We start from the raw sequence: 72,089 nt of genomic DNA on the forward strand, positions 1-72,089 counted from the left end.
AATTATTGTAAGTTAGTTTTGAAACAGTCTATCCAAATTTCTATTATCCAGATCCCATTCTGTCTTTAAGTATCTGTAAAATTCAATTCTGGCCACAGGATGGCAGACAGTATAAAGGCTCTATTTTATCTTCAACTTCAACTCACCAGGGAAAAAGTATATACCTAAGGCATAGTGTTGTTCTCTTCCCACTGTTTCTGTCTGCTTACAATTTTATATACTAAGTTAAATACTCTTACCTTCCAGGCAAGTTATAGAAGAGACTTCATAGAACATATCATGAAATTAAATTGATAAAAGTAATTTCCAAGAAGCAGCTTAAGTCCGATGTGCAGAAATTCAGCTGTTTGCTGGCACAGCCCTAAACAGATCTCATTATTTCATTGTTCATACATAGTGCTATTTCAATTGTGTTAAAATTACTGTTATTTCCCTTTAATTTAATAGGGGTTTTAAGATTATTCTTGCAAACAGTTGTTAAGTAACCACCAAATTAATTAAGTTACATTGCTGTCGTATATTACTTTATACATACCCAAGACAGTGGAATAAATGACCAGAAGCTTAGCAGACAGAATGTTATTGTGGAACTATCCAAAACTCACATCTAAATTATAAGCATTTTTTCTTGGTTGAAGTTTAGCAAATTTGAATTTTTTAGTAGCCTTCTACCCCAGCTTCTAACGAAAATTAATACAGAAAGCACCTTTAAAGATTGCAGCAGCCTCTCTTTGAGATTGATACTGCAGAAACATTACTCCAGTATCCATCCAAGTCTATACACAGTCATGAACATAAAAAGAAAGGAAAGATTTTCTTTGGTATCCAGTTTCAAAACATTTATTTCTGAACTGAAGGAGGGATGGAGACAAAGAGAGGAACCAGAGCCTGGAGAAGCATACCATGAAGAAACAATGCTTCACATTTAAGTAGCCTTTATATTGCCAATGGCTGTGTTGTTGGAGTGTTTTCTCCTTCCCCACATCACAATACTGCTACTACTACAAAACAAAAAAACCCAATCACAATTCAAAACTTAGGAGCTTGGAAAGCTAGCTGAAAAGGATGAATATTTTCTTTATCAAGGTTCAGTTTATACAGAGGGCTACCACCATGCTGAACTAAAGCCAGGTGGGATCACAGAAAGAAGCTCTGTATCTACAACCAATTTCCAGGAATCTGAGAGAAGTGAAATGTTTAAGAAAGTGGTAAGGAAGGATTGCAGGCATCTCTGTAATAGCTTTACCAGTAGACCACAGGCATTTAGGAAAACACTGGATTCAAGAAAGACATTGGCACAGAGTATTGAGAAATGCCATGATACAAGCAGAGTACCAAGACATGAGATATTCCACCAAGAAACACACACAGAAGGCAGCACAGTAAAGTCAGAAAATAATGAATCAAAGTTACCTAAAAGCTGATGACAGTGAAATATACAAAGTTGGGTGTAGGGAGAACCTAGGAGTTCCTATTAACTGTCTTATGAATAATCCTCAGTGTTTCAGCCGATCCGATGTGAAAAATTACAGGAGAGATGTTTGTTCGGCCTTCAGATCCTTAGAGCAGAAAATCAAAGTCACCAGAGGATCTTCTACCTTTTGACACGATCAGTATATTTCACTGTCCATTCTGGACTGGCAACTGAACTGAAAAAAGACTCTACGCCTAATGCTATTTTTCTCAAGAGTGGTAGACCATGATATGCAATGTTGTCACAAGCTTACTCAATTCCACCACCTTGCATTTTTTCTAAACTCATTTTCTACACATGAAGATTTAACTTTACTTCGTATAAAATCACTTGGCTGTGCTACACAAAAAAAAAAAAAAAAAAAAAACACCTTTCCTTTTGAAAAGCAAAACTGAATCCCAAATCAGTTTGCTTTAGTGGTTAGGTTTTTTGTTAGTGAAAGGAAAATATTCTTATGATTAGAAATAAACACTTTTATCTCTTCTTAGGTATTTAAAACAGAAAAGATAAAAATCCAGGAAAGTTTGCTCTAAGTTTTTATCATGAGCAAATATTCTGTGGAAGACATTCAGTCCAAAAGAGGTTCCTTGGCTTGTCTTTGAAGTAAAGAAGCAGCACTACAACACAGCATGCTGCACATAACATTTTCAGCTTGAAGATAAACACATCAAAACCAAAAGAGCAGAAGCAGTACTTTTGCATATGGAAAGATAAAAACCAACCTACATTTATAAAATGCAAGTAACTACACAGTAGCAGTATTTATGTATGAGTTACTTATAATAAACGCCAGGGTACCCTTCTCTATAGATCCTTTGTGAAGCAGGGAAATATTTTTCCAGCCTTATGAGACCAATTTCTTTTGCTTTAGTAAAAAGCTGCAGCTTTACTTGGTGCATATTTAAAGAAACTTTGTGCATATTTACTTTGTGCATTATCTAAAGAAATCAAAGAATTCCGTAAGGGCATTTGCAGCAAAAAGAATAAGGTTTGCTTACGGCAGGCGTCCTATAGCTTGTCAACAGGAATTTCTTTATGTTTGAACTTTCAGATTACATATTTTTTCTATTTCCCTGAAAAAAGGTAAGTGCTTACTTCTCATTTTTTAACACATTCATATAGTTCATAGTATCATAAAGTCAACAACTAGGAGCTTTTCCTGTTCATTTTTTTAGCATTGTTTTAAAAGGAAGCTAAATTTGTATAAAAATAGGTCTTCAGGCTGCAGTATTTTGATGATATTCCTCAAGTACCTTGTCAGAGTACTGGTCATAAAATATTCCATGGAGGGAGTAGTTTTGCTGTCTCAATGGCTGCAAAGTTCTCCTCTCCTTTGCAATATCCTTTCAATCTATTTTTATTTTTCATGAGCTTCTGAATCCCAGCATTTGAATTGTGCTACAGCTTTATAATGTGCTTTTGTTCCCTTCAGACTAAAAGTAAATAAAATGTGAATAACTTGCCAAGAACAGATCCGTTTATTTGTTCAAACGACATTTCAAGAACACCTGTGCACAGCTATTTTGGAAACATACTTGTATCTCCCTTCAGCCTTTCACACCTGTGTTATCCAACTTCAGGTAGATTACGTCTACCTAACGACGAAAAAGGCACAGCATTTCCCACACTGCTATGTTCAGCCAAAGAACACCTCATTTTCCTACTTTTGCCATTTCAACATCTGATGTGGATCAATTAATTCTTGGAAGGTTCATATTCCCTTCATGTCGGTAAGATTTAAAGAAAAATAAAGGCTTGTTTGTGCACTCTTCTGTGCACCATAATTTTTAGAATTTGGGAAACTTTTTTCAAGCCTAAGAAATGAAAAAAATCCTCTTTGTAGAAGAAACTTAAGGTAGAGCCAAGCTATAGCAAAGATTGAGCACGGGTTTGCGTTCATACAGACACACACACACACACTGAGGGATAATGAAATGAAAACTAAAAAGCCTTCACCAAATGCACATCACAACAGCGAAACATCGCAGGGGTCACCCACTCCAATGGCCACCAGCAATGACACAGCTTAGAACAAAAGGCTCGCCTGTGGGAGCTGAGAAATGGCACTCGCTGGTGGCCCTCTACATCCATCTCATCCCACTGCCTGCATAAACTACAAGAAAAAAAGCTTAAATCAGGAAACACCATCTATGCTCTTCTACAGAGTATATCTCAGTCATACACAATAGCTCCCTAGTTCTGATCCTACGGCATCTTTCTTTACCACAGAGGCAGCAGTTTTAAATCTACACTTCAAGAACACTTTAAAATAAAGCTCCCTTGTCTCTGCCTTTCTTGCTCCAGCCTGTATTTATGCAAAAGCCATCAGCCGCCTCTATTTTATTTTTTTTTTTTTGTCCCTGCTGGAATGTTGACATCTGGCAAACACATGAGACGTGTGTAAAGGGGGCACAGTCTGGATGGAAAGAGATATGTGAATGTATGCCCGAGTGATGGGGGTACAGGCAAGGAATCTATTGAGAACAAAAAAGGGGGTATACCTCATATGGCCAAAATACTCTCATGCATGCGAATGAAGGACAAGAACTGAGAGTTTCCTCTTTTTGTAAGTAACACTATCAAGATCTCCACTCTACAACCCATGATGGCACTGCAACAATAAGTCTGAGACAGGCAAATCTAGAACTTTAAAGGCAGAACACTGTTTTATATACCAGGGCCTGTTCTACTTTACATGGCACGTGTTTTCAAGAATGACCAAATGCTTGAAATGGCTCCCCAGTGAATCACAGTTTGCAAAAGTGATTCAGAGATAAGTCTTTAAATTTGACTTACGCCAGAAGTTCATTGCTGCACTATGTACACGCTCACTTCTTACACTCACCCAGCAATTCCAAAGAGAAAAACTAGCTTTTAGTACCTTATACTCAATACCTTCTCCCTTAACTTTTAATGCACTGTGTTTACTTCATACAGGAGAAGCTTACTTTAAAAAGCTGCAATGGCCTTGTGCTTTCAGAACTTCAAACTCACTAAGAGACACTGCTTCTTACAGAAATGCCCTCAGTCACCACCATGCCCAAATCAGAAGTCTCTGGGTAAAAAAACAGGTTAATCCCCCCATAAAATCCTCATCAGAGACTTGTCAGAATTCAGGAGTTAAAATAGCAGAGTTCATCCTTACAAAGCACGCTCTCCTTTCTCTAAGCGCTTTACACACATCCTGAGGTCAGCTGCGTAGGATCCAACTACAGCAGCGAAACTCAAATTTCTCTGTAATCAGTGTGCCAAGTGCAACCAGGGATAGGAGCAGGATACAGCACTCTCGCTCACGTACCCTTGCCAACTTCATCTCTCCATCCCTGCTGCTGCCACAGGATGGTGAAAGACCTATCATTCAAATATTAACAGTAGTTGGACACACATTCCCCTTGCAGAAGAATAATAATTATCAGTCTCAAAGGTACTTCAAGGAATAAAGACCTGAGAAGTTATTCCGTTAGTCCTGCTGCCATATTGTGTGTAGAAGATAATTCACTTTATACTTTAGAACAATAAGCTTGAATTTAAAACTGAAAATTACTACTCTACAAAGTGTAAAAAAGTAAGGTTGCAATCTCCCATTTCACACACCACCAGTGGATGACTGTACATTGTGAGAGATTAGCAACCCAAGTCCGAGAAAGCTTAAAGCCTGAAGTGTTAGTTAAGCTCACTTTGAAGGGTAGATGCAGATGTCTTAGTGTATTACATATTGTAAACCATCTCATGGGCTTAAAGTATTGTTCACATGGCCTGCCATTACACCTGAAACTGTAAAAATGCAATGTTTTCATGCCCCATCTCTACTACCAGTGTAGTAAAGAAGTAGTTTATACCAAATTTGCTCTGCTGCCTTCCTCCTCTCTCTGCTCCCCGCTCACAGAACAGTGCAGACAAAATGGTGCAAAGCCATTAGGAGTTGACCAACTCCTTTCACAGCTAAACAAAATTCTTGGAAATAGAAGAACTCTGGTTTCGAGCCAAAATACTAGATCCTGAATAAATGTGTTACTATGCATCTCCCTTGCCAGCTTCAGGAACTCAGAGACATTTGACAACTGTAAACCAGCAGTAAGTGGAGCAGGCAAGCACAAAGGGAACCATAGACAGGACTCAAAACACAAATGAGCCTTTTCAAGAAAAACAGTTTTCTCAGCTGCCTAGGTAGCTTGGAATAACCCTGCAGCACTGCCTGCAATCTCATCAATATTCTCCACACAGGCCAGCCTCTCAGCTTTGATACTCCTTTTTGATACTTTGATACTACTTACACTGATGCAAATAAAGGCTGTAACCATGCTGATTGAAATCCTGCTTTTGAACTGTTCCCTTACTCTATTAAATACCTTAAGTGGAATACACTTTTTATCAGCTATCTGGTCTTACATTTGGTTCCTGCACAAAATAATCCTGAGGGGCATTTCTTTAAACACAGAAGTAATGCTCAATCTAGAAAATGAACTTTCCTTAGCTTTGGCCCATCCCCTCCTCATTTGGCTCTCCCCTCAGCCCTGAAATGCACTAAAAGAAAACAGTCATCTGGTAAGGGGGATGCACTTATACAGATCTTAAAAGCTATGGCAAATAGGAAGATAATTAAAGAAAGGAGAAAAAAAAAAAAAGATTACAACAACGTTTCATTGAAAATAAAAGCATCTCTTTCCAATTGTGTTTAACATTTTATTTGCACACAAGAACAAAGTTCTTCAGTACTTTAAAGACTATCTGCTTCAGTAGATCCAGAATAGCTTTTTATATTAAGATACAGAAAGTATCTCAGAAATGATGTTGGAAAGCCATTTGAAGTGACACTTCCACCATCTGCGTACAGTAAAATCCCGCACCATCAATTCTCATTTCAATTTCAGTGTTGGCTATAAACTTACTTCTGTCAGAGACTATCTTTCTTGGCAGTGGCTAGAGGGAAGAAACAGAACAACTGGGACTTCCTAGCAGTCATAAATTAATTACTTGTTCCTCCAACTCTACAGTTAACTCTAGTAGTGCAAATCTCAGCTCTAAGAGTTGCCAATATCAACTCCACAAATACATTTTATAAAGGCTCTGCTCTCTGATTCATGCTCGGCTACGGAATCAAAAAATCCCATAATAAAAAGAAGTCAAGTAATTTATCTGATGCCTCAGTCACAGGGGTATCTGCCAAGACAGGTATTATGTTCCTTTTCACTCACAAAAATAGCAGAGCAGTCTACTCAGCCATGCAAGAAAGTAAGGATGCAGGGGAGTGAAGATTCAAAAAAATACTTCTTTCAGAACTGAATCCACCAAAAACCACATCACAAATAAATCAAAGGAAACTGAAATGCACATATTCTTTAAAAAGCTGATTGCAGCAGCTGTAAAGAAAAATCTGACCAAATTTTTTCAAGAGTAAAGACAAAAGGTAAACTAACGCACACACAGAGGAGAAAGGAATTATAAGGGTCTTTTCTAGACTTTTCCATTTCTTTAAATGTCTTTGTCTCCCTATTTCTTACATACTGCAAAAAAAGAAGCTTTTGTGAAAGCCCTGCATCGAATTAACATTTATTCCATGACTACAGCAGGTGTGGAGGGAAAGCCATTACAAAAGAAAAAGTCACAATCAAACACATTTCATTATTGCCTCACTGAAAATCTATCTTCTTTTGGGCTTACCATAGTTTTATTCCTCTTAGCTCACAGTAAGAGTGCAACAGTTTTGGGGAAAAAAATGAAGTGACAGATACATATTGGAATTACTTGTTGCACAGTAATGTTAGAGATAATTAAGTGTATAAAATACTACCAAACACCCTGAACAATTTTTAGAAGCATCAGAGTTGGAATAATTCATGAATATGAATCTAAAACAAGCTATATCAATTTGGTTAAAAATAGTCAGAAATTCTCTTGCGTCTATACTGCTCTCAATTCTTACCCACACCACAGTCTCTTTGAGTACTTCACAGTGAAATACAAAGCTAGACGAAAGCAGCATCAAAACAAATACTTCACAAATGTCTCATTTGAGACATTTGGTTGGAGAGCACCTTTATGTCCCTGTACTCCCAAGGTTTCTCACACACTGCTGGAATCAAGGTTGCTGCTTTCCTTGTGGATCCATGTATCTTCTATGCTCAAAACCAAACTTTATTAAGAGACACAAGTGTCTCAAAGTGCTTTTAAAGGTAATGAAAACTAAAACCAATTTCCTAACAGCGACAATTCCACTTAGGCTGTGTGAGCTCATGTACTCACACACTAATGTAACAGTACAGCAAAGCTTTCAGAACTAATTCAGGTGAACTGTTAAGAGCAAACTTTTTTTCTGTTATCTGCCAGTTTCCAAGTTGTTAATGATGAGGACGCTTCCATACATGTTGCCATCCACCTGCTGAAAGGCAATTGTTAGCCTTTGCAAACACTTCATGAAAAAACAAGACAGAATCGCAGTAACATGAGCATGGTAAGCACATTTTTCCTTCCAACACCTGTGCAGCACAGTAAAAGTACCATTACGCATCACTATGTGACAAACTGAATTAATAGTTCGAAACACAGAAATTTAACAGTAAGTAAAGCTCTATATTGGTTGAGGGGGAAAAATACACAATTAAATACAAATACATAATTAAAACACAAGTTATGAAAGAAAAAATCTGCAAAAGAACTTCCCCTGTGTGCTACAGGATTGCATTTTTTGTGTTTTTCAAGAAAGCTCCTCATAACTGTAACTGATTCAGTGGTAAAAAATTTATGAATTTATTCTGTTCTGACTTAGCCTAAGATATCACAGGCAAACACTCAGAAAAAGGTGATTAATAAAGGCTGCTTTCATTTTGAAGGCCTGAAGATGTTCTGCTCTATAAAGTTTTCCTAAGCACAGGCTATATAGAGAGACACTTGGTAAGACAAGAGGCGTTACATGTCTGGAAACAAAGTCAAAGGACACCAATGTCCAAATATTAGCCTGAAATGGTGAGAAGCTGACAGTGTAAAGAGAAATTAAAAGAAAGAAAATAACTTCCTGTGAAAAGCCATTCCTTTTCAAGCCAGCCCATTTTAGTACATTATTGAAGTTATCCCATTTTGATGTATTTGCTTCAGCGTAACTTTATGGTTACAACCCGTTCCTCAAGACGGCAGAATGAGGAAATAACCAGACACACAGTTTTGGCAAAAGAATAATCTTTGAACTCCTCTCATAATCCTTCCAGCTCCAAATAAAGCTTCTGCTTAGGAAATGTGATATAAAGTTTCTTCAAATATTAGCAGGTAAAAAGTGAACTACTGCTTAGATCATCAGAAAGCCTCTATATTAAAAATGAAGGTTGATACTGAAAACAAGAAACATCCATACTGGTAGTGCCATTCTGAAACTGTAATACAAGATCTGGTACATACACACCAACTCACATAAGAAATAAATTCAATAGTAACAGAGTAAAAAAGCCAAAAACTGACACTTTGAGAAATCTCCAATCTAAACTTATCTATAGTTCCTTTGAAAATATTCATCAATAAATAAAAATTTCTGTAAGAAAAATGGCAACATACAAATAAATAACTTAACGCAGTCAAGTGAAAGCTGTTACATTAATTAATTAACATAAATTTAATTAATTTAAAATTACCCTTTATTTTTCACAAGTTTTTCCAACACATTGTGCACTTCGGCACAGTAGACTTTGAAACAGTTAGCTTCAAGTTTCTTTAAATTACAAACAGTAGATACAGTAGGAATATTTTAAACCAATTTCTTTCAAATAAATGGCACATTGAGACCCTTAGCATTAAAAGTGAGCCTGCCACCATTTCATTTTCCTGATACAAAATTCAAGTAATTTAAAGTAAGCATAGAAAACTATCCTTATAAAACAACCTATTATTAAAATTTACCAGCATTCTGAAAATAAACATCAAATTTCCAGTATCAATTGGGTGCAATTACACATTAGAAAAATAACTCATTTTACACAAAGGTCACTTGGTGAAGAAAAGTAAATTTTCCAGAGGATGAGTTCTCAAAACAAATGATAAGCCATTTTTTCTTAGCTAAATTATTTAATCCTTGCTCCATCCGCACAATTTTTTTTCTTCTATATGTGTCAATTTCTGTATTGAAAATTAATAAGAAAACAGGCTCCTGAGATGTTTTCCCTTCAGCATATACAAGCATATGGAAATATTGCTTATCCCCAACACCTGTATACAAGATTCACTTTATTTTGGTTTTATGCTGTCATTTTTAATTGGTTGGTATTAAATATACACACCACAAAAAGTTCAGCCACCTCACTTTACTGGATGAAAACCACAGTAAACTTTTCAGATATTTTTATATCTAGGGTTGTTTTTTTTTTTTTTCCAACAAATAAAGGGATTCATTATAAAATGCTTTTCCATTTTCCCTCCTTACTACTCTTTAATACAGAACGGAAAAACTAGCAGGACTTGTTTACTTTGTGACTCAAGGCTCAGAGTGGATATTGAGAAATCTTCGGCAACTTTAGAACATTTTCTTTTTTTTTTTCATTCTTTTTCCTCAAAGTAACTTTGCTGTCTAAGAACAGTAACTTGTTTCTTTTATCACCATCTTCCAGATGAAATCTATAAATAAATGTTTATGTAAAGAATCAGACACTGCTGTTGAAGAGGACAAAAAAAAATAAAATTAAGGATCAATAAATGATACTGCAATGTATCTTGTGCCATTTAATATGGGAAGTCCTTCATGTAAATGAGTAAGTCTTCCTGGGTGCATGAAGCTCCATCCTTTCCTGGGAGACTCAATGGAGCAGTTGTACCTAAGAAATTTACATCCACCTCCCTGTAGCAAAAACACAAACAAAACAAATACCCAAACATTTACCTTATGTTTTACTAGAGAAAGTTTCTCTTTATTTACCCGTAACTTAAAATACTTTGCTATTAATAGACTGTTGACAATAATCTTTTTTTTTTTACTATCCCAACTAACAAGGTTGCTTAAATGACACCATCTTCAGAGCAATACAAAACAGACATGCATTTGCAATTAAATATTTCCCCTTGCTTTGCTCTAGCACCCCTTGGAAAACAATTCATTCAAGCAGCAACTCTGACAAGCAGATCTTTACTGTAGATAATACTGCAGAGAAGCAAATCATGTTCACAGGCCTTGTTCCAGGACTGCATCCCTATCCAGGATAGCATTTAAACAAGTCTTAAATATTAACCTGTCTATTGCTCTCAGACTGAAGGTGTATTTTCTAAAGCCATAAGCTTGACAAATATTATGGGTGTTAAGTAAGACTGTGAATTATAAGGTTTAGAAGTAAAACAGGTTAAGTTTCTCTCCTAGCAAAAGCTGGATATTACTGCTACTGCCCTGTCTATCTCCATACTCTAGGGACTGTTTTATTTGAATCAATACTAGAGAAAAAAAAAAAATATTGGAAAAAAAAAAAAAAAACATGAACAACCAGTTGAAAATTTTAATTCTGTGGCCAATCTAAAAAAGAGTAATCAAAAAGTTGTAAAGAAAAGAAGCTGTTTCAAGCAAACTTGTGACTATTTAAAGTATTTTGAAAAAATCGGTTTTCACTGCATAGAAATGAAGCATTTCAAAAGTGTTAAAAATGAATGGCTAACATCTCCAAAGTTTTTCTTTAAACCTTCTCCCCCACCATCTGAAACCATTTTGACCAATTCAGCCTGACTGCATCAACAGTTCTGGATTCTGCAACCGAGTAAATTTAGCACTTGTGAAAGAACACGAAGGAATAATATATCTCAATTTCTAACACACATCTTTTCCTTTTCAACATGGTCTTTAAGTATATGCATTTGGGTTCTAGTTTGGAAACAATTTTAGGTACTCAAATGGCAAAATCTTCTATGTAAGCTATCGACTTACTTGAAAGTCCTCTCCTACTTTGTTGAGAGCGATGTTGATTGTGAATGTAGAGGAGTCATGATGAGGTCTGAGTGACCGTTGTCTGTCTGGGCTATATTTTACAACAAAATTCAACAAAGCATACCCCTGAAACAAAATATACAGTTAGACTTCAACATGGGAACTTCCAAACTACATATGGGGTTATTGAGGGGCTTTTTTTGTCTAAAGCTGAGTTAACAACATTTATCTAGTACTACTGCTACATCATGTATAAACTCCCCAACCAAACCAAATACAGCATATTCAATAAAGCATTTAAAATCAGCCATGCCACACAGTAATTACCTGCAGAAGTTTTAAACTCATACCTTGGTATAATAGCCAGCAAACACTTTTAACGTCACTGGTGCAATGAACTCTCTTATGAAATGCAGCCATTCATTATCCAGTCCAATTTGCTTCATATGAATATCGTCAGTTGGGACATTTTCATAACCTCCAGAAATACGGCTGTCCTAATGAAAACACCATAAATAGCCTTAAAATATGGACATGAAATGCTTCTGGCACGTCTACAGATATTTATTTTAAATCTGCGGAATCACAAAACTGCAACAAAGCAATGCGTTAGTGGGCATACGTGAGTGTGCTGTACAGCAATTTCATAGCTAACTGCTGCGGAAAAAAAGTGCTGAGCTATCAGTGAGTAAAAATTGGAATTCTTTTAAACAATGAGTCAATATTTGGATGTGTTGCCTGTAGATACGGGCTTCCCAGGGTAGTGTTTGTTGAGATATAGATACAACTGAAGTTATATTAGATCAAGAGAGTACAGGCCTCAGCTTTACATGGTAATAAATGTTGAAATAATTTGAAGATAAAAGTACGTTAAAATCCTTTCTGGAGGGTCCTCCATGCAGCAAAATAATGACTGTAATTTATCTGGTTTCCAAGGTATCACCTTTGTGAACACAACAAATATTCCTCCGATTTTAGCAGTAGTTACTGGATACCTTGAACTTTCTGCAAACACAAAGGTAATAGCTCATAGCTCCTAACATTTGCGAGTAACTGCTTGGGGGAAAAGTCTAAACGAGTAAAACTTCTCTTAACAGTTATCAACAGGTATCCAAGATCAATCTTGGGTAACTGTCAGATAACTACCACAGCAATTGCACCATTGTCTTTGAATTTGTTCATTCAAGGTTAACTGAGGAATGTCACTAAATCTACTGAACAACAAGCTGTGCGGTAGACCAAGCATTTTATACCACAGAGCAGATGTCTCAGGTCATTGGCAATTGTTGGAATGTTTGTTTGCTCTAGTACAGTGTGACTTATTATGAAAGTACTCACTCCTTAAGGTCATGTTTATACAAGCTGACACTTACCTGGTGTTTTCCACCAGACCACTGTCCAAAATGTTCCATTTCTTCTACCAATTCATCACAGGCAGTGTCAGAAAATATGGGAAACCAAAACACATCTGGACACGGCTACAAAAGGGGAAAAGAAACCAAAAATCAAAAGACAAAAAACCAAACTTAAAAATTGCATATGTATCTTCTCAGTGGAGATAAGCTTTAACAGCTAACTTTTACTTTCAACTGCTAAAAAAGGACATCTTCACTTTTCTTGGTCACTCAAGAATATCATTTTTTTTCATCTGAGCCATAATTCACATACCTTTAAATAATTTTTGCCTTGATCCATTCACAGAATGTAGGCAAAACTATGAGCTACCTTGTAAGATACGATCCAGCATTAACCACTGCATCACTGTACCGAAATATTCTGTACTTTGGCTGCTCTAACTAATAACTCTGGTCTTCTACATTTAACACTGTTAACGGATGTTTATATGTTTTAAATATAAAAACAACTTCTTGATTTATCCAGGTTACTTAAAGAATACATTAAATCACTGTACCTTATTGCCACAGAACTGATCATCCAACACTGGTACAACAATTATCATCTTAGAAGTGCTCTGTCAAGGTCAGTTGCATGAAATCAAGTGGCCAGGCAGGCAGAAAAAAACCCAACAAGACAGACTGCTTCATATCCTGTAAGAGGTTTTACCTTCGATTCATGGTTGTTAGACCTTAAGAGACTCCATAGGGAAAGGCACACCCCAAGCAAAGAGTCTAGAAGAGGTTGTGTATTATTGGTCAGCATCACAAACATTAAGAAAACTATTTATACCCACCTGTTCTACTATATTATCAGTGAAGATCTTTGAGTAGTTGGGATTTATATAGGTTTCCTTCCAGTCCTAAAAAAACCATGATTTTAAAACATCAAAACAGAACAAATGACTTCATAAATAATTAAAAATAATTAATATTTTATTCATTTACTCTACTGAAAGCATTGGAAACAAAGAATTTCTAATATACATAAATGAGCGGGTTCTCATCACGTCAAAAATTATGAAACCTGTCATTAAGGCTATTTCTCCAACTCCTTACTCTGGTCATCAGTTGGCTTGTTGAGATGATACATTGTCATTGGCATCAACAGGTGTTAGAGAACACCTTTTAGTACACAACCAATATTTAGTTTATAATAAACAAACATTCTCCGTGTAAAGTCTTTAAATCCTAAATCCTTTATAATACACAAACTTAATTTTTTTTTCTAAAAAAGTAATTGTTTCATCACTAATTAGATGCATACCACAGGATTTTCAAATATCTGCCAGAGGTCATTGTTGTAGTGGGAGGTATTGTAATTGGCTGTAGAAATAAGTCTTCCAAATTCATGTCTGTTGGTAATGTACATGAAGACACCCTATACCAAGTAGAAAAAATGTCATTAGCAGAACTGTCCATCTTCGCAAAAACGTTTTAAAGAAGTTTGTTTATGCCTGTACTTTCATAAAATGTATCACACACTTGTACATACATTTTATACATGTGCTGCTCATTTATCATCTTTCATTTTCAATTTGTTGATTCTAATCACCAGCTAGTGTTCAGAGTTTCTTGTTTGAAAGCATTTCTTTGAATTTATTTTCTAAACATATTAAGTCAAAACATGTATTGTCCATAGCGTGAGCCTACATGCAGTTATAGAAAGGGGAAAAAAAAAAAAAAAAAGAGAAGATGTTGATTGATTTCTTTTCCAGAAAACCTAAGCCAACACACTGGAAGCACCTGTTCTCAAATTGAAACTACTCATACGCGAAACCCAACATCTAGGGTTTAGTTTCCGATCAAAATCTGAAAGAACAAGCTAATAATAAAAGAGCTAATAGAAGTCAGAACAAGAAACTTATTTCAGAGCATTCACTATGTGATCCTTCTGGTGAATTGACCTGAAATAAAATGAATTTGGCAAATACAGCATAAAAGAATATTCAAATTGGGGTACAAAACAGGTGAGCACTGCGAAGTATGTTCACCTAAGAAAACATTGCAAAATATGTGCAAGATATCAAGTGTGACAAGCTTTATTATCAAGCTATTAACGGGAGAGATTAACAAAACTCTCTTGATTAGAAACAGTAGCAGAAAATAGTTTGTTTGAAAGAAATTTAGATTTGGTAGGGTTTTTTTTCTTAGTTTACTGTTTTTCAGACTAAAATCTCATTTCAGAAGTGTTTGTGATTTTCAGGTTTGCAGAAGATGAAGACATTCTTTATTTTGGTATTTCTATGTTTTTGTCTGAAAAAGAGTTAAACTGTTAGAATGATAATTATTATGTTAAACACGTGCCCAGTTTTAGGCACTTACCAAATCATAAAATAGCTGCAGCAGGGAGAATAAGGAGGGTCTGGGTCAAGAAAAACAGCTTAAAATTACACCGATTCCACAACTGCACTGTGCAGTCCGCCAAGGGGGCCCGGCTGACCTGCTAGAAATTTGACCTTTATTTCTTCCTAGGACTGCGAAACAATTTTAGCTACGGAAGCACAGCTTCAGCACACCTTGACCTCAGAAGCACTGAGAAACCTCCCTGAGGAAACAACAAGCCTCTCTAAGATGTTTTGAACTGGTCAGCTGCCACCTGTCCCTGGCAAAAACTTGAAAACTTGAACGTTAGAAGACTAAAGTGAAAGTTAGAGAAGTATTTCTTTAGAGTAAGTGGACAGAGGAGAATTATCTTCCTGTGGTAGAATAATACTGCATGTAATACCAATGAATAAAAAAAAAGCAACACCTTTGGGGGTCTGAGCATATGGAATGTTTCCGAAGAAGGGGAGTCTTTTTCCCTTTGTAAAGTCTAAAATGAAGGAGAATCATCATATCAGTTTTCTGATACATAATTTCTTTCTCTTTTTCTGAATACTGTTAGGTTTCCACAGTTACATTAGGAAAATAACAGCCTTGGATCAAAAGCTGATATGCCTTTACAGACAACATGCAGTCTCCAAGCAAAGCTCATAATACACATGTCAAAGCTGCTTCCACCAGCCCCTTCTTATCTGCTGCAACAGAAAACCAAGCACGTACCAGACCAACTTTCAGCACAGACTGAGAAAGAAGAAAAGAGAAAGCAATTTTCTGATGAGCCAGTCACATTAGTTTAATGAGCGCAAGGGAAGCACAGGTTTGCAATAACTGATGCCGAGAAGGTTTGAATACAACAGAATTGGACGGGGATGTTCTGAAGAGCAGTACAAACAAAGGAGATCATGCCTTGTTATGAGGGAATAAAAAAATATAATAATACTTGCCAACTTTTCTTGTTCAATTCAGCAAAACTATTTTTCAATGCTAGTGTCTGGAAATAGGTCTGGTTTAGGTCTTATTTGTTTCTGTGCTGAAACTAGTGTAAATATCAGTAGAAATGTGGATTTACATATTCTTAGTTTTACAGTAAAATAAGTTCTCTCATTACTTACAGCTTAATGCAAGTAATAAATTTCTGATACATTTTTTTATCTGGAAAAATTAATAAGTAATTCATGCTCCCTAAGAAAATTTCTACCATTTCATAAAATCACTTACACTTTATCTATTAACAATGTCCATCATAGGTTTAAATATGTACCTATTTAAATGTAAAATGGCAAATTATTCCAACTTAGTCTGCTAGAAGTTTCACACTGAATAAAAACGTGTATAATAGAGATGCTCTAAACGCATCAATAAATCTGAAGTCATACACGGCAGAGAAGTTGAGCCCTTTTTCATCTTGCTGAGGTTGTGCCAGCAAAGAAGGTATTTTAACCTCAAGAGGAATTTTCAGTGAATTTAAATGAAAACCGTCATGCAGTCAGTGTACCAGTGCACTGCCCTTGCAAAAACCTCCATTTTCAACAATAAAGAAATACACCTGAAGTGTTCTACAACACAAAAATTGGCCAGTACTTTAAATTATAAGTAAAAAATATCATATCCGAGATCAATCAAGTGAAGCAGTCAAGAGCAGCAGGACACAAAGAAGTCCGTGTGCATTTGAAAAGCAAGCTGTTGTAGATACACCTTACCATTTCCCTGGCATTCCTGCAGAGCGCCATATCAGGATCCAACTTATCACGCATAAAGTAGTTCTTTTCTTTCATCGTTGATCTGAGAGTTTGTCCCTCAATTAAGTATATATTAGCCATATACGGAATATTCCACACTCCTCTGTAAAAAAAGCAAATGCAAATAGTTTAAAGTCATGAAAACTAATTTGTTGCCTAGTCTATCTATAAGAAAGTCAGCCTTTCTTATTTGCTGACAATACTAAGCAAGTTTCAAGGAAACAAAGCTGAAAGGTTCCCAAGACATTTGAAAAACTACAGCTGGACACCGTGGACATCTCAAACATAAGTGTAGGCAATAATTCAATTTTTATGAAGTATTGTTATAAAAGATAGAAAAGTCACATTCTCTAAAGAGTTTTAGCTACAAACGTACTTCATGTTTCCATAGTTAAAGCAATCAGAAAAGCTCTCCTAGGATATTATTCTACACTACCAGATGGAGAGAGTAATTCTAAAACAGATTCTTAAATGAGTTTTAAGTATGAGGCTCCACACAACTGGTCTGACCTCCTCACACAGATACTCACTGACCAGAGCAGGCCATGTATTTATGCAAGTTGAGCCAATATCAACAAAAAAGCATTGCTGTCACAATGCTCACTCTGCAGATTTTCTCCCTCCCAGCACCACGAGCACATTTTCCATTGTGATTGAAAACAAGTCAGTCCTACTCAAGCAGTGAGTCTGTTTCAGACCTTTTTGAATGAAACAATAATTTCTTTTGACTGAGGTTCCTGGGATAGAGTTTGGGGTTTGCTATTTGTTCGTGTTGCCATTTTCTGTTTTATGCACTGCTAAACCAACCAGACGCAATCAGACAGCTATTAGTAAGGAGTATGTCCATTTCTAGTATCAGCTCCACCATATTAAGCCCTTTGCTTTTTTTATTCAAGCTGTGAGAATGGGAAAAAACAAATGGTAAAACAAAAGCATTTCTACAAAATAGAAAAAGTTAAACAATATAACTAAATTATGCTCTTCAGAAATAATACAAGATTGCATGAAAATGTAACAGTATGTTGCTAATAAAAATATTAGGTGCCTTAACTTTCAAAAATAGCTTACAATTACTTACACTCTGTTCCCTTGGACAATATCAATATAGTCTTCTGATCGAGCATAGTAGCCATCTGGGCTCAAAGCGCCCCAGAAATTGGACCAAAGCTTCCCATGCCGAGTAACAAGGGGAGCAATTATCTTTCTGTGAAGTGACACATTGAATAAGAAAATATGAACTTTTCTACATATACTGTACATCAAAATATACCAGTTTTCCTCAGCTTAGAATATACTGTAGTTAAAGCACCACCAACCATCAAAACTCAGAACATCTTTTCTGAACTTAAGCTGAAAGAAACTGGACCCAAGCACCCACTGTCCAGAAACAGCATCAGTGTAACAGAAGCAAAGATTCCTATAAATTGGAGGAGGCTTGATTTTCATACTGCACATACCACAATGACAAGAAGCATCTAAAGTCAGAGACATGAAAAACAAAAAAAGCAACAAAACCAACAAAACTGCAGTGAAACTTTAGGTATCAAAACATTATTCCAGAACAATACCTCGCTCAAAAGTTAATAGCATCAAAACAGAAAATTTAAGTTGACTAGAATAAAAAGAATAAAATAGCACTTCGTTTCAGACAGCGCCTACTGATAGATGTGTTTCACGAAGCTTCCATTTTCTCCACCTAGTGTACCTGGCTTTTAGCCTCTTTCTACAACAGTAAATATTTCAAGGAACATAATGCAAAGGACTGGTAGACATATCCTTACTTAAGGTTCATCCCTTCTCACTAGTATTGATAATTTCTCTCCCTTTGATAGGCCTAAGTTTCCCAAATATGTTATGAAGAGGCAAACACCATCTACCTACCTAACATAGGAAGCTACGAACTGGAAGGAGTGAAATGCACAACATTCAGATGATAAAGTCACAGCTCTGTATAACTTAATATCATACTAATACAAGGAGCAGGTGGTCATGACAGCTGATTAATCTCAGATACGTTTACACTATTTTATTGCATATATGATTTTAAAAGGAAGTAATAATACTGTAAAAGAAGAGCAGTAAACTCAAGGGACTTTGGTTTTGTTTGGGCTTTTTGTTGTTGTTTGTATTTGGGTTTTTTTTATATTTTGTGTGTGAACAACTTTTGAAAGAGCTAATCAGTGAAATCTTGATTAATTTCTTAGAACCAGCTTACAGCACATCATTTTCTTCAGAGGAACTTTGAAGCATTTGACATTCACATCAGGAATTGCTGTTTGACAGGAAAAAACCTAAAACAATCAAATATCACAGGTAAAAAAGGAGGATCTAACTCTGCAAGAACAGACAGGATCGTATTTCCTCTGGATGGGCCCCGCAGAATCCCTACAAGTTAGAGAAAATTCTGTGAATATCAAGAGATATACTATACCTGTTCTGTTCTATCAGTATTCTTAAGGTTTTCATGTTTGTCAGCACTACATCGGCATCTATGCTGAAGTAATAGTCACATGCTTTATCCTGGCGACAAAGGTCCCTAAGAAGACAAAAAGGAATAGTTAACTTGCACACATCCAGAAAAGATTAACAAACAAAACAAACATGAAAACAAAACCACAATCAAGCGCTCTAATCACACATTGAACTAAAAGCCCTCTGCAGTGTAGTATACTAATAAGAAAGGTGTCTTAAGTTTACAGTAGTGTGATAAACTAAAAGAAGACTTTAAAACATGGATCAGATGCTTTATATTTTTAATAAACTAAGTGATCTCCAACCTTTACCAAATTCCATAAGAGCAACTATGCACTGACCTAATGGAAAACAGGGGCGGGGTAGGGCAGGGAAAGTGGAGAATCATACTACTAATTTATATAGCTGAATATCAGTACAGTCACTTAATAGTGAAGTATGAGCTTATTAAGTAAGCTTCTCTAATAGATAACTGCATGTGGCTGTAGCACTGTCCTTGGGCAAAGATGTTACAGATGTGATTTTTTCACCTGAATAGTAATGGAAATCTTACGGAAAGTGTAAACAAAAAGTATAAAGAAACATATATTTAAAGAACTTTTCTTAGTCTTTTTATGACCTACAAGAATAACATAGTTGGTAAAGAGAAACATAAACCAATTGCACAGGCGGTGAATGGAAACGAGCAAAAGGAATTGAATTTGACCCATGCACTATTTCTGTGAGTTCTGAGATCAAAATCGCAGGAATAAATTATTTGCATAGATTACTACACCTTCAAGTGAGAGCTTCCACCAAGCAAAAGGCACATTCTACTATAAATAAAAAAATAAGATACACAGACTACATTTGCATGGTTTTGGCAAGGTATACTGGCTAGGCTAAGATTCAGCACAGCAAATTCAGATTTCCTACACTAAAAGAATAGCAGAAGATTACAGTCAAACAAATATACTTACAGAGAAAGAGGAATAATTTTCTCAAGTCATACTAAACCAGCAGTTTCTATCATGCAGATGGTATTATTTATTTTGTCTATTTTTCCCACTATCATCGACAGAACTGGCATTAATTCTATTGTAACAGCTTGAGACATTAAAACTATTTTTCTTTCTTCCTTTAAAATGTCTATAAACACTGTTTAAGTTTGAGTTCCCCTTGATTCGATTGTTTGAAACTGTTTTCTGCAAAGGGAACCGCTGTCATGGCTTCCTGCCCACTCCTCCTCCACTCCTCTCTGCCACCCAACACAGCACTCTGGCCAGTGGTTAGTCTCCCCTCCATAAGGATTACTACTTATCAACGCCTTTTGTGTGTTTTTGTTCAAACTTTCTTCTGCTCAAAGGATCTTAGTAGTATTGGCTTTGCTGGAATCACAGTAGAAGGCAGAGCTTCTTCCCATAAATTTAAGCCATCCTCTCCTCTTCAGACTTGACCAATAAAGACCATCAGAGACAAATTTTTAGAACATCACAATGACAGAAAAGGCTTTCCTGCTGCTGCTAAACACCGAATAACACACATCCACAGGTTAAATCTTTGGTCAGTCTCTGGCTTTACTTTAACAGACACTTCCTTCACGTACAGTTTCCTAGCTTATGCATACATGTTCTTGTGACCACAATTGCTCAATCAGCACTTTCTCACGTAATTGCCCCAGCTGAAACCAACAGGTTTTATTCTGGCCATATCACAACCCAGCAATTAAGTCTTTATGGCATTTTCCATTGCTAGCCTGTTCTGTTCAAAGCTTTACAACCACTGAACACAATTCACATGTAGCTTTACGTTAGCATAATTACATTTATTAATAGTAACCTGACTTCTATGTTGCGCTTGACATTAGACGTTAAAATTTCTTCCAAAAACTTTCAGCTTCTTTATCCTTATTCTACTAATGAGGAAACTAAACCTGAGAGACTGACAGATTCCATTCCTGTTGAGAACTCCAATCACAACATGGGCCAGCACTTTCTCAAAAGCAGCTAAATGTTTTGCTGCTAACAAAAACAATGAATAATTTAAATAATTTTTAACTATGAAAGTGTAAAAAACCCATAAATTGAATAGATTTATATTGAGGCAAACATGACTAGAAAATAAATTACATAATTTCAAAAGGCACAGTCCTTCAACTTTCGCACCCTAGGGCCATCCCCTTAAGTCTAGAGCCTGAGGATTGAAACTGGTTCAATGTATTCAGCATTGAAAATCCTTCTGTTCTTCATTCATACAGTAATCCAAAACACAAAATACTAAATTAGAAGCTTTGGAATAACTCACACTTAGTCATTCAACAATGTATTAAGAACTCTTTGAAAGAATTACTGCCTTAAGTAGTCTGGAAATTCAGGTGTACAAATCAAGGTGAAAGCTCTAACTTTAACCTCTGTAACCAAGAATTTTAAACATACTCATTCATATATTTTATGTGCATACATCTATAAAAACGCCAAAAATAATGCTACTATTTTGACTGTACTTGGACTCATTCTTTCCCCTATTTCCTTCTATATAGCATTGAAGATTGACTCACCAAATGGCAAAAGTTCATGTTTAAAGCACAGTTCTCTCAGATGTGAAGTGTAAGTTTTGTCTTTACACTTTAAGGCCCCAAACAGAAACCTCCACAAAATCTATCAGGTTTCAGAGATACAGAAAGAGTTGTAAGACACTTGTAAAAGTTTCTGCCAAAATTAATAAAGCAAGCCTATCTTAATGCATCTTCTCTTTAGGCTTTCAGTATTGCCAAGTAGCTTTCCTAAGGAAACAAAAGTAATCCTGTATTTTTGTATGTAACCTAAATCCATTTCAGTGTAGCAAATAAAAACTAGAAGGCCAAGATTTCTGGTTGGAAATGTGAAGTACAACACGTCAGTTTAAAGTATTTTGCAATCAGAGCGATATTTAAGTTCCCTTACAAACCACAAGCCTAACTGGAACAGTGACTTCATCTGAAACAGGAAAGTGTCACTACTCTGCCCTTCATCAAACATTCCATTGAGATATTTCATGGGGTTAGTTTGTTACAGCAGTAAGACATATGTTCTACCCAATTTCTTTACCATTGGGTCACTTAGGGCTTGATTGGTTTTTTTTAGACATGGTTTGAATTTGCAATTAATCAATTTATCACCTTTACACCCCTCACAATTTGGAAATACAATTCCAAATGTGGACTGTGAGCTCACAGGGAGAACACTTACACTATTTGACAGATCTCTAAAAGAAAATGCCCCCATACACGAGTCTGCAATGCCCACTGTAAGACTAGAGACAGTGCTGCCATTTAAGATGACATGCCCGATCTCTCCAGATAGCCACAACAGTATAAAGAACCACTTACCAGATACTACTAAAACCAAACACATGTAGCCACAAAACAGATAAAGAACTATGTTATGTATAAACTAAAAACATTTAGGTTTGCCTCTCATTATTAAGCATTGTTTGTTACCACAGCCACCACACCTGGAAGCTACTGAAATCCCATAAGGGTGGGAAAGTTGTTTTTCTCCTGCAACGCTCAAAGTTAGAAAAGCTCTTCCTCCACCTGAGGCTGGAATCCAAAACTGAAGGGCTCAGAAGCAGCTTCAGAAAATCCCAAGTCTCCAACAGAAATCACTTGACATCTAGGACGCACACATTTATCACCCCTGCTCTTCCTTCAACCACAGCCGAGCTACTTTCCCTACTTGCAGGACTGAGAGGGAGTCCTCTTGCACCCATGTCACCATTTATCAATACCAAATGGGAGCTCAGAGGCATTGACTTAATATCATTCGACTTTCAAGAAGCACACAGGAGACCCCAAATTCAGCTTAAAATCCAACTGTGAGGTCAATAAAATGCCTAACTGGTTCCAATCTCTCTAGCGTTCTTCTGGAAACTTCTGAAAGGTGTCAGTGTAAATCTTCCTTAAAATACGTATATTCCTACTAAAAAAAAAAAGTCACATTTTTAAAAAAGTTCAGGAAAAATCCTAGCTGGTTCTATTACTAATATTTTTGAGCGAAACGAAAAAACAACCCTCTAAAAAAGAAACCCTGTTGTCACTAAGAACGGGGGAAAAGATTATGGAGAATAACTGTTTTTATAAGTTAAAGCTCAGAGAAGGGAATCAGATAAATTCCTGTATTTCCCCACTTTTTATTATTGCTTGAACATATTTCATATCGTTATTTCACACTTACTGTTGTAACAAATCCTGTAACAGCTGGCTGAAATCTCATCTCTAAATGAGGCAAAACCACAAATGAGATTTTTCTTAATGAAAAATAAAACCAAATGTGTTTTTAGAAGACACAATGCAATTAGAATTTCTATTTATGTTTGCACCTGCTTCCTCCTTCCTTTTCTTTTTAAATTAACCCTAAACGTTATTTTCTGCACAAACTTTAATAAAGTTTGTTGCGTTGTTACATCTATTTTATTTCAATAGCATTTTTTAAAAAAATATTTAAACTTTACAGTTTATCAAGTTATCATGTTAGAGCTCATTATGTTTTAATATATACTAATGTTCAAGATAACCATAATGCAAAACTAAGCCGACACATCTCTTATTTCTCTGTAGCGCACTATGATCTATGCTTTCATTAGAAGACAAGATGACGGACTATTGAAGTAGTCCAAACCAGAGAGATGTTTTCAACAGCTTCTTATATTAGACAGAAACCATAAAATACTCAACAGCTCATATCTTATATGTATATATTGTTCAACCACAAAAGCTCCTACTTTTGTATCTTCAGATGTAAAGTTGTTAGTGTTTAAGATCAAAATATACATAAAATACAAAAACAAAAATTAGAATATGCATCACTATAACAGATTTATAAATTAGAATTTACATTCCCATGTTCCGGGCTTCTGCTTGACTCAGATTTTCTTCAGGTCCAACAATTTTTATGTTTCTGATAATGTTCTTGGCTTTTTCCCAGAATTTCTTGATGTGCTTTTCATGGTAAACCTCCTGTAATCATGTTAACATTGTTTATAGTGAATGAAAAGTACAAGCAGATGTGATATCATAAACACAATGTCCAAGAACACATTGTATTCTATCCTAAATAAACAGATGGTGAACAGTATTTGAAGATATTCCAGTACATTGGTCATTAAAATTAAGCTCTTCTGTCCAAAATTTTAGCAGAAGAATCCAACACATCAGCAATACAAGTCAAAGCTGTACCTCCAGACCACTGATGCAAGACTCGCCATCTGCTTATGCAAATTTTTTTAAAGATAATTACTTTACAAACTTAAAAGCCCATCCTACAACCCCAATGGTATACAGGAGTTTTCTATGCAACTCCAGAAGGGCTTTAGAGAGGGTGCTGCCACCTGTACCCAGGTAGACAGTCACAGCCATTGCGTCTTTAAATTGTAATTGTTTCCATAATTTCTAAGTACTCTACCTCTAATTTAAGGGATCTCATCCACCTGCCACGCTTACAGCCCAGTGCCCTCATTTGTAGGTTTTGTATATTATGCTTGACATTAGCATAATTAAAATATTGCATAGCGTTTTTCCCTCTCTGTGACAGAAATCCTTTTATATCAATTTTGAATACTACACCACTTCTGGCTAAAGCAACGTGGTATAGCCTACAATTCCTAGGCGTGTATCACATTTGTATCTTTAACATCCCCTTATAAAAAACAACGCTGAAGACTTTAAAGATAAGCTCTACTTCTGTTACTCAGGCCTGTTGTGCTACGATACCAACAGTAACACACCACAAGTGAAAAAGGGCAGAATTATATCTTCTTCCTATTTCTCTTCAAGCACAGTTTTTTTCCAAAAGACTTACACTCATCTGTTACCTCACTCACAAAAACAGCAATACTGAAGTCACTGGTCAAGTATCAGCAGGTCACTGGCTAATTAGCAAAAAGTATTAAAAAAAAATATTCAAAAAAAAAGGAAATTATCTATACTGCCATTCAAGATGTATCCAGACACACAAGTCTTTTCCATGGCAACCAGCTGGGGCACCAAGAAAAACAAACGGTCTAGGGTATCAACAAGATGAAAAGGAAATCAAATGTCAGCTACTGGATAACATTATTAATAATTTGCTTTAATTTTTGGTCAGACCTGAAACAGTCAGGCAGCTGGCACAGATGATCATCACAGGTCCCTTCAAACTCAAACTACTCTGTTCTTAATTCTACTGTTTTATGTCAATCAGTACTTCCCCTAGAAGCATACGCTTTAAAATACAAGCTTTTTCATTACTAAAAGAGAAAGAATCTAAGCTTTTTCTTTAAAGAGACTTCAGCAAGCACTGCCCAATTTCATTTGTGTATTTTTTCCACTTCTCTATACTAAATTCTGAACGATTACCTCTTTTTCCTATGCAGTTTAACTATGTACATAAATAGAATCCACATGCTCCCTCACACATTTTCATCGATACCATAATTTTCAAAATTGAAGCTTTGCACCACAGTAACATCATACTTACATTGTTATGAATGAAGATACTGAGCTCCTCCTTTGGATAGTCCAGAGTTAATAATCTGTCTAAAAATTTAGGTAGGAATGGAGTGGGTTGTTCAATGAAAACACCAATTTTTACTCTTGGATATTCCTAAAAAAAACAAGTAGTATTTTTACATAACCAGTAAGATTAGCCTCCCTCCTAAGATTAGTTATATTCAAAAGCAAATAATGTCATGTTGTAGTAACATAGGCCATGCAGTTTTCAAACAATCAAAACCAATTAGCTCAAAAGTACTATGCCCCCGTTTATTGTCACCGACTTCACTAAATAAACAAAGATAATGGATTTAATATTGCTAGAAAATTCTTTGAATTCCAATAACAGAAACTAGAAGTAGAAAATTACCTCCTATGTTTTGTTAAATACCTACTTAAAAAAAAAAATTAAAACAGAAAAAAAAAAAGTTTAAGGAAATACACCTAGAACTGTATGGCAAGTCCATTTTTTAAAAGTAACACATATCAACTTGACAAGAAAATACAGGGAAGGTCATTCTTTTTAAAAAGTAAAGAATACAATAAAATGTTTTACCCGTCTGTACTTTAAGCCAAAGATTGCAATACCCTTTCACACACATATATACTATTTCCCCCAACCATTAAAACTGGGCTCCACATTTTTTCCCTACTCACTGATTTTGCCAAGATCTGTGATAAACTAACTAGAACTTCTTCCCTTGCATCCAGGGATACTAAATTTTTAGCCTCCTTATTTTAATGTGGGTTAATGTCTTTTGAAGAGTGGTATTAATTCCTGGTTTGCATGTGCCTGATAAAGAGATTATGACCACTGAAACAGACCAAGGCAGCAGTTTTTTGTGTTCCTAGAACATATTAGTACACTACGTGAGGCAAAGAAATGTAACCTTCAAAGGCCCTGATTCCTACACAAAGAAATGCACTGATTAAACAAAAATTCTTTCCACCTCTAAAACAGACAGTATAAATGCCTAACACACTACAAGGCTCGGAAAGAAATTTTATATGAGTACAGAAGGCTGCAAGCTAGCTTCCCTTAAGCAAGCCAACACCCACTTGAAAAGTGTCTGGATAAACCATCAGCACATGTTGAGATTTCACAGTGTCACTGTCTACACTGGAAATCTAGAAACATACTGGCAAGTGTACCAGATCGGAAACATTAGCACCAATGTTTACCCTGACTACTGCCTAGTCACAACTTCATCTGCAAATCTAATACCTACTCGTGCAGACATTCTAATAACTAATAACTGTTTCGAAACAGCTGATGAAAACAAGTACACTGAAATGCCTTGAAAAAAGCAACTGTGATATTCTCTGGCAACTGCTCCATTGAGGGTGGTGCCACAGTTACTGGGTTCCACTGATGGCGAGCCATGAGAAAGTAGTGTGTGCAGCTGGGCTAGCTAAGCTGACTATGCACATGCGCTACCAGTAATAGAACTTCTGCAATAATTTATTTTGTATATTTCTCCAATTCTAAGGCATTTTCCTCTTATTCTCCAGGACAAGGAGAAGCAGGTTCAGACTGGATCTGCAAAGGTTACAGGGAAAATCAGGAACTACTAACGCTCCTTCAATACACCAAAGTGGGAACCACTTGGCTTCAATGCCTGAGACGTGATCAAAACCAAACAGTGTCTAAAAAATTAAGAATAAAGATTCCTGCAAACTGCATCTCCACAAAGCAGAGTTCATCAAAGTAGACTGCGGTTCACTGCATAATCTGAATTTAGGTCAAAATTAACAATTTTAATACTCAGCATTGTAAGTATATCAAGTCTGAAGTTTTGGTTCTTCCTATGTATGCCTCAGCAAAACCACTTTAGGAATACCCAGTCTGCAATGAGATGTTACATTTTCTCTGACAGATTTTCTCGTTTTCACTAAGGTCATACATTTGCCTTTTGAAGTTTACTTTTCTACAACCAGTAGGTAAGCATGTGACAATTTTTGTAGGAAATACAGGGCAATGTAGTCATACTGAGGAAGTCCAGCAACCCTTGCCACAAGAAGCACCACTGAAGAGAAAGGATGAGCAAGGTCATCCTTTCCAATTGCATCCAGAAGTCTCCATCCCAATAACAAACTTTAGAATTTAAGAACTAATTCTAGGGCGATTGAGTTTGTGATCCAGTTTAATTAAGGTTTTAGAAAAAAAAAAAAACTTTAACAAAAGTAGCAAAAAATTTACACTCATTGAACCAAGATGCGTTATTCTATTAAGACTCCGCATTTCTGGCTCTCAGCTGCATGACAGGTAACCCCTGGCACTCAGCATTTCACAGGCCACACTCCCAGCACCTGCTCACACTGAGCCTTGTAGTACCTTGGGCTCTTCTGTTTATCCATTGCAGAACAACCAGCACAGCCCATGGCAAACCTTCCACCCACCCCTGCCTTGCATACAGCTTCCACCAAAGGAAGGATATCCTTTGTGCCCGTGATGGAAAGTGGTATTATTTCAACTCCTTGCCCTACGCTGAAGCTTATCTGTTTTGTACTGCTAAAATCAAGGTCTGTAGGTAAGTCCAAGACAAAACATTGAAACCACAACACCTGAGCATATGGAGTCAAGGACCCAATAACGCCAGAATTCATCTAAAGGAACTCAAAGCCCAAAACATAGTCGGTCTCAACAAATCTTATTCCTTACTTGCTTATGTTTAAATGTTTAAATAAAACATTATGGGAAGAACGATTATAGAGGCACAGAGCTGGTATTGATCTTTTCACTGAAGATTTCTTGTTAAGTAGCAACCAGCCAGGCCAGAACAGAAAGCACATTCAGAAAATGAAATACTGCTTGTACTCCAAAGTGCCTGAAGTAAACACTTCCACTGAGGCCAAGGAAAAGTCTTGCTATTTCTGCTGGCAGAGGGAGTGAGGTATAAAGTCCAAAAAGTGAATTACAGTAAGGAAGACACATTCCAAGTAGATGTACATAAACAATAGGAAGCTATCCAGTAAATCCACTGCAAGCTACTCCCCATTACCGGCCTTAAGATCTAACTGCACCCCAACCAGGTTTTAATTGCCGAGGCTAGTAGGAAAAAATTAGACAACTTCTTTTCCTCAGGTAAACTATATGTTAACGGTGCAAACACTTTTCAGTACAACACTGGATGAATGTCGTATTCTCAAGGCAAAATTAAAATTAAAAAAATACATAAAAATAATCTGATAGTTATTGTAATAACCTATTTATATCCCTGTCAATAAACTGGTTATTGTCCAGAAATTCTTTCACTCTGTCTCTTCATTAGAAAGACAGCAACCCACTTCTTTCACACTATCCTCAACATGACTCTCTAAGACCTGTTCTCATTCAAGTCTTCAATATAGAACAGAAACAAAACAGCTGCTGGAAATTGCCTGTTAGGTATAATCTGAATGTTCTTTTAAGTACAAGCCTTACATTTCCATATGTTGGATCTTAGTACTTACTCTGCCTGAAGTTTACTGAGTACAAGCCAAAATATTTGTAAAGACACTGAAGACATCACACTTGGAGCTAAAGACTCAAACTAAGCTCCCAAATACTTGATATGCACACACGCATGTGTACGTTTGTTCTACAAGACTTCAAGACTGAACTGACAGCCAACCTCAGTTACATCAGATTTATTCTACAGATACACGTTTGCATATACAATACAGCTATCTATCATCCATTACAAGGTGAAGCAGTTTTGACTATTTCTCTGTCTTTCAGAAAACAGTAACTCTAACCACGTTAGTTAACCTCTATTTGTAACAGAAATTAAACTGATGCATATTCAAGGGGGTTTTTTTAGGTCTGCAGTTAGAAATCTGAAATATCCAAAGAGTTTTTCTACCTTCCTAAACCTCTAATTATTCATTTGAATCTGCATGATTAAAAGATGATTTGTTCACCCTCAGTGAACAGAGGTAAGGCTCTGGAAGGCTTTTGGGGATGGGATCATCTTCAGTAATATTGGGAAACTTATATTGAAATGCATGCATAAAACCACTTCTAAATGTACTGATATTTCCAGTAAATTAAAATTCCACCTTAACAGTTTCATATACCAGAAAAAAATATCCAGAGGTGTCTACAGATCATAATATTGTATACTGAAACTGCATTACCTCAGAAATCACTACACACTTATCAAATGCATTCAAAAGAGTTTCGTTCTTGTGAGAAGGATTCTTACCGTTACTGTTGACAGGTCTAGTAAGTCTAAATCACAAATACCACAACCAGTTTCCCGTGTCCAAGCATTGGGGATATAGTTTCCCAAATAATTCAAGTGATTCTGGTAAATAAATGAACCATTTAGATAATTAAAACATGCATGCAAATGGTGATTTGTACCTTTTAATGAATTCCTGTTTACTCTGAATCCCTTAATCCTAAAGGCACTTGACTGTCTTTTTTTTTATTACTATTTAAAACTAGAAAAACCCACACAAACATGCAAAAATAGCTGGTAAAAGTTTTGTTTATCTTTTCATGTACAAACTCGAGATGATATCCTTCTAGCATCAATGTTTAATACTTCAGATAAACTAAAAAGTCGTTGCAAGCGTAACAACTATAAACTAAATGCCTGTATGACTTCGAAGAGTATAGATCATTCAGCTCCCAAAGGCTGCTATGTATGATTTCAATTAAAAAAAAAAAATTAGTTTAATTCTTTTCCCAAATCTGAGAATACTCAACACTTTACACAAAACACAAAGAACAGCCCTATAGACATTCTTCACTTCTTTCAGGAATTGTTGTATGTTAGTGAACAAATTATCACAAGCTTACTCACTTCTAATATCCCATACTACAATGAATTTGGGAACAGCAGGAGTTGTTTCAGCAGCAATATCAAGCTACAGCGACAGCAGAATACGTCAATGGAGAGAGCTATTACAATGGGGGGTTTATTCTTGCAAATCTTATTAACATAAATTAGAAACAATCAACAGCGGTGTGCTATGACTGTTCAGACTCTTCCACCATTGTTTTTGCCTCTATTAAAATTGTTGCCTTTATACAGAGATAAGAAGTCACTCACTTTAGTTGGACCATTTCCATGAATGGTGATTGGTAACGTGTCATACGCCGAGTTCCTTGCTCTTACTTTTCTTTCTTCAAATTTCAAAAGGACTTCATCTGAAAATCAGTAAGATCATACAGTAGTAACAGTTTATAAATAAAAGCTAAAATTTCAGAGTTCTTTAAGTTCCTGCGGATACAATTTATCTTGCTGTTGCTATCGTTGTCAATGTCATTTGGAAACTTGTTCATTTTTTTTAACTAGATATTGGATTCTAAGCTCTTTATGCTAAATAAAGTTACATTTAACTACAGAGCTTGCCATCAGCAGCCTTCAGTATGCAAATAAAATATGCTTTAAAAATAAAACTACTTTTGTGCAAATGCTATTTATAGAAAAATGACAAATATTTCAGATATGATCTGACTATAAAAAGTTCTTCCATAACTGGATGTTAAAGGTAAGAAAGAAGTTTACACAGATTCTATCTTTCATTTTTAATTCATAACAATTAAATAAAGGAAATAGCCACATTATTGCATATCCTATTTCATTATATACAGCCATTCGCTTAAGAACATCTAAAAAAGCAATTATTATTACCAATCTTACCCTTGTAACTAAGTTTGTGACATATAGATGGGAAAATAGTTCTTAACTTTGTATTTATTGCTAACTTCATTTATTGAAAACTATTTTTTCTATTTTAAATAAAATATTTTATCAATGGGAGAAATCAATATTAAACCCCAAAGAGCTGTAACTAATTTGGTAAACAGATTTAGCCATTCAAATGCTTCTTCAAAACATGCATGTTTAGAGAATGATATTCGTTCAAGCAAAGGAAGTGTTAATAACAGTCAATAAAACACACAGTGTACAAATCATACACTTACCAACAGCTCCATTTAGGGTCTGGAAAATTGTACATTTGTGGTCCAAAGTAATGTTAATGCGTTCCTGAAAGAAAAGTAGCAAAGACTTTGAGGCATTCTAAAAGCCAGCATTTTTATGGTAATGTCACAGTTATACCGCAATGGCAGCAAGTAACCAGGCAAAACTATTCTCCATATCCAGCTCTTGGATCTACTCCTTAATTTTATAATATTTTTTTTTTCTATACTCCTGAGTTTTGCAGCCATATAGCAATCAGTATTACATAGGCAAAAACTTTATCTAAACTTGAAGGATAAATGTCATAACTCTCAAAAGAAACTTCAATTTGGCAGTACAAAGCAAAGAAAGACTATCCGACCTTAAAGAAATATTAAGAAGTTTTGGCTAAGCAACAAAACATACCATGTTTCACAGTATCAAAAACACAAAAGCCAGATCCATCATGGCAGAATAGAAAACACCACTGGTTTTAAAACTTTACCAATAATGTACAATAAATCTTACTTAGATTCTTATTTACAGTACCTCATTGTGAAGTTTTAACACACTGATCAAAGTATGTAACCTTTAAAATCCTCACGCAGATAACATACTCTGTTTTGATACTCCAAAATTTTGTTACATATTCTTCCACGCTGGATATTACCACATAGAAAATTAGTGCTAAAGTGTAGTACAGTATCCCAAGCAAAGCACCACAGAGGTGTGGAGGTGTTTTTAATGGCAGTGAAGTAGTGCACTGTGCACATCTTCTGTCTAGAAGACAATCTGTTCAGACAGCAAATTATATTACTTCTGACTTCCGTGCAGAGTCAGCTTTAATTCCTCTACCTCCTGTCCTTTCAATTGCATATCTAACATCTGAAATAACTTGCATAAAATCAATTCAAACATTAAGGGCTGGAAGGAATATCCAATGAGAAGAGGCTAAGGACTTCAGGCTTGTCTAGTTTGGAGCAAAGGAGGCTGAGGGGTGACCTCATAGCTCTCTACAGCTTCCGGAGGAGCAGAAGTGGAGAGGGAAGTGCTGACCTCTTCTCCCTGGGATCCAATGATAGGATGCACGGGAACAGTTCAACATTGAACCAGAGGAGGTTTAGACTGGATATTAGGAAGCATTTCTTTACTGAGCAGGTGGTCACACATAGAACAAACTTCCTACAGAGGTAGTCAATGCCCCAGGCCTGTCAGTGTTGAACAGGCACTTGGACCTTAATAACATGTTTTAACTATTGGTCAGCCTCATATGGATCAGGCAGCTGGACTCATTAACTGTAGATCCCTTCCAATTGAACAATTCTTTTCCTGTACCTGTATCTAAACATGATTCATGTTTCAGGTAGGACTTAATAGAAAAACACATACGTATTCCAGAAACTTCACATCTGCCTTACGCACACAAATGCTCAAAATCAACCTCATAATTTTGCAATATCAGCTTCAAAAAATCTTCCTGCATCAATGCATTATTAACTTCCCTTAGCCCTCTTTTTCCAGTGTCAGGGCCATGTCTCTGACCAATCTATCATGCTTTAATGCTGCTACTCAGCAAAGAACTTTGTTAAGCTAGGGCATGGAGAGGTCTTCTCCAAAAATTTATGATGCAGCTTTATTGACCGTATGTGCACAAAAAGCCAAAGAGTTAGAGGCAGCTGCAGGCAGGATCTGAAGTGGCAGCAAGCCAAAAAATAAAACACTGGATCAGCAAGTAGTACGGTGACACCATGGAAAAATGCCACATTCTCCAGCCGTCAAACTGCCGAATACTTGGGAGTCTCATTGAGATGAATGTGTCCAATCATACACCTCAGAGCTATTATTTCTAACAATGAAGCACAACCTGCCAAGATCTGCAGACAGCCTGAAATAATAAATCAAGCCATGACCCTTCAGAAGCCTGTTTGTCACTCCAACAGTAGGAACCTCTGGAGAACAAATACAACTGTCAACATGGCACTCAGGAATAAATAGACAGCATTACTTTTATTTTTATCTCCTGATGTTTTATGAAGAGCAGCATGTTATTTCAAGCAGAAAGAAAAGAGAAAGCTAGTCACTACCCACCCTTGCCAACGGGTCAACATAGATTTTGGTGTAAAACAGCTGGTCATCATCGTTATCCTGCAGATTCCATTGCTGCACAATACGATTTATATATGGAGCATAACCAATAAATCCTGTAAATCACACACACATATGTTATTTCTGTAAAAAGCACTACTCTGCCAATGCTATCCACCAGTCAGGGACTTCATTCTGACTGGTGCCAGCAAAGGAAAAGCATGAAATTCATACAACTTGGCTCAAAATCCAGTTTTCTTCCTCTTCTGCTTTAAAGAGTTCATAATTATTTTTATACTAATGCTATTTTAAGGGAAAAAATAGGAAACAGATCTGTTTAGGACAGTACTGAGAATTCCAAAGCATGACATTAGACTACCACTCTTCCCAAGAATTTCATCTGAGGAAAAAAAGTTTCATTTTGATCAATCACTTCTTGCTGGCAGAGAAGCCTGAATCTAATTCTGCCAGAACTACAAAGAGAATTCAACTCAAAGCCAATTCACATTATGTTTAAGCCAAAACAAAAGAAGGTAGGGCAGATAGCTGAGGTAAAGAAGGGAGGGAAAGGAATGGGGACACTCCCAGAACTACATGTTGCCCACTACCACCTAGGAGAAGCAACATCCTGTGCTCTGTAGCAGTGTCAGAGCACGTATTAAGCAACTGCAAAATTATTACTAAAGCTGGCATTTAAATAAGGATACCAGAATTAACACATATTTGAGATTAACAGGAGTAACTCACACTTCTCTTGGAATGAACTGCCTAAGCCATGCTGACAGTCCAGGCACATCTATGCTGTATGCTGAGATTCTCAAGGACAAAGTAGCCAAGTCAGGAAATTCTGTGACCCAGCTAAACTGTGCCTATCAACAGTATGTACTGCTCTGACCGGGCTTGTATACTAGATTGTTTCTGAAGTAGATTCAATTGGTGGCAACTAGGTCACCCCTGCACAGCACTTCACCGCGACGCAAAGCTGCCTGCTAGGCTGTTAACCTTATTTACCTGCTTTTTACAGGTTATTGCCAACAACTCCTACATGTAAGTTAGAATAAAAACTATTCTTGAGCACAGATGAGGAGCTTTTCAAGTGGGGAGGGAGAGAGAAAGAGGAGGACAACAAATCCAGTCCTCTTTTTATACTTGGGGAATTCAGGACTAGTTCCACATACAAATGCATAAAACAGATAACAAAAGTGAGTCATGCTTAAGTTCAAGTGTTTCATGTGTTCAACAATCGCACTTGCCTCCTGAGTTCAGGAATCGTTTTCCATTCCGGACAACAGGATACTTTTCAGCTAGCCTTTTATCCGGCCAAATTAGTCCATCTGCTGCAAACACCACTTTATGATTAGTTTCCTGGAACTTCTTTAACAGTTCTTCAGGCCCCCCTGCAAAGATAACATCATAGCTGAAAAAAAGAAAATATAACCGTTAGACTAGTTTAATTTTAATGCTTCTGTGTCCAAAACAACAAGTGGTTGGACAATTCAAATTTTAAAATCATACAGACAGCTCTTTTATTCTAATAAATGACTCATTAAATCAAGCTTTACCACGAAGTAAAAATCTGATACGCCTCTAGAGGAAAAACTTCAAATCAATACTATTTATCCCCTTCTATTTACGTTCTTTTTTTCAGCCTTCTGCATGTTGGACAATCTTTTTCATTCAGACTTTGTCTACCTGAAATTGATTTTCACATTTTATGTATTTTGAGTAAAAATATATATTTTTCTCTTTAGAAAACTGTTTGTATTTAACAATAACAACAATTCAAAAATTAGCAGGTTTTAGAGGACTGAAAGATGATTTATGTGACTCTCATTGGAAAACTCCAGATGATCTTGTTCCAACATACAACAGCACTTTCTTCTGAAAAGTCTTATCAATAAAGTGCTTAGACATTTATTCTATTTTCAGGCCTGCTGCCCATAAACAAACTGTGTTGTATCTTGACAATATACAGATTTCTTCTTCAACCTCTTTAAGGTGCCGTAGGCTTCAGAAGGCTCGAACCGTCACAATATCTATTTACATAAAACTTCAGCTGCCTTGAGTGTTCATCAGATTTGACTCCCAACTCCTACTGAATACAAACTCCTAAAGGTGGAGGGCTCACCTCTAAAAACAGCAGTTACCTATAGACAAAGGTCATCACTACCCCAAAACAGAAATAAACATGTATAGATTATTATACTATTGAAAGTATGTCTCCTTTGTTTGTACTTGAGATCTATGTATGAAAGTATTAACGTGCAAACCGCTTCAAGGTCATTTCACACAGCATGGAACCATGACACAGTAATATTGGAATCATGTCATAGATCAGTCTCTGGCTGAAAAAGCAGAATTTGGATTTAATGGAGGCATTTCAGCCTCACAGCATACTCATCTGAATGCATGTATATTCTCATTGCACACATCTACATTAGTATCTGAAAGTCATCAGCCCTGATACAGGGCAAAGGAATGGTACCGCCATCAAAAATCAAAAGGTCTCACTCTGCCCAAGATTCTGTTCTTGCAAAGTCTTTTTGCCGGACTAAGAAGGCCAGCAGCACCCTCACCTGCAGTACACAGCCTTTTGCACTTCAATGTATTATTCAGCAATAGTGCCAACTGATCAACCATTATTGACTTCTAGTACTTCTTTATTGCAGTTCTGAAATAATTTAAAATATCCATTCTTCAAAGTGGATTTCATGCAATTGGCCTAAGAGAACTGAACAACAGCTGGCTTACAAATGCAGAAGAGATTATTTCCACTGCAGAGCAAAGTGTGAACTCTGGAGAGGAAATGTGTTACATAGGCTCTACAAATAAGTGGATTTCTGAAAACTGTTTCATTTTTTCTGTAAGTTTGGCAGAAGAATGCATGAAAAAAAAAAATTGTACATTTTGGAGCTTCCCCAGTTTTGCAAAAATTGCCTGTTTCTGCCCAAATATAAAGGAATACACTTCCTTCCCTTTTCCATTTAATTGGTGTAGTCCAATTCTAAGCCAGTATAAGGCTGAAGAACAAGCAAGAAATAGGAGACAAGTTGAAGACAGACAAAAACAGAGATTTGTCTGAGGCTTTAACTTAATAGCTTATGGCAGGCTGTGCTTCTCCTCTTTGATCAGGTTAGTGCTGCTGCTGCAATGACTTACAGCTGCGGGAAGGAACCAAACACCCCTGGAACATTGCTTCCAAAGACTGTCATTCTGGAAAAGATAGCCAAAGTTGAGCAACATGCTGGGCTCGCCCCAGGCTCTGCTTGTGAAAGGGATACTTTACTTAATAAAGCAGAGTTTGTAATACAAAGCACAGTACAGAGCTGCTAAACCGCATTAACTATTATTGTAAAATTTACACAATAATGGATATTACGCAGGAGTATGAAACCAGCATGGACCTACACTTTCCACTAATTTTCATGGCCTTCAGTTTTGTCAATTGCACCATCCCTCCTCCAAACCAGGATCTCCATCAGCCTCCCACCTCTCCCTGCCAGTCTTCCCAAGCCAGCTCCTTTATGAGGTTCTTGCTCTTCTCTCCAGGCAACAGGAAAACCTCTGAAGCCAAACTAAAACTTGTAAATCCATCATTTGCCTGGCTTCCCTGCTATGTCAGATTATGTTCAGTCTATCCAGAACTCAACTCTTATTGTAAGAGACGATCCATCTGAGATGTACACCTCTACGACCATCAGGTCCCTGACAGTTCATACTCTTATTACGGGTGATGCACATGACTGACTTTAAACAGGGCTTCAAAATTTGTCAGTGGGGAAAAACAGTGGATGTATTCAAGAAAAAGCAGGCTGCCTTGGCAAGCTGGAAAAGCTTTGATATTCTTATTCATTCTTCATAAATCCTTCTGATTAAGTAGAAAAAAAAAAAAAAAAAACACAAACAAAACCACACCAACAGCAAGTTTCCACAACTCCAATCCCATTTCCTGAGGCTCCCAGATGACAGATGCTTGAGGCTGGAATCCACCCATTCCTCCTTTTCTTTTGCAGCACCCCAGCTGTGTACCCAGCAACACAGGGACATGGCAATGGTAGCTTAGGTCCTCTAGAATTGAACATGGGCTTTTGCATCCACAACTTTTGGACTTTTTACTATTGGAGCTGAAGGTCAAGAGGTAAAATACAAAGGAGAGAGGGCTTACTGGTAACCAGAAATGTATCCATCTTACTTAACCAGACTGTTCAGCCACACAACCATTTTGTCATTTACGCTGCATCCACACCAAGACCACACCTTAACCACTTTCAGACAGGTAGACAAGTGTTTAAAAAATTAAAAAAAAAACCACCAATCCAAAAAAATCTGAGAGGCTTCATAAGTTTTCCAAAATACAAGATAGCTGTGAGAGTTCTGGAAGAACAGTCACAGCATCAACCATTTTATCCAATCTACACCAGCCATTAGCCAGTTCAATCTGGTGCAAAGTAACTCAGTAGTTGGCTCCTGCAAAACCAAGCCTAATTTAAATAGCATTCCATCTGAAGGCAAAGATTTTTGCTATCTGTACCTAGACACAAGCTGTCCACAGAAGTTCAAACTATTTCCATAATTGTGAGCCATACAAAAAACTGCTCAAAACAAACAGCTTCTGGTTTTCTAAGTAAAAGGTTTGCTACAAATAATTTGCCTAGTTACAGTAAGCAAACCAGACATTTCCTTCCTCTGCTCCCAAGATCAATACTCCAAATGCTTCACAATGAATATAATGAAAAACACTTCAAAAATAAAGGAAGTTCACTGTATTTGTCTTTTCCAAACTTACTGCTACATTGATCAAGATTTAAATTGCAAACCAGGATTCTTGGAAATGAAAAAGCTCATTAGAAGTAAAATACAATGCTAGAGTCAGTAAACTATTTTTTTTCTTCTATCTGAAATAATTTCCACCAGCTTTAAATCAATATGTTTATGGACCTCAAGAAATTGGAACGCCTTAAATGCTATGATTTTCCATGGCAAGAAAGATTACAGCATCTACACTTCAACACACATGGTCTTCTATACTCTCTCATCCATGCCAGCAGACAGCCTGCCCCTTGAGAGAATAAATTATGTTGGAGAAGAATTTGAGCTATGCCCAAATCTGATAACAAATCTGCATATATTACCATATAGGGAGAAAAAACATGGTTCATCAGGATAATAAATTTGAAAATGAAGAAATTAAATATAAGTATCAAACATTTGGGGAAAATTTGATTCATCTGAGCATTCAGTAAAGTACAAAGTCTCCCAAATTTAATCTTTTCAGTTTCATTTATTGCATTATCAGTAGAACAACACTATGAAAAACTAAGTAATATATTGACTTTTAGAAAGATACTTTTTCCACTTACCAAAGATAAAACTGATCAAGTCAACAAGAAAAAGTAAATCAAAAACTGAAAGCAAACTGTGCTACCTTTATTGTCGATTCAGCATTGAAAGAAAACATCCAGCGTAAGTTTCCCTTATAAAGCTTGTTCATAAATTGGTTAAGATGATTTACACATTGGCTTTCTAGCTCTACTGTCTACTTATCTCAGGACGTAAAATTAAAACAAAGAAAACTGAGCGGCATCTTTAAATTTAAATCTCCTACCAGTTTAATAGGCTACTCCAACATCCCTAAAGTCTTAATTTATGCAAAACAACAAATCAATTTTCCACTGCCAGACCACTTTCTCTCTTGTGAGGATGCCGACTGTGCAAACCCTGCCAAACCTCTACCTTGCAAAAGGGTCCCTAAATTTCTTCAGCTGTCGAATTTTTTTAAAATAAAAAAGTAGTGAGTTAAAAGCTGAAAGAAAATTCTGTAGCAGACATTCAACATGACACGGTAAGAGCAATATGAACCCATACACAAACGTTCCAAGCTTGCACTCAGCTACCTCCTCAAGGTTGCCTGTGTGCAACTGGGGCTTCATGTCCCTGATTCAAAATTTGGTGCCACACTTTCCTCATAGTGATTCTTTCAGAGCTGTGACCCTGCCCTGGTTAATGCTAGAGTGGCGGCTGCTGTGAACTGGATTCTTAGCTGCTCTTGTCACAGGAACAAAAGAAGAGAAGGGGGGAAGGAAATCAGAGGGAAGCAATGGAAAAAGTGGGATTTGAACATGTTTGAGCTCCCTATTTTATGTGACAGGGAGAAACCTATCTGGCCTCCAATAAGCATGTTCAAGCACAGCTGTGCTATGAGCTATAATCTGGCAACTGCAGCAGCACTATCTCTCCATCCTTCCATCGCACAGACAGCACAGGCACCAGGGGTATATCTGACACAAAGTCTCGTTTCAGATCTCTAACATGTGAAAGCATTTTCCTGTTAAGTGCTTTCTCAGGGACCCGTTTTCCAGCTTCCTCCATCACTGTCACTTCATGAAACAAGATCATGCTCTGGTCCCTACCGGCCACTTTTATTTCTGGCATGGCTCTTGCTCACTCCTGCATTCCACACTTCCAGCCTGCAGCCATGACACAAACTTGCGCTCACCACAGCTGAAGAGGGAGAGGACAAATGCTTGCCTAAAAGCCTGTCAGCTTCCAATAACATTTTTTTACCCCCTGGAGGCAACAGAACAACTACTCTTACATCTGTAAATCCATTAAAAAAGTAACAATCTACTATTTTTATGAATGGAGAAAAACAGAAGCAAACTCCTTCAAACAAACAGGGAGGGGGAAAAAGCAGCACTCAACTTTCAGCACATCACAGCAGCTACTTTTGCATGCCCACCTAAAGCATAGCACAAAGGCAACAAGCCAGGTTTGCTCACCATTCAACAAACATCACAACCAAGTTCTCTTGATCAGCATAGCTTTCTATGCCTTCTTTCAGCAGTCGAACTTTCTGCCCTCCACCGATAGAGTTAGGCAACTCGCCACCTTTCCACTCTTCACCTTTTCCAAGTACCTGGAATAAGAAAAAAAGCACTTTCTGCTAGTACGCAAAACCAAGAGGCTTTTTAAAGCAGATCCTTATTGAAAACAGATGTTAAAGCAGAAGCAACACATTATAGCATAGCAAGCCAGCATTTCGAGCATCATGAGTTTTCCGTGTCTGAAGCAGCATTCTGTACAATGACATCACTGCAAAAACATGAGAGAGACATTTCTTCACCAAATAAGAATCGAGCAATTGTCTGCTACTATAATTTATTCAAATGTGTCTCCTTTAGGTTAAAAAAAAAAGCTAATAATTGTTTCAAATTTTCTATTACAAAAACATTCTGAATGAGACCTTTAAAAGCCAACAGAATCATCTTAGGAACAGGGAAGCATAAGAGGCCTTGGTGGATCAGAGTACTACTAAAATGATACCAATTGCAGGCTCCAGCCTTTCTGAAATCCCTCAGAGTAGTTTTGTATGAGGAATGGATAGACTCCTCAATACAGAGATGGCTGCTAAAAATCAGCTACATGAAACTCCGTCCTAGCCAAACACTATTGCAAATTACACTTCAAAATAAAAATCCTTGAACTTTTTGCAGGTTTTAGAACATACTGGTTTTGGAATTTAAAAAACCTGGAAGAACTACATTGCTTGATGCTCTGGACAAATCTGCAAAGTTAATAGATGTATCCATAGCTCAGGCTTCTTGGGTGCTTTAGTACAGCATTGTCATATTAGGAAAGGTTCTCTGATGCTTCCAAGTTCAGTGGTAGAAGCAGAACTTCAGAGACCCAAATAATTTCCTATTTAAAGTGTAAACACTGTGGCAAGTATGCAAAACATCTTCTTAATACCATCTCAATTCCTAGATTTTTCTATTGCAGAACAACTTTGTGGGGAAAGTTTAGAAGGTTAGTGCCCTCACTTTTTCCCAAGATCATACAGAGGCCAATCTCAGTTCATAACATTTGGAGACATGGAGCAAGGCAGAAAAGGCTGGCAAGAATGACAGAAACATTTTATCCTCTCAGAGAGCCACAAGTTCCTGGCAAACACAGTGAAACTTTCAGTTGTCACCCACCCTCCTTCCCTGCAGTAGGGATGCAGCCTTGTTTAAGGTAGAAGGACACATCCGAAGTCCTCCAAGTGCAGTACAGCTTCCAGAAGTATTCATGCAAACAAAATCAGCTGCACTGAAAGGCTATATGATAAATCATGACAGACCTGTAAGTGACTGAGAACGCAGATCACAACAGCTAGCACTGTAAAACAGTTCCTAAGGCAACAGAAGCAGTCTCGCCCATGGTCAGAGGGGGACCAGCAAGTAAGCTACGGGGACAGCAGCAGGGCCACGTGCAAGCGCCCTTACCCATCTCTGAACTCTGCAATTGTTTTACTTTGCCCTAGCATGCAAGGAAGCTAATTCAACTTCAGTTACTACTGTGCTGTTTCTGTCTTAAAGGCTGTATAATATGAATATCTGGTATGCAAACATACCTTTACTGTGTAGTTGAAGTGCTTTGCAGTTCGCATGAAACGGTGAAAGCCATCAGTTTCTTTAGTCGCTACAGTAAAAACTAGTAGTTTCTCTGAGGGAGGAAAAGAAGGAACATGTATTAACCTGTTTTTAGGACACAGTTTCTAACAAAAAGTTGCACTGACAGCACTGGATCAGGGGGCTTTATGACTTGCCTGCATCCCACTCAAAGAGAGGAGGCAAATATATTAGAGGTGTGAGATACTATCAAATGATAACTTTGACTGACAAGGGTGCTGTATTTAAAATTATCCTCAGGAAAAAAGCAGTGAATATCTACTCTGTGAACAACTAGCTCAATATATGAAAACAAAGCTAGGCTGACTACTGGACAGTGAAGAATCTTCAAAACAAAAATAACTTACTAATTTTTCATTCTGAGGTAATAATGCTGTGACCTTATATCACAAGAACTGAATGAACCAGAGAACTTCACCCAACCTCATGGACTCCCCTGAAAGAAAGTAGTTCATATTCTTCATGAAAACATGGCAAAAACACAGCCATAGAAATCAGTCCCCCAACAGGCAGCCTTTAGTGCTTTTAAGTCCTCGCACAGAGTAAGGCTGTGTTTTTTCATTCAGAGCCTCTGCAAATGATAGCAGTACTAATTTGCCCTCTTACTGCATGCAGGTAAATGACTGTGCAACCAATTTCCTTTTTATATACAAGGGCTTTTGACATAGCTCAAACGAGGCCGCAACCTCCCACTAAACAGCTTCCCAATTCAACTACTTAAGAACATCCAGCACCCTTTGCAACAAGAAGCATAATCAAGGTGCATGATTCAAAGCTATGAGAAAGACTGTACCCCTATCCAACATACAGTATTTAATCAGACCAGCCTGGATCCCAGAGCACATTGCAGTTCTGCAGTTTGGTCTGGATGCAAGCAACAGCTGTCCTCTGAACAGAGCCCATGAGATCAAGCCTTACAAGAAAGTAAAATTAATCGCTTCCAATGAGCATTCCAGATACAGTGCCTGTTGTTGTTTCACTTTCCCAAAATATATCCTCTGGGTTTATCCTTACCAGCACAGCAATGTCCTAGAAGTGGCTCCTATGAAAAACATTCCTATTAACCCTTCAGCCTTGCCCATCAACACAGACTTAGCAGCCTTGCCATTTTGTTTTATTTGACACCAGAAAAATTAACACACAAGAAGATAACCTACTTCCCTCTTTGTAGAAGAAATGCACCTTGTTAGTTACTCACACGATGTTCTGCAGCCAAGTATTGGGGTGCTTCAAGCATACCTCTGCTCTGTCAAGCAAAAATACCTGTAGAAGCACAGACAGCCTGCAGAACAACGTGAAAAACAGATGTTCTAAAGAAGTTCAAGTCTGTCTAAAATAGTCACAGCAGGCAAACTATGGAGACTGGTCTCAGGAGCCACTGATATTTTTTCCACTGAAATAAGGCTTAGATTCAGCACTAATCAGTGCTCACTGCCAAGTACACACCTACCAAGTCAGACACTGGTCTGGCAACTGTATCCTCAATAGCAGCTATAAGGAGCGTGCATGAGGAAGAACAAGGATAAGACAAGCACATGTGATGCTTCCTCTGCTTCTTCTACCAGTCTCAGTTTATGGGTTTTCCTGACCCAGATGAGATTTCTGTACATTCCAAAACTCTCAGTCCACTTTGTTACCTTGCTCTTACCTAGCCGACTTAACCTTTAAACAGCGATAGAACCATGTGCCCAGTACCTGCTCCAAACAAACAATCTTCTGTGCCTTGAGCAGGGCTCCTACAGTTTTTATCTGATATAGCCCTAGTTCTTCGACTACAGACAACATCGCTACCTGCGCTTCCCACCATGCATAATTTTACAGATTTCTCTACTGGCCCAAGCTGACAATCCTGCAACAAAAAACACAGAAAAGAAGAAACTGAAAATACTTTAAATGCTTTAATCAACTCAATTTGAACACCCAAAAATGTTGGGAAGACAGTTTTAGAAGATTAACTGCTTCCTCTTTTTCTCACTTAAATGCTAGCAGTCTTTTGTAGGCAAGAATCAGAAGCAAATCCCGTGAGCACATCTCAGAAGGGCAGGAGGACCTTCACAGAGGATTTCAGCGCAATACATAGACAGACGCAGTGACTCACCAATAATAATAATGGTTCGATATCTTCAAAATCATTTATTCTAAAGGTCATGCAATCTAAATTCATACTACAGGAGTCAACACAGAATGAATAAGGAACATGATATCTTAGACTATTACTAAAAGAGAACTGGAAATAAAGGATAGGATTTTTCTCCATGGAACAGATTAAGTTATGATCAATTTTTTGTTCAAGCACTGCATTTTCAAGCTAGAGCTGGAAAAAAAATCTAATCATACCAGAATGCATCACCAAGCCAAGTGAATCCATTATTGAAAGTTTCCTAGGTGACCAGTCAAGCACTGACTGTAACAGTGGAATTTGGTTTGGAGTAGACATATTTCACACCTACCCCTTCCTGAGGAATGCTAACAGCAAGGATTTCAAATATTTGTACTCGACAACGAGATGTAAATGACAAAATGTGCGCTGCATCAGATTCCTTCCATAGTCACTAAGTCAAAAGAAAGCATTAAACCAATGTGCAAGTACAGCTTGGGAAGCAAAAATTAAACTATTGTTCTTCATGGGATATCATTACTCTCTTTCAGTGGAAACCACTGCAATTCCACCTACACACCGTCCATGTATTTCAAGATTCACTATGGAGCCTGGTATGTTACTTGAGTTTTGCAGAACAGGAGGGGAAAAGAATGATGTGCCAAATCATACGGGATTTCAATACAAGCTATATAAAATGGACAAAATTGAGCAGACAAATAATGCTGTTTACATTGACATGAAACTGCAAGAAAATCTGTACCACACTCACAGCCAATTAAGCAATCCAGTGCAGCCTGCCTGAGTCAGGTTTGCAAACAGACACAGAACAAACAGAAAGCTATTTTTACAAAGGTATTACTCATATTGGAAAAGTTTTCTTTTTAGCATAATTAGCAATGGTCAATTTTTTGAAGTTTCAGGTGAAGAGATCTAGAAGGCTTTATTTCCATGTCTCTGCTGCACCACAGAAGTTTAGGTGCATGTGGTACTTTATTTTTAAGGCCAGCAGAAGTGTACTTATAGCATTTAGAGTCCATTTAGAACTAAGAGTCCTTTATAAACTATTTATTCTTTCTTGAGGTTCTGGTGTTGTTTTCTTTGTGGGGTGGAGGTTTGTTTGCATTTGTTTTGTAGGGCTTTTCTAAAAAAATCTGTGTCTGACCAAAGAACAGAGAAATGTGCTTTTATTCTGTCTATAGTGTATAAGGAGAGTCAATGTGAAGTGCATTAAATGATCATTACCTTCTCCTATTATAGACGGTATTATTAACCAAATGAGGAAAACAGCACCATTCTCTTCTAGCTAGTAAGAGGTGACAAAAATATTTATGTAATTCCTGTAGGCTCTTGTGACTTTATTTAGACATAAATGACAACTTGCACCAGTTTTACTGGCAGAGTTCCACTGAGCATACCATGGGAGGTATTTGTTTCTTCCTGTGGAAGTGAGTTGAAAGAACGCTTCTAACCATCAAATACTTCTGCTAATTTAACCTTTTAACTTCATTCATTTCAGAAACTTATTCCTTGTTTCCTACACTTAGGTACAAGCCCTTATAACACCTGCCCCATTTGTGACCAGCAACACAAACCCAAAGTGACTTTCATGAACTCACAGAAGTGTAGATATGCAAGTACAACACAGATCCCAACGGAGTAAGTTTACTCAAGTGCTGTTTCCATTTCAGGATGTGTTCAGCTACATCTATTTTAGCTGCAGCCACCCACAGCGTCCCTGCTGCACAGAGCAGGTTTAGTCCCACTAAGAGCCCTGCTGGTGTAGAGGTTCAGTGCAGCACCGGCTCTTACTGCAGGCTGAGTCACACACAAACGTCACCCAGAGGTTGAATGAGTGGCCCAGAGTCCCCAGCAGCACCAGCCGTGCAATGAAGCCCCAGGAGCAGCAGCAGAAAGCTGCCTGCAATTACTCAGACCCCAAGTTACCACTGTGGCCCAGTGCTCCCCAGCAAGTAAGCCACAAAATTCTCAGTCACTGCAAAACCCCTATGATGGATTCTAGCCGTAGCAATGCTGTTCCTGCCTCACCATCCGCTTTGGCACAAACCTCTGCCCTGCCCTCCACCCAGGTGTCTACCGTAAGGAGCTCTACTGTATCATCCTATGCATAGACTTCAGCTGTCCAGTTTCTTAACAACGACAATTCCTCTCACAGGAGGGGAAGAATACACACTCTCAGTAGTATTTTCCAGACAAACAGTAACAGCATCCTCACAATGCAAACAAACAAAGCCAAGAGCACAGCAGGTGGTCACAGCTCTCTACACTTACAGGATACTGGGATGCCACAGAGGGCAGAGGCCGCCCGGCAGGGCTGGTCTCCCCTGGCACGTGGCCTGCCAGAAGCATCTTGGCAGTCATTGGAGGGGATTACCAAGACCGGCATATTTTTCCACAAGTACAAGTCAGGCTGTGTAAAACACCCTATACTGAATTTCAACAGGAAGGCATGAAATAAAATCTCTGAAGAGCTTCGTGCCAGGTATGAGGGTGCTGAAGCTACTAGAGTGCAATTATTCCAGACAGCTTTCCGACAGTTACATTCACAAAACAGCTGTTCTGTTTTGAAAACAAGCCTGAGAGAGCACTCCTTTAGCCAAGAAAAGTATATCCAGTGACAAAGAGAATTCATTTTTACATGCAAATTGGGAAACCCTTAAGCACCCAAGCTGCAAAAGACAACACTGCACACTGAGCACAGGCAATGTATTAGGAAACCCAATAAAGGTTCATCAGAACATCGCACTCTCACTCAATCTTTCGTGCTGCTACTATCAGGGATCTGACTGCATCATAAATATTTATATTTCCAGAAGAACAAACTTCAAACCAGAGCCTATGTCTTCAGTGAATTGCCTGGTGAGGTCTCAGCCAGGAATTGCCACGGCAGGGCTGCTTTAAGAAGCTGGGACTTCTCTCCCTGTACCTTTGCAAAGAACTGCAGTCACTCCTCATGTACCCATATGGTTCTTATTTATCTTGAACGAACACCAACAGAGATTACTACATAATTTCTACCAGGGGTTGTGGGCATTAGTACAGTAGCTTCAGGGCAGCCAAAACTAAGGATATTGCTCACAGCCACACAAGAGCTGACATTGAGTCCTTGGATTCAACTACCATGGACTTGTCTGGAATAGGATTGAGCTGTAAAGATCAACGGACATCTGTGCACGGTTCTACATTATGCCATTAAAATCTATCTCTATCTTTGAAATTAGTGGCTTATAACGGTAAAGAAATGGTATCTGGTTCCTGGAATACAGTTTTATCCATGTTCCAGTGCCTACATAAAACAGTCTACGGTGTCCCACCCAGAACTGCTCAACAGAGTAACAATTGTGCATCAACCTCTCCATTAAATGAGCAAAGAGATGTAACTTTACAAAATAACTCACCAAAGGTTGCCAGCAAGCATATAAACAAGTTGCTAGAGATAGTGGAAGAAGCTTGGGAACTGGAAGCATACTAGGAATACTTCCCTGGGTTTTTAAAAAACAAAACCACACACAGTCAAAGAAAGGTCAGGGAGTAACTTTGGCAGTGATCTGCATGACCTTAATCTAAGGCAAAGGCTAGGCAGAACTCTGGAAGAGAAGATGGATGAGATGGATACCTGGAAGAGGCACACATTCATCTGAGCCCATTAATTAAGGTATGTAATTGTGCTTGTTATTACGTCTCCCGCATCTCTGGAGATGTGGGACACCAGCAGGGTACAGTTTCCCACAAAAACAAAATCAAACAAAAACCAACAAACAAAATAAAACAACAATGAACCCACAGACTGGATTTAGCTTGCCTTTATACCACAAAGAAGAATGTTCTGGAGAGACATAATAAAGCACAACACAGCTGAAAAAAGTGTTTTCAGCCTGGATTCCTCCCATCACACTTCAAGAGCACATTAATGAGGAATGTTTAAAAGTAAGCTGAACTGAGAAGTAACTGTCAGAGCGAGAGTAAACAGCTCCAACTAACTGCAGACTTCTGACTGTATTTCTGCTATTATTTTTATTGTTTCTACCAATTAAGCATTAAAGAAAGAAAATAAAATGAAGGGAAGCTTATTTGAGTTTGGAATAAAGTTTTCAGTATGCCTGTTGATTTCCAAGGCAAGCATTCTATCCCTTGCATAATCATCTCAAATTTATGAGTCCTGACTTGGCCATGCAACTTTCTCTTCTGACTTCTGTATTCAGCCAGTAATGAGATGGTGAAGCTAGAGGAACTGTCCTTAAGAAATGCTATTTTCCTTCCTTATGCACCTCACCTAAAGCACATATTGCATCAACAAAATCCATGTTCTGAGACTCTTACAATAGTCTGAGGGAGAAACAAAAAGTAATTAGTGGGTTTTTTTGACCTTCCCATCCACTTTGCTAACCTGAAAGGGAGCTAAAAAATCACAGTCCTCAAGTCTGCCCTCAGCATAGCTGCTTACACACCACAGCACCTCGTGGGTGTTTGCCAGCTTGTCACCAGCCCTGTTTGGAGAACATGACATTTTAACATCATTACCCAGATAAGCATATTGAGTACAACATGTTTGAGTTAGCAAATAAAAGGATAATAGTGCAGGTTGAGCTGTGTGCAGATTGGCTTACAGTACGTGAAGGCATGATCCATAACCAGGATACAAACCAGTTTCTCATAATTTCATGATAAAACTGGTAAATTTTGAAGAATAAAGCTTTTAAAACTATTTAGGAATGCAGTGTCCTAATACAACCAGCCCCCTGTAATTTCTCTAACAGCTGAGTTTTATTTCTGCAAGATAACTTGGAAAATGTAAAATACTCTACAATATCTTCTGAACAAGATGAAATTGAGACACACACCCCTCCAAAAAAAATGGCTGACACAAAGCATCTCGGAAAACCTCATTTATAAGCTTAGTTTCTGTTTCCTCCATAAAACCAAATAACATAATGGTCTGTGTGTCTGCATTCCCAATTAATTGCAAAACTGTGAAAGAGCTTTTAAAGAGATTGCAGCCTTAGGTTTAAGCCCACAATAGTAAAAAAAGCATTCAAAAAACTTAAATGGATCATTGGGCTACACAACACTGTACAGAGTCCATACAGCCATGATGATCAGCTCTCTTCCCATGCAGTTTTGACGACTTTACTAAAACTAATTTTTCCATAAGCTTCTGACCCATGTTGATACTCCACAGGCAGCTACAGAGTCACTGATGGTGCCACCAGCAACTTCCCTTTCCTATTTGTACTGACTCAGATCATATGTTCAAAACCCCAAGAAACATTAAGTCAACTAAAAAGCTAAAATACCAAAAAGTACTTTCAAAATCCAGACTTTAGTCACACACAATCTTCCACCTGTCACCCCAGAAAACATAATTAGACTCCTCAAAAGGAAAATTGATTTGCCCCCCCAATAAATGGCAGTTATAGCCTGAACTTAAGATTCTACATCAAATGCAACTTTTGAAAATCCACATACTCTGAAAATGTAAAAAAAACTCCAGTTAAACAGCTGGAGACAGGAGAAACCCATCGTATGCAATGTAACCATGACAAGCTATACCTACATACTTATATTTGGTTAATGGAATCTAGCAGCAAACAAAGTAGATCTGAAGTAGACAACATCAAAAATACAAACTTAAAACATATATATCTACCCAAGGTCAGTTTACATGATGTATATATGGTCCAAGAAAGTAGTAAGCCAAAAGAAGAACTATGGTCAAATAAAACTTCTGACATGAAGAAGGAAGAGACAAAGCCATCCAACAGTTGTTTATTTTCTCCCAGGATTCCTTATAAACACAACAATGTACCGAAATGGCAAACATGGTCATCTTCTTTCCTCAGGAAAGAAATGTGCATTACACTCCAGGAGGAAGGAAGATGACTGGTGCACAAAAAAATACACTTCATATTTGGAAGTACATTTCTGGTTGTTTTTTTTAATCTGTTCTTTATTTCATACAGTCAATTTCTGCTCTGCACAGAACACCCACTGTATGCCTCCACTCATCCCACAGCTTACTGCTTTCCAGAGAGGCAGACTGGTTTCAAAGTCCCATTAACTGTAGCTACGATCACCTTGTAAGACTGGATCCTAAGCAATTTAATAGCACGCTGTTAAAAAACATCTTTGGAGGGGAGACAAAAAAGATTTGAAAAACTCATGAAGGACTGCAAAGTGATAAGATTTAAAATAAAAGATGAAATTAGAATTAACAGATAGAAAATTAAGAACAGGCAGGGTTGCCAAACACATAGTACATACTGATATCCTACACCAATCCACATTCTTGTGTGGGAGAGATGGATTTTTGAGAACAAATGCTTCAAATAAATCTTAAAGGTCAGACTTTGAGGATGCAGACCTTCCTGTACAGACCTCTTCTGAAAGTCAGGTCTGTTTTCCTCCATACCACAACACTGCTGACCACTGCCCGTCAATACGTGCACGTCTTACTGCAAAACACAGAGCAGCAAAACCACAATTCATGTAATTTCCAACGACATACAAGATTCTCCTTGGCCAGCTATTAGCAGACTTGTACCCTCTCCACTTTAAACTAGACATATTAAACTAAAGCAAAGTAAACAGAAGTCTGTCTTTTGATGGCATAAGCATAGTTATTGCAGAACTAATGTCAGTACACAGGTATCAACTCTGCTAGGACGCGATCCTCAAAATGGTTCAGCCTGCAGGAAAGAAATACTGCCATCTTTCAATGCATGGACTATCTGTGGATAATACTTTCTGTGCTTCTCCAGATTATTTGTAGATCTTGCTGAAGCTGCAGAGCAACAGCTATTGGTATCAAAACTCCCAACACTGTCCCACGACAGGGAACAAAACCAGTAAAGGCAGGACGTTTTCAGAAGCTGTCTAGGGAAAGAAATACAGAATGTATAACTTGCCAGTTTCAGCTACTTTTGAATACATGGTACTGTTGCAACTTCTTCAGCCATAGTAAGTATTGCCTGTTACAGAGTTCTCCCTTTCCTCATGATTTAAAGGAACTAAGAAGGCAGGTCAGCAGAACTGTGTCTTTATATTAAGAAAGAGTTGCTCTGAATTATCTCACAATATAAAATTCATCCTAGATTAGCACTTGCTAACACACAGTTCTTGGACAGGACACTACTTTTTTTTTTCTTTTCCTTTTCTATTACCAAATCTACACTGAAGATTTCCAAGACTTAGAAAGAGGCTTCTCACTCGAAAGTCCCATTATTGTTAAACACCATCCGCCACTCACAAAGAGGTGAACAGTGTTGTACAAACTCTGCATGTCAGAATCTAAAGTTTGTTATGAAAATACCAAAGATTCTCATGCAAAGAAATTATCTTGTGCTTTAATTCACAGCCCACAGGGATGTGGACAGACATTTCCCTCTTCCATGCATACTGACAAACAGCAACCCTGCTGAGCTGCTGCTTACTATCATTTATCACATCATTTTTGATGATGTATAGACACAGCATCTAAAATGTTTACTTGAAAATGATCACCTGTTGAATAGAGCCAGTTCTAAAAAAAATAAATAAATAAAAACCCATCACCCACAGATTGTAAAACTGTAACAATTTTTCTGCATATGCATATATACATACAAATGCTTTTAGACAAAGATTAGCAATTACTCCTAATACGTATGTATAACTGATTTCGAAAACATTGGAAAGCTGATTCTGAGCTGATTCTGTCTCAGCTCATAATTTACTTTCTTTTAATTTAGTAGTATAGAATATACAGTCAACAAGAGATCATTAAGACCTGTATGTGCACTCGTCAATCACCTGCATAAGTCCCAGGTGCAGTGGTGCAGTGCTGGCGGGAGCTCAGGCCCACACTCTTTCTAATGCAAGATTTCCTCATTTTAATAGCTGAACAAAACCAGATACAAGCAGCAGTAGTCAAGGTTTTCCATCAGCTTCAATGGACTTGGATGAGAGTCTGTTTACTGAATCAATTATTCTGTAGTAAAGCAAAGATAAGGCATGTTCCTTAGTTCCCAGATAAGAAAAAAACTAAAATCAACTGTTTGTAAATGACATTATGGCCATGCATGAAGCAACTCCAACAAGAGCTGCCTAACTTCCTGGCAAGCAGGGAGCGGATCAGGTTACAGCTGTTTATTAGTGCCCAGATAGCAATCAAACCACAAAAATCTTCTTGAGAGTGGAAGCTGATGGAGTCATGGCACTGGCTGGGTCTTGCTTGAACACGCCGATTGGATGGCCATGCTATAAACTGTTCACCAGGGCTCTGCAGCTGAGAGCAGGACACAATTAATATCAGCTGTCTAAGTGAGAAAGTTTACTCCGCTTCTGCCTTTTAGCAGCCTTGCCCTCTGTCTCTCTCATAAATATGTATCTAGAGAAGAGATACATCTTCTGCTTAAGCTGTTGTTTAGTAAATCCAGCTGTTTAAACAGAAGCGGTAACACACAACACCAGGCTAAGGCTAAGGTCCGTTTCCTGACAGCTAATCAATCCACCAATGAAAGTTGGCAGTTAAGATTCGCAGTAAGTTTCTCCTTAGACTAGCCTTTTCTTAAAACAGTAGAAATTGGAGCCATCCTGAAAATGCATAACTGTCCTTCATGCCTGCACCGCGGTTCATGTTGTCAGTGGATGTTACCATCCTGATTCGTCAGTTCATTTGAAAAAGCTGCCCTTTAGCATCTGGCCCTGTGTCCAGACACTGGACATGTGAAAATCTCCAGACAGAAACACAGGCAGTGCAGTCCTGGGATCCCCTCTTCCATGTAAAGAAGCAACTTAAAACTCCACAGCTGTGAGATAACAGGTAGCGCCCCGCCTTGAACAACTCAGTCCTTCAAATCATGAAACAACACCAATAACATCTGTCCTACTTCTGACACAACACCATGACATATCCTGTATAATGCATATTTAAACCTGCTTTTAACATCAAACACTTGACCCAGCAACTTCAATTACTAAGTTTATGGGCCTGGTTCTGTCCTAACGTGTACAATTGCTTTACAGTGATGTAAACCAGAATTAGTAAACGGATTAAGACAAAAGCCTAAAGAAACACTTTTTTAAAGTTTCATGTGAACTACAAAAAAAAACAAAAAAAAAAAGAAAAAAGTTAAAAAAAAAATACAAATGCAATTCTATCAGATGCTATTTTCTGCACAGCTGATTTCAGCAAGAACTCCCTAATGGGCTCAATCAGTACATTAACACTTAGACCCACAAGTACAGCATTAATTCTCAAAGGAATGGTGCTTATCTTTGTTTAGCATTTTTCTGTCTTTTTTCCTTACAGTTTATTTACACTAATTACAAATACTGCATCAGTCAGCTTTAAAAACACACTTGCAGCTACACTGCCAGATTCAGGGCTACCACCAAAAAAGACCCTGCCTCTATTTCCCCCATGTCTATATTGTAAGAAAACACACAGTGGATCAACAGATATGCAACTTGTCCAAGAAGGAACCCTGAAATATTTTCAAAGGGCAGACCATAAGAGTTGGTGAGCCAACCACTAAAATAAAGGGAACTTCTTCAGAATTGTCCTATAAATTTGAATGCAATGTTTTAAAGCCAAGGCAGAGTTCTACTGCTTAGCCTTAAATTATTAGGAAATTGGTCTGTAATTACACTGTACTCCAGTTCAAAAATAGTCAGGGATTTTAAAAGAAATTATACAGTAATTCGCAGCATCTTTAATTTTGGTTCAAGCAGCAACAAAATGAAATGATCAAATATGTCAACTATATAATTTGTCAATAATTAAATATTTCAACAATTAGTAGGTACCTAAGTTTCTGAAGTCTCAGTGGTCAGTTTGAACCAGTATCATTAAAATATTATACTAAAAAGGCACAGAGGCTTGCACACACTGAGAATATGAAGAAGCCCAGTTACTCTGATCATCACATAAAGGATTCACTCTGTTTCTTCAGTGGACCTCTTATTCGTCTGTTTTTCATTTTTTGTTTTTCCTTCTATGACAAATTGCAAAATTATTTCTAGCTCCTGCAAAAAAAACAAAAAGATACCTGGGATGAAACAGTGCCTTTACATTTTTTGACTCCTCATGACCAGTATAATCCGTATTTTAAAACAAAGTTCACCTTAAGGAAATACTCCAGAAGCAGTTCCATTAAACCACCTAACACTACTTGTGGTGTCGGGCTGTGCTTGCAAGCACGTATTCCTTGATGATAAAGTGTTTTTTATTCTCTAGAGCTACAACATTCCCACACATACAGACACATTCCTGCTACTGATCTGTTTGGTTAAGTTGTATTTTGTGCCAGAGAGAACCACACTATGTACAAATTAAGAGGAAAAAAAATATTCTTCACTTTCAGACTTTTTTCCCTTGTAACCAGTCCCTCAAAAACTACAAAAAAATGACATTATAAGTGAAAACAAAAATGCCTTTATTACTTTTCATGACAAGGGAATTGACCCAAGCAGTATGTAATTTACACTTCAGACTAGCAGCTCTACACAAATGGAAGGTTACTCCTTTTGATTACACAATGTAACAGTGCTAATTCAACAGGCAAACTAAACACTTCCCATGAAGACACCGAGTCACTTCTGCTTAAGTAAGCAGCGGTGAGAGAAAAAGCCAAGAAAGAACTCAGACATAAATCATGACTTTCTGGAATATGTCACAAACATAAAGAAAACTTTGAGAAATAACCTGTTAATTTAGATCCTTGACAGGGACACATTTCACACAAAACCCTTCCGGCTCAAATAACCATGGTGGTCATTCTACTATAGCTTCACACTGCAATTTACAGCATCGAACGCTGATGATAAAGGTCAAAACTGTTTTACTCTTTCTTGTTTTGATTAGAAACGCATTCTACACAAAGTTGCAGCGGTCTTATCCAGCCTCACCGCAGAACTTTGCTGATTTGTGCTCCACAGCTGTTTGCCTATTTTTAACTAATGTCCAAACACACACATCCCCAACTACACAGTTTCATCTGTTATTCACCACTTATTTCAAAGCTGGATCCTAAAGGTATCTATGCAAACAAACATTACCCACCCAAAGTAGTACACATTGATGTTACACGCATTCCTAAATACTTCCAAGGGAGTTGGGATGATAGTGCCCTTGGGACACAGGTAACTCAAAGGCTGTGTCCTGCAGGATTGGGTCCTGGGGATGTCACTCTCTGCCTTTACCTTTCACCTGTATGAAGCAGGTGGCAAAGATGCACAGTCCTCACAAAAAGAGAACGAAACTCCCAAGCGACCTCGAGGAGGTGTTTTTCTCCAGCACAAGTTTACATAGCGGTTTTAGATATTGAAGTGATGAGATGAAACAAAACTAGCATCAGTAGAGGAACAAGAAACAGAAAATCAGGCAGAGAGGGACAGTCAGGCATAGAGTGCCTCACTTACAGTGTCTCCTCCATCAAGCAGGTCACGTCTTTCAGTACTTTTAGTAAGTACATGAAGATGTTTCACTGAATTCCCTTGTTCGCACACTATGGGTGCCGCAGACGGAAAGGCTGATTGATCACTTGTGGTCACTCACGGGTACCATTTTGGCTGAGCCCAAAAACAGAAATGGCAACAGTACATGCTGTATCTCCAAGTGAGTCCTGGCACATTAGACCAGGCAGCAGTTACTGCTTGAAGCGTTTGTGTCCAGCATTTGACAGGCACTGGGGTGGAGAAAGCCACAGCCTGCCAGGCTGCCCACACCTCCTGGCCCAGCTGGCCAGAAAGCCACCCACACTGCTGTGGCCCTCTCCGTGACAAAACCCTTCCTAGCCACCCTCCCCCTCCTCACATTTCAGGAGTGCATACAGACAGCAACAAACCACAGGGTCCACGTCAAAACCTGCCCATTTGCTGCCATTAAAGCCTGTGGCTCCCAGAGCTCAGCACAGCCGCGCTGCAACTAAGTCGCTCTGGGGAAGAGGCTCAAAGGTGGCAAAGACATTTCTCCTGACAAAAGCTGATTAATAAAGCATTTCAGGTGGGAATATCATTTACATCTGTTGCCAAGAGCAGTGTCTGCTCCTAATGCAATGACAAATGGCTTCTCCACACGCTCCCCCGCACCATGGACTGCATTACACGACAAGCAACACGCACAGAGCGAGTAAACTGCAATGGAAATACTATAACGCTGCTCTCTCAACACAGAAACATTTGTATCTTCACGACATAGGACTCAAGTGTTTAAGAGCTCAACAGTGCTTTCCTCTGTGATTCCTTGAAACACAAAGCTGCAGCAAAGGAGCACTGGAGTGACTTCTGCAAGCAGAGTTGGCCACAGGGCTGTGCTGACTGCTCATTGCTCAAGCAGCCACCGCTGTGCAATGAGCAGTTCTCTTGCTGTAACTTTTCCAAGCCTTTCCGAGTAAAGCAGTGAAGTCGTCTCAAGAAATAAAGATACAGCTTGGCAGTCAGTTTCAGACAGTCTCATTACAGCTTATTTCTGAAACATGCAGCCCTAACAGGCTGCTTTAAAATCTGACAGGGGAATTGTGTCCGCCTGCTGCTTCACATCTGAGTTGCACAAAGTACGAAGAGACTAGAAATGAAGAAACAGATTTCTGGAACTGGAAGCACAGAAAGGTCTGCCCCTCTTCAAGCCATACAGCGCAGTCTCGGGGAAAACATTTAAGGGTTAAAACTGTAATAAAAACAAGTAACACAGCAGGCAGTGTCTGGGGTCACGTAACTACTCAGGGAGTGGTTTCCACTCGACAGAGCCTTCTACGATTCCAGCTACTCATGTTAAAACAAAAAAGGATTACGATCTTCCTGTGTGAATACCCACATATAAATGTATCAGTACTTTCTAGCATTGTAATTTGTGTAGCATCATTTTTATTATTTATATAAACAGAGCAGTCTATTTTCGGTTTGCTGAATCATACAGTGCTGTCTGGACTAAGTACTCTGCTTTCACACCTCTGACCACCAGCAGGATTAAAGGAAAATCCTTACATGCCAGCTATTAGATTCTATCAGCTTCAGGGCACACATCTCAAGTACACAGTTAAAAGAACCCAACCAAAAAAGAAAACAAAACAAAAAACACACACAAAAAATCATTATTTGAAGAGTTATGTTTGAGAAAATGACTACGATTGCAATAATTAATTTCCAAAGGAGCTTAATTTACACTCTCACTGCCCTGGTGACAGGCATAGGAGCTCAACTTTCTACTCAAAGCATGTCGCCATAGGCAGCACCTACAAGGGACACAAGGGCTGAACAGTAACACTCACACACCCCTTAACAGACTGCAAACTACAGTGCACACCACTACCTTCACAGAAGTCTTCTGAATGACTGATAGCAGCAAAGCATTAAGAAAACTGGAAATGAGAAGCTCATTGGTTAGAGTCTGGTATTAATCAACACCTTTTTTTTTTAAAAAAAAAAACACAAGTTATCAACCAAGTCAGCAGTTTTCCTATCAAAATTAAAACTTACAAAACTTGCTTCTCTAAAACGTAGGTTCCTTCTGCTCATCAGAAGGAAATTAAGCCAGATACAAAAATAACTTGATTACACTCTTGAGCAAACAAGCCAAGAGATGGAACATTTGGATTTCATATGGTAATAATCCAGTGGGCCGAAATACCTTTTGTATGCCTAGAATAAAAACCCCAAGCACAGATTCAGTAACAGAGCGAGAAATATGTTTTGGCACACAGCTGGACGTGCACACACTCAGACACCTCTCTCTGAGAGAATTTCCTGTATACATTCTTTTATTTTACATGCCGGAGATAGAAAGAAATTTTATCTTCTGGATCCTTGAAGTGAAAGCGACGACAAAATACCACGAGCCAAAATCCAGCCCGCCTCTGCGGGGAGGGAAGGGGCACCGAAGCCTGCAGCTGACTTCTGGCTGGAGGAGCAAACTTAGTACTAACAGCTGATACAGCTTGGAAAAGAAGCGACTGATGCTATGCTTTTCCCAGCCTTGTCATCAACACCTCTGGGAAGGGAAGGGCGAAAGTCAGGGAGACTCGCTTCCCATTAGGGACTCTTTTTCTTTTCCAAGAGGGGTTACGCACCTATGACCCACACCGGCGAGTTGGAGCCCTTTCGGCCAAGCGGATCCTCTGGAGAGCAAGCCAGGGAGCCCTGCCCGCCCCGCCCCGGCGCCCGCGGAGGAAGGGGACGGGGGGGCGGAAAGAACCGACTCGGGAAAGCGGCGGCTCCCCGCCGCCACGGGAAGGCTTCCCCCCTCCCACCCCGGCGGAGGTTACCGAGCCGCGCGGCACAAAGCCGCCGGCACCGCACCCCCGGGCTCCATCCCGCGCCTCACCTGCGGTGCGCGTCCCGGAGCGCCGCGCCGCCAGCGCCAGGGCCAGCAGCAGCGGCAGCAGGAGGCGCCGCGGCCCCGCGCCGCTCCTCGCCATCTTCCCCCTCCGACAAACGAAGGGAAACGAAGGGAAAAAACGATGCCCGGGGAGCCGGGGGGGCGCCGCTCCTCCTCCGCGGCGCGCGAGAGCCAAGCACGCTCCGCCCGCCCCGGGCTTTGTACGGCGCGGGGGGCGGCGAAGGCGCAACAGGAGCCGCCGAGCCGGGGTGTGCGCGGATGCCGGCGGTGCCGCTGCTGCTGGAGCTGCCGCTGCCGGAGCTGCTCCGGGGGCTGCTGCCGCCGCCGGGGCGGAGCGGGCAGCCAAGCCCCGCCCCGGCCCCGCCGCCGTAGGTGCGCGGCGCTGCAGCGGGGACGGAGTGCTCAGGGCTGGCCGGGCTGGAGCCGGTGCTGCTGCTCCGGGGAGCGCTCCCGGCCGCCGCCTGGGGAATCGCCTCCCTCTCCCAGCGGATCGTCAGCGGTTTCGTTGGTTGTTGCGTCCAGATAAAAGTATTCCTGAAAGTTTGGTGTCATAGAATCACCAGGTTGGAAAAGACCTCTCGGATCACCGAGTCCAACCATTCCTGTCTGCCACTAAACCATGTCCCTGAGCACCTCGTCTACTCGTCTTTTAAATACCTTCAGGGATGGGGACTCGACCCCCTCCCTGGGCAGCCTCTGGCAGTGCCCAGTGACCCTTTCGGTGAAAATTTTTTTCTGATGTCCAGTCTGAACCTCCCCTGGGACAGCTTCAGGCCATTCCCCCTTGTCCTGTCCCCTGTCACTTGGGAGAAGAGGCCAGCTCCCTCCTCTCTACAACCTCCTTTCAGGTAGTTGTAGAGAGCAATAAGGTCTCCCCTCAGCCTCCTCTTCTCAAGGCTAAACACCCCCAGTTCCCTCAGCCGCTCCTTGTTCTCCAGCTCCTTCACTACCTTCGTTGCTCTTCTCTGGACACACTCCAGAGCCTCAACACCCTTCTTGTAGTGAGGGGCCCAGAACTGAACACAGTACTCAAGGTGCGGTCTCACCAGTGCCGAGTACAGAGGGAGAATAACCTCCCTGGACCTGCTGGTGACCCCATTTCTGATCCAAGCCAAGATGCCATTGGCCTTCTTGGCCACCTGGGCACACTGCTGGCTCATGTTCAGTTGGCTGTCAACCAGCACCCCCAGGTCCTTCTCCTCTGGGCAGCTTTATAGCCGCTGTTCTCCTAGTCTGTAGCACTGCACAAGGTTGCTGTATCCCAAGTGCAGGACCCGGCATTTGGCCTTATTAAACCTCGTGCCATTGGTCTCAGCCCAGCGGTCCAGCCTGGTCAGATCCGTTTGGAGTCTCCCTACCCTCCAGCAGATCCACACTTCCACCCAGCTTAGTGTCATCTGCAAACTTGCCAAGGGTACACTCAATGCCTTCATCCAGGTCATTGATAAAGACATTGAACAGAACTGGACCAGCACTGAGCCCTGGGGTACACCACTTCTGACCAGCCTCCAGCTGGAGTTAACTCCATTTACCACAACTCTTTGGGCCCAGACATCCAACCAGTTTTCCACCCAGGAGAGTGTGCGCCTGTCCAGGCCAGAGGCAGACAGTTTCCTAAGCAGAATGCTGTGAGAAACTGTGTCAAAGGCTTTGCTGAAGTCCAAGAAGACCACATCCACAGCCTTTCTCTCATCCATTAAGCGGGTCATCTTGTCATAGAAGGCAATCTTACTGCTCTTAACACACTAAACTATTACACTTTTATCATTAAAGAAACACTCAACAAATCACCAAATTACTGAAGGCGAGCATGGTGATGATGAAAGACTGCCCAACCTCGACTCTTTTTCTTATTGTGATACAAGGTATATTTGAAAAAATACTGTAAACAATAGATTAAATGTTTAAAAGTCATGTAAAATTATAAAAGCAGATGGCAGCCTATTGGAATTATGAGGATTTACACCTTGGAAATATTATTTAAGGCCCAAAGGCATAATCCAAAACAAAAATTTGTGATGAAAGCAGGATTCATGTATTTGAGATCCACCTATAGAATCATCAAATAGACACCTCATTTTTTATCCTAATTGTCTCTATGGGCCTAACAGATGTGCTTTTTTGGAGCCACAGAGGAAAGAAAAAAAAAGGGAAAGAAGGGAAAAATTGACTTTGGCTACTGCAGCCGTAAGAACAGCATGCTTTTGTTTGGAACCCAGAGCAGAAATCAGAGCCTGCATTATGTGCCCAGATGCTTTTACAGTTAATTGAGAGAGCTCGTTCTTTCTGCACCAGGCAACATACAGCAGGGAGGGAGGTAGAGCAAACCAAAGAAAAATACTGCGTCCTCGGTCTGAAGGAGATCCTACAGCAAAGAAGGTCCATGAAAGGAGCAGTTGGGAAATATTGAAAATGTAATCACGCAATTATGGAGCTGCAGTTACTAACTACAGGAGAAACAGAAAAGGCTCTCCACTTCTTGGGCAATTACTCATGACCTAGTTTCTCCTGCCACCTCTGTCAGGCACGCAGAGATTCACCAGAGAACAAGCGTCCTTTGAACACAGACGGTACGACCATATTTATGCACACATCCATGAACAGCCGCTGCTCACTCTTCCAAGAACCAGCACTGCTGATGATGATCGATTGCATTGGCTGAAAGCAAGCAATGCATTACTGCGATGATACTGCAAGTACTTCTATCTTTAGGTTTCTTTAAAATAAGTTAAAGAACCTGGCCTATGAAAAATGAAGATGGAAAAAATAGTTACTACATCACAGCTACACTTTTCAGGTAGAAAACAGGTAAATAAGCATTTCAAAAGAATTTGCCAACAGATCAAACCACACCTCAGACCAGAGACATATAGAACACACTTAATACCATCAACCATTAAAGAAATTACTGATTTCTTCAACAAAGTCTGAGGGGAAAAAGACCATTGGGCATCACTTCAGAATACCATGGAGATGATGTCACTGCTCCAATGGATGGTATGGGAAGCAGCCAGAGTTTCAGCCCTGAGAACTGAGAGTAAAATCAGCAGCTGAGTGTCACATAAATGCACAGTGCTCTGAGAAATCACAGCCCAGCACCTCACCTCTGTCATAAGCAGCTAGTTTCACTCGAGACTAATGCATAGATCCTGAACAGCACTGTTGGGTGGAAACCAACAGACATAAAGAGGAGGGAGCATCCAAGAGAAAGCCTAAGGACATTTTATTATCAAAAAGTACATGTAAACAGTAGCAGGGAAGAATAAAAAGAATTAGTGAAAGAATGCTGTAAATATGTAATAGTGAAAGAAGAGGAAATAGCTGGCAAAGACAGATTTCTAACACATGAGAAAAACGGGTTGAGAGAATTGTCATATATACAAAGCTCATACCTTAAAGTGCACGCCCAGACTTTGACTAGAAACTTTTGCATTTCCTTGTCATTTTTCTTGGTCTCTTAAAGGCGAATTTCATTCTTTACTGTTCTTAGAAAAATAGAAGCTTTGGCCTCAGAGAGAAAAACAGAGCTGAAATCTACCCAAAACAGGGCTGTCAAAGTGACAGATGTGGCCAGGCATCTCCTATTCCCAGAGGCTTCACTCGGACATTGGCCGATGCAAGAGCAAATGCTTGTGAAACTTCGGAATTGAGCTTCACCAGCTGTGCAGTGCCGAAGGGCTCTGCGTCACCCTGCCTCCACAGAAACTTGGGTCAGAAATGCTACTTTTGTCTAGAAATACCAACTTCAAGGCCTGAACTGACAGCTGGTGGTTAGCAGGGTCTTCAGCTCTCCTGATGCTGTTGCAAGCTGCTTCAGCACTGTATTACCGTTGTAGTGTACTCAATACAAATCTCTGAACTGCTAAGTAAAAATTTACTCTCAGATCAAACTAATTTTAAAGAATAACATAGTGTGTAATGTAATGTGCAAAAGTATGCCTGTCATGCTACAGAGATTAACTGCAGAAACGATTCCTACAAATGGCCCAAGAAATAGTCTCACATTCTTGCCGTTGTCACTATCTATGCCTTTGACTTTTGACTTTATCAAGCCTTTTTCCTCTTCCTCTGCAACAAGACAGTTTCTTTATGAGAAATGAATCTGTTTGGCTAAGTAGGCATGGGGGAAGGGAGAGAGTTAATTACTATTACTTGTGGGCCTCTGAACACGGGAGCCCAGGGAGTTTTCTTGTCCTAACACTCCAGCAATAGTGAGCAAAACCAGAAAGGGAGCAACTGCAAGCACTCCTTACTTCAGAAAGTCAGTGTGAAAAGTGATATTCGAACCTCACAATCAGTTGCCAAACTATTTTTCTTTTCAGAATAGGTGCATTTTCAACAGATTAGCAACAATATTTAGGATTAAGCTGGCAGATATTAGGACAGAATACAGAACCCCTGCAGGAAAAACAGCTTCCTGAATTGTTACTAATCTCCATTCCTCCAGTGTCTTTTCCTCAGATGTGTAGACAGTTCTTTTACAGTCTTAGTAACTCCCCGTCTGTATCTGCCTATCCCTACCCTCTTTCTCCCTGTCTCTTTCCTAATTGTCTGTAATAAATCATCATAGGATTAGCAACTTCCATCTTCCCCAAACCACCAAAATACATACAGCTGACGCCATGTGGAATGGAAACAGAGTTCATTGTGTCATCAGCCTGTCACTGAAGCCAGAAGGAGGTAGGTCGTGTTGTAGAAAGCTGCCTTCTGACCTACAGAATCTTCTTATAAAAGACTTTTTTTTTCCCATCCTTTAACTACTCTGTATTTCACTGTCTTTAAAAAAACCCCAACACAGTCTGTGCTCCTTCTGTGCTTTGTCTGTCCTTGAATTGATTTCACCTTGCATCTAAGCCTCAAAATCTCTGCTTTCTGGAGACCCACTAGAATACCTTTTCCACAAATGCTAAAATGGAACAGTCTTGGTCACATGAACTTCCTTCCCTAACCTTACACTGCAAATGTTCATTATACAGTAACAAAGAAAAAAAAAAAAAACAGAAGAAAAGAAAATAACAAGATTGGTCTGTGGAAAGCCATGGGTCAGAAGGAATGGTCAACAATTCACCAGCAGCAGTATTCCAGGAATTAAAAAAAAAAAAAAATCATCATGTGAAGATACTAAGTCCCTCACCTCAATAAGGATCATAATGAGTTTTCTAACAGATAATAAATTTGACATATCACAGACCAAAGTCTATTTTGTCCAAAGGAAAGTCAGTCATTCCCTGTCTGTTTTCAATAGCAGCAGTCATTAGCCATTCATTATGAAGAATAAATTCATTCCCCTCCCATTCTATTCTAGCTTTTCCTGTCAAATATCTTTCTAGCTTCATGAAGTTTGTCCTGTCTTTGTGTTACAACGGTAATTCCACAGCCCTGTGATTTCACTGCCTGGATCAAGTGCATACAAATTGTAGAATTAAACAGAAGGGTTTCGGTTTCTGTATTGTTTCATTGATCTAATTTATTATATCAAAGTGGTTAGCTGAGTGCATCTTTGAGATCAGATTAGTAAAACACCTTTGAGTCAGTAAGTCATACCTATTTTTCCAGTAAAATTATTTACCTTGTGTAATTTCTAAAAAGAAAATATTTGTTTTGAATTATAAATTCAACACATATCAGTATTTTACATGAGTCAAGGATAGCTGGAATTAGACATTTGTTATTCTAGAGTAATACTAAGAAAAACTAGTATTCCAAAGTAATGGAAGGTTTAAAAATGCCTTTTCAGTAATTGAGAAAATGTTATTCAGACCTATTTTGTTTAGATGCTCGTGGCTATTTTAATTTGACCACATGCCAATGAAACACTAGGATTAAGCTAAACTTTGAAAGAAGAAACATGTCTTTTTTTTGCAAAACTACATCAATATGAATCTAAAGGTCCATCTCACAATAATAATATGGCATTAAATTGTGCATCACGTTGCCTGACATGGTTGGTATATATAAGTCTTTAATAAAGGCCTTTTAAATACTTCACTCTATTAAGAAATTTTCCATAGACAATTTATTTCCAAGGAATCAGGCTAAATGTTACTGAAATTCTACTCTTGCTGTCTGAAAATAGTTTCTATTTGGTTGCCTCCCTTTAATCTATCCTCAACTTCAATAAGAACGTTTCTTTGAGTTGCTGCCCCAGTCTTGTTATTATGGGTGTGATCCAGCCCATTGCTGAGAAGTTCTGAGCACTCCTCAGGGATGCTGAGAGCCCACTGATTTCAGTGGATGCTCCCCACCTTTCACTATTGAGTGCCAAGTGAATCCTTTGGGCTATAGTCATAGCTTCTTTCCCAAGCTGCCTAATCAGAAGTTACTTTGTTTCTTCCACTCATTTATATTTATAGCTATAAACAGCCCATATGAGCAAAAGATTAATAGTGTTAGCAAGCATTTCCAGGGTATAATCAGCTGTCATCCATAATTACTCAAAAGATTGAATGAGTGGCTTTGAAATTACAAGGAGAGTTACATTCCTTTACTGAGACAGAGCAGCAAGACATAAGTACCCATGAAAAGCCATGCTAAGTTTTTGTCTGTGGTCCATCCTTTGGCATTTATGACATGATTGCTCCAGCCTCAAGGTCCTGTCCTGCACTACAGAAGTCAGTGAGCATCATAAGAGAATAAATCCTGCTGACCTGGAATTGAGCCAGATGCACAGATGACCTCCATCAGTGCTTTTGCTGGACACAAAAGGTCTGATCTTCATTTTTTGCTTTCATTGCATTCATTTTTATGTGATTTATATAGGCACGAGAAACTGCGAATTAAATCCTGCAGAGTGTATCTTTTAAACCCTGCTGATCAGGGTTGATCTTGTAAAGATTTCAGTCCCATCACCCAATAAACTATAAAATGCTTCCCAGAGCCTCAAACAAGAGGTGTTGAAACAGACAATTAATCACAATGACTAATTTGAAGTCCTGCTTTTGTTATAGTTTGGGATTTGTTGCTATATTTTAGGGATGCAGGAAAGAATATAATGGAAAAGGAACTGACATTCAAGAAAACTGGCTGAAAGAAAAATAATTCTAAACATTTGCTGTGGGATTAAATAGGAACTAATGGAAAAATGTTTGTAAAATTGTCTGAAGCTGAGAGTCTTTGTGAGCATTTGTGTCTACGCCAACAAACCATCATAATGTAAAAAATGTTCCTCTGAAGTAAGCCTGTGGTATTAAACACAATGAATTGGGTTACATGTGTATGACCAATAGAAGAGAGGAGGTCAGTGAGTGTTTTACGAGTTACCCTAAAGCCTACTTTTCTTGTGATTTCAAAAGTCCTAGTGGAGACTCCTAGAGTGGCAATTTGGGAAAACCACTGGAGCAGAGAAACATGTCTCACAAGTATTCCCCTATGAGAAGACATCAGATTTCATATTGTGTGTTACTGGAATGGTTTTGGTCGAAGTTTCTTTTCCTGCCCCAGCTCTGGGAGTTTTATGACTGTTCTGCCTGTCCACAATGATCTCATTCTCTCCAGCTGACTTGTATGAGGTAAATAGAAACTGCTGTCTGACAAAACCTAATTTTGACAGGTATGTCTTTTAGTAATTTAGTTGGATTTATAATAAAATTGCTATTAAATTATTCTTATTTCCTACTTCCTGTATGATCTAAATGAGGAATCCCAGATGGCCTCAGAACAACTTCTGGCAGCATTTCTGGAGTGCTGGATTTGAGAGAGAAAGGAAGGAGATGGGCTGGTCATTTTTTTGCTGCTGTTAATGTCCCCCTGCACCGAGCCTTCCAAGTTCCACTTTTCAGCGGGCATTGCGTGAAAAGAGTGACCACACGAAAGGTGAGGAAAAGCTGAGAAACACAGATCTTACTTAATTTAGTGCCTTTCTGGTTGGTGAGAGTAAATGTGGCTTTGCAATACCTAACTATTTTGCCTCTTGACGGGAAAACCTTTTACAGGGAAAAAGAGGTGGCAGCCAATAAAAACAAGGCATGGAAAGTAAAAATACTATCTTTAAATGAACAGTTAAATACAGTTAGCAGGAAAGCCGAGGTTGTGAGCAGTGTCCCTGACACAAGGAAGAAAGCAAGAACATATCATGACTGAATCAGCAGCAGAATGTGCTTTGAAGCTTAGAAACATTTAGAAACTAAACACTGCCTTTAGGGATTTTTTTTGCACACATTAGTTTCCATCTTGCATTTCATATAGTTTTACTTGGTAAAAACAGATATGAAGGGAAGTTACGTTCATATTGTAGAATGATAGAATGGCTTGGGTTGGAAGGAACAGTAAAGGCCATCCAGTTCCAACCCCCTGCCATGGGCAGGGACAACTTCCACTGGATCAGGTTGCTCAAAGCCTCATCCAACCTGGCCTTGAACACCTCCAAGGATGGGGCAGCTACAATTTCTCTGTGCAACCTGTGGGAGTGCCTCACCATCCTCACAGTAAAAATTTCTGTCCTAATTTCTAATCTAAATCTACCCTCTTTCAGCTTAAAACTCATCACTGCACTCCATGATGAAAAGACCCTTTCCTGGCCCCCTTTCCTGTAGGCTCCCTTTCAGTACTTGAAGGCTGCTCTAAGGTCTTCCCAGAGCCTTCTCTTCTCCAGGCTAAACAAGGCTGACTCTTTCAGCCTATCCTCAGATGGAAGGTGCTCCAGCCCTTTTATCATCTTTGTAGCTCCTCTGGACTTGCTCTAACAGATCCATGTCCTACCTGCACAGAGGACTCTAGAACTGACCGCAGGACTCCAGATGCTACTAGAAAACTTTCTCTGCAGAGCAAGCATTACAACTGCAAACCAATTCCAGTCTATTTAACCAACTCTGTGACTGGTAGGGTAAACGTGGAATAGATTTAGACCTTTAACACTAAAATGGCCAGGAGTCACTGAAGCACTGTGTTTTAGGATTCAGTCTGCATACAGAGGAAGTGAAACACAGTCGGTCAGAATGCTTCTCAGTTGTTCTTAGACCTACAAGCAAAAGCATTCATGCCTTTTTTTAAAGCTGAGAGCTCAGCTGTTCTCAGATTACATGGGAGGGGGCACAGAGGAGACAAGCTTTGAATAGTTTTGATAAAAGTGATCCGCTCTGCATTCAAGACAACTTGTCTATCCACTGTTGAGGGAATGGCTGGAATAAATTGAGGACTTCAAACAGATACATGAGGGCCTATTTAAAAATATTTGGAAATTGAATTATTTTTTAGCACATAACTCAAGAGAAGACAGAAGGATGTCTACTATGAATCTTTGAAATAATTTTCAGAGACTGCAGTTTGTGCTTCTTTCATTTGGATGCTCAGGAAGATGAAGTCTCTATCTAAGATAATGTTGATGACTTGTCAATGTTGGCAAAACCTGACATTGGCAGTACATCTTGCTCCTGTAGTCTGGGCTTTAGGAGGGTAGTTTCGGAGGTGATCTGGCTGCTTCACTTCTAGATAATCCAAAGCCTGTGTTGTTTAAGGCAACATACAGATTCATTCTATATTAGAGAATGTGATGGAATGAAATTCCCTATTTAAAGAAAACCAAACACACTTACTTTATGTCTTGGAAGAAAGTAACAACATCTTCCAGAAAAGGGAGGAATATAATGAGGAACAAATAGGAGGAATCACAGGTAGCCCAGTAGTGCTCCAGCACTGTGAATGACTGTTCATAAAACCCTAAGCAGAATTAAGAAAGTGGTCAAAATTGCACATAGCCTGAACATCACATGCTGATAAAGCCTGGGTCAATGTCATCTTCTGCTCTTCCCTCTTCCTCAGTCTTTGTTCACTCCATCAAGAGGAAATCCTCTATATTAGTATACAAAACTGTAACTAAAATCCCTTTTGTAGGCTTTAGAAGAGTAGAAATCACAATAATCAACCTAACAGTGTCCTCAGATGAACTGTGGAGGGTACCTAAAGAAGGAGTGAAGCTTGGTAGGCACAGAGCACGCATCCTGACACCATTTCTAGTAAATGGCCAGGTGAAAACATCCTGTTGTCATAGCAAAGAGAAGGGGTAGATACAAGTCCCCTTTGAGATACTAACACATTAAAAATATTCTTCGCTGTGGCCAGAAAGAAATAAGGAAATCCTTATAGCCTCTATATCTGACTCTGGCAGGCAGCTACCTAGAAAATTATCACCTCTGAAAAACCCTTACTTACAGGAAAGTCTTATTAATGCGTCTGTCTCATTGTGCTGACATTCTGACTGCTAGAATTCAGAATTCTGCTGAAATAAGGTGTGTAAAACTCACTGTGGCTCAGCTTCTCACATGTAGTGAGGAATATTGATATTCTTAAATTCAGGTTCCCAGCATGGGATTTGTACACTTGAGTCAGGAAAAAAAAAATCAATATTACTACTCTTGTTACTCTGCTTGAAAAGGCTATGTAAACATTTGTGTTAAGCTACTAAGTTGTTTCTAACCAGATAGATTTATAAATATATATATAAATTCTAAGCAAAAAATATCGTTTTCACTAGTCATTTTCATATTGTTTTCCTTTCATGTATCCTTACTTTCAAAATGCTGCATCTTCACTTTTTCTACCAAAATATGCTCATGCAAAGTAGCCAGAGCAGTATTAGTACTTTACTAGCCTAGTCTCAATATAAAAGCTCTGCAGGTCCATACGTATTTAATTCTCTGTATTTCATGATGGGGACATGAAACTACCTTTAGCCAAGTCCCCTTTTATGTATAATTTTTGTTCTGCCAGCTCTGCATGGAGATGACTCAACCATCTCTAAGTACACCAGTCTGCTCCAACCTGGAACAGTGCTCAGAAACATCAACCCTCCTTTCCAGCCCTTTGGTAAATGCATTCAGCCATGAGTACAACATTTCCAGTCATGTGGCCTTCACCTTTTTTTCAAGATCCTTTTGAATTTGCTGGTTCATGTGATGCAAGAATCAGATCCCAAGACTGATCACTTAATCCTCTCACTTTGCATGCATTTTTATGCTCGCCAGCTGGAGTGTTTGTAACCAAACTGAACACAGATCGAGGGAATTGTTGGATCACACCCCAGGAGGTTAGTGCCATCTTAAAAACATAAAGCTGCCAGATAAAATAAAAGCCATGGTTTCCAGTTTTCAAAACGGTGTCCATGAAGGTCATTTTGAAATTGTACTGTATGCAAGAAACTAGGAACTACTACAAACGCTGTTAGTTTCTCATCCAAAGGCAAGGCAATTTTTTTCTCAACCTTGTTTTCCTAAGCAGCAAATCCATGTTATAAATACCTTCGTAAATTTTTCAAGATAAAAAGCATCCAGTGAACATATTTCCTCAAGCAGGAAAGTTAAGTAATCCCAGTAGATTATTATTAATTTGATTTTATTATTGCTATCAGTTTGGTAAATTTGGTATCATTGACTCCAGAGGAGCATCAGATACACTGCGCACAGCATTGTGATAACAGTCTGCAAAAGCCTACCAAGCACCACTAGGGCTAGGAGGAGACTAGCAATATGAATGATGATGTCAAGACTATTCTTGAATATTTACTGAGCCATCAAGACTCCTCAAATCACTACTTTAAGCTCTTGTGAGGTATTAGGATTGCCACAGACGATTCATGTTACCCAGTTTAAAGGTTCAGTGAACCCTAGAGATAATAGTGATAACTTCCCCAGCTTTCCAATACAAATAATAGAAATCAATTGCTCCCAAAACAATATGTAATTTTTAAATTGAACCATGGCTGAAATAGCTAACAAAGCCAAGGAGAACACTATGAATCAATTTCCAAAGAAAAATGAAGACAAGATAAAGACAGAAATAATTCCCCTCTGAGTCACAGAAATTTAAGAAATACACACCACTAAAGCCATGCTTCTGCAAAACCTCAGTTGTAGCATCTTTCTTTTCTTGGTAGCTTATGAGTCTTTTTCCGAATCAGTGTCAGAGATGATGAAGGTTGTTGTTTTAGTAAGAATAGGTCATATGATTGTGCTCTTCATATCTTCCTTCTGCTGTTCACGAGTAGCCCAGCTTGCTGTATACCAATATGCATTTGTTCTGTTGAATTATTGTGAACAATTAGAATCACAGAGCCATAGAATTGTTTAGGTTGGGAAAGACCTTTAAGATCATCGAGTCCAACCATTAACCTAACACTGCCAAGTCCACCGCTAAACCATGTCCCTAAATGCCACATCTTCACATTTAAATGCCTCCAGGAATGGTGATTCAGCCACTTCCCTGAGCAGCCTCTTCCAGTGCTTGACAACCCTGTCATTGAAAAAATTTTTCCTGCTATCAAATCTACACCTCCACTGGCACAATTTCAGGCCATCTCCTCTCCTATCACTTGTTACTTGGGAGAAGAGACCAACACCCACCTCACTACAACCTCCTTTCAGGTAGTTGTAAGGAGCGATGAAGTCTCCTCTTCTCCAGACTAAACAACCCCAGTTCCCTCAGCTGCTCCTCATAAGACTTGTGCTCCAGACCCTTCACCAGCTTTGTCGCCTTTCTTTGCACACACTCAAGCAATTCTCTACCTCTGAAACATAATTCTATTTTTTTCTTCCCCTTATGCTCTAGCACTGTAATAGAGACAGCCGATGGTGTGGCTGAGTATAAATTTCCATAAACAAACTCTGTGCATTTGAACTTAACTGCACGTAGGCCATCCACACACTTTTCCACTCTGGCTGTTTCTCCCTGCAGCCAGTCAAGGAAGATGTTTTGGCCATGATTCCACTGCGGATTACTGCGCGTCAGACCGACATCTAACTGGAGTAAGGAAAAAAGCTAATAGTTAAAAATCCATGATTTTCAGCCAACACGCCAAAAGCCTTAGACAAGATGCACTCCTCTCTCCTGAAAAGGAGCAGTGCTCCCAGACTGACCTTCAAAGCTGAGCTCTCTTTGTGGGAGGGTCTACACTTCAACTCTCAAAGACAGAAAATTTACTGCAGCACTTAAAATTTAGCTGGCTGTGTTTGCTTTTCCTATAGTGCAGAGAGGGAATATTAGGCAGAGGTTTGCTTTATAATCACCATTTATATCATTTACTCTTTTCCTTTTCATCCCAGAGAAAGCCTAACCTTTTTCCTATACAATTTCTCTTAAGTGAGTCACAGAAGTCAACCATTGCCCAGGCACTACAGGAAAGATGGATTTACATTTTATGTGCATTTTTAGGAACTCTCTTCTGTCACACCATACATCTCAATGACTAATTTAGGTCATTCTTTTGGTTTTTCCCTCTTTGCATTGTAGAGGAAAACAGACATGATTTATCAGTCTGTCATTATGGAGGAGGCTTGACTCTGGGTTTGTCCATCCACTTCTAACTGCACACAAACCTTGATCTGTGATTCTCATCATTTTGAGGCTCCACAACTGGAGAGCATGACTGGGCAAAGAAAGCCTTTGATACTTCAGTGATTAAACATTTAAAAAACACCTAATTTATATGATGGATGGATGACAGCAAGGAAGCAGCACCTCT

The 72,089-nt window shown here is 38.7% G+C and overlaps 1 protein-coding gene across 2 annotated transcripts; it reads right to left on the reverse strand.

Moving 5' to 3' along the window:
- Positions 1-657: 657 nt before the first annotated feature.
- PLOD2 (procollagen-lysine,2-oxoglutarate 5-dioxygenase 2) lies at positions 658-59,038 on the reverse strand. 2 transcript variants are annotated; one of them, XM_054074339.1, is made up of 20 exons: positions 58,625-59,038; positions 42,149-42,240; positions 40,536-40,672; positions 35,010-35,173; positions 33,760-33,872; positions 31,695-31,758; positions 30,817-30,914; positions 29,962-30,063; positions 25,761-25,886; positions 24,141-24,262; positions 19,247-19,351; positions 17,894-18,019; positions 16,777-16,918; positions 15,504-15,566; positions 14,019-14,132; positions 13,549-13,614; positions 12,731-12,835; positions 11,708-11,854; positions 11,358-11,483; positions 658-10,289 (listed from the first exon to the last, which is right to left on the reverse strand). In XM_054074339.1, exons 1-20 carry the CDS (start codon positions 58,716-58,718, stop codon positions 10,134-10,136), a joined length of 2,262 nt encoding a protein of 753 aa, XP_053930314.1. In that variant the 5' UTR covers positions 58,719-59,038; the 3' UTR covers positions 658-10,133. The 2 variants fall into 2 exon arrangements, with proteins under 2 accessions (XP_053930314.1, XP_053930315.1); XM_054074340.1 differs by lacking the exon at positions 15,504-15,566 and having other exon boundaries at positions 659-10,289.
- Positions 59,039-72,089: the final 13,051 nt, after the last annotated feature.

This window comes from Cuculus canorus, chromosome 9 (assembly GCF_017976375.1).
Source record: "Cuculus canorus isolate bCucCan1 chromosome 9, bCucCan1.pri, whole genome shotgun sequence".
NCBI classification, from domain to species: domain Eukaryota; kingdom Metazoa; phylum Chordata; class Aves; order Cuculiformes; family Cuculidae; genus Cuculus; species Cuculus canorus.

What these genes read in the sequence shown, in the direction of transcription:
- PLOD2 (XM_054074339.1), bottom strand. Translation starts at nt 58,718, where the DNA reads ATGGCGAGGAGCGGCGCGGGGCCGCGGCGCCTCCTGCTGCCGCTGCTG. An exon ending in GTTGTGATGTTTGTTGAATG is followed by an intron (nt 35,174 to 40,535) that starts GTGAGCAAACCT and finishes TCTTTTTTTCAG; the next exon opens with CTATGATGTTATCTTTGCAG. An exon ending in AAGTAGGAGAGGACTTTCAA is followed by an intron (nt 10,290 to 11,357) that starts GTAAGTCGATAG and finishes TTTTTGCTACAG; the next exon opens with GGAGGTGGATGTAAATTTCT.